At 38.6% G+C, this 72,089-nt stretch overlaps 1 protein-coding gene across 3 annotated transcripts; it reads right to left on the bottom strand.

Annotated features, from left to right (window-relative positions):
- Positions 1-39,832: 39,832 nt before the first annotated feature.
- Positions 39,833-69,932, bottom strand: LOC138102978 (3'-5' RNA helicase YTHDC2-like). Of its 3 annotated transcripts, none has more exons than XM_069000834.1 (30): positions 69,589-69,932; positions 69,253-69,343; positions 67,546-67,742; positions 65,608-65,807; positions 64,774-64,940; positions 61,849-61,951; positions 60,498-60,654; positions 58,610-58,717; positions 57,369-57,517; positions 56,846-56,981; positions 56,336-56,462; positions 56,014-56,079; positions 54,935-55,113; positions 54,664-54,760; positions 54,495-54,582; positions 54,323-54,403; positions 53,315-53,397; positions 52,201-52,306; positions 51,946-52,065; positions 51,309-51,581; positions 50,737-50,863; positions 49,547-49,752; positions 48,930-49,125; positions 47,689-47,798; positions 45,443-45,732; positions 44,862-45,039; positions 43,750-43,950; positions 41,700-41,882; positions 40,416-40,519; positions 39,833-40,265 (listed from the first exon to the last, which is right to left on the bottom strand). In XM_069000834.1, exons 1-29 carry the CDS (start codon positions 69,767-69,769, stop codon positions 40,439-40,441), a joined length of 4,281 nt encoding a protein of 1,426 aa, XP_068856935.1. In that variant the 5' UTR covers positions 69,770-69,932; the 3' UTR covers positions 39,833-40,265; positions 40,416-40,438. The 3 variants fall into 3 exon arrangements, with proteins under 3 accessions (XP_068856935.1, XP_068856936.1, XP_068856937.1); XM_069000835.1 differs by having other exon boundaries at positions 47,689-47,795; XM_069000836.1 differs by lacking the exons at positions 65,608-65,807; positions 69,253-69,343; positions 69,589-69,932 and having other exon boundaries at positions 67,546-67,658.
- Between the last annotated feature and the right edge of the window lie 2,157 nt (positions 69,933-72,089).

Here is a 72,089-nt window from a genome sequence, read left to right as displayed (position 1 = left end):
GAAAGAAAGAAAGAAAGAAAGAAAGAAAGAAAGAAAGAAAGAAAGAAAAGAAAGAAAGAAAGAAAGAAAGAAAGAAAGAAAAGAAAGAAAGAAAGAAAGAAAGAAGAAAGAAAGAAAGAAAGAAAGAAGAAGAAAGAAAGAAAGAAAGAAAGAAAGGAAAGAAGAAGGAAAGAAAGAAAGAAAGAAGAGAAAGAAAGAAAGAAAGGAAGAAGAAAGAAAGAAAGAAGAAGAAAGAAAAGAAAGAAAGAAAGAAAGAAAGAAAGAAAGAAAGAAAGAAAGAAAGAAAGAAAGAAAGAAGAAAGAAAGAAAGAAAGAAAGAAGAAAGAAAGAAAGGAAAGAAAGAAAGAAAGAAAGAAAAGAAAGAAGAAAGAAAGAAAGAAGAAGAAGAAAGAAGAAGAAAGAAGAAAGAAAGAAAAGAAAGAAAGAAAGAAAGAAAGAAAAGAAAGAAAGAAAGAAAGAAAGAAAGAAAGAAAGAAAGAAAGAAAGAAAGAAAGAAAGAAAGAAAGAAGGAAAGAAAGAAAGAAGAAGAAAGAAAGAAAGAAAGAAAGAAAGAAAGAAAGAAAGAAAGAAAGAAAGAAGGAAAGAAAGAAAGAAAGAAAGAAAGAAAGAAAAGAAAGAAAGAAAGAAAGAAAGAAGAGAAAGAAAGAAAGAAAGAAAGAAAGAAAGAAAGAAAAGAAAGAAAGAAAGAAAGAAAGAAAGAAAGAAAGAAAGAAAGAAAGAAAGAAAAGAAAGAAAGAAAGAAAGAAAGAAAGAAAGAAAGAAAGAAAGAAAGAAAGAAAGAAAAGAAAGAAAGAAAGAAAGAAAGAAAGAAAGAAAGAAAGAAAGAAAGAAAGAAAGAAAGAAAGAAAGAAAGAAAGAAAGAAAGAAAGAAAGAAAAGAAAGAAAGAAAGAAAGAAAGAAAGAAAGAAAGAAAGAAAGAAAGAAAGAAAGAAAGAAAGAAAGAAAGAAAGAAAGAAAGAAAGAAAGAAAGAAAGAAAGAAAGAAAGAAAGAAAGAAAGAAAGAAAGAAAGAAAGAAAGAAAGAAAGAAAGAAAGAAAGAAAGAAAGAAAGAAAGAAAGAAAGAAAGAAAGAAAGAAAGAAAGAAAGAAAGAAAGAAAGAAAGAAAGAAAGAAAGAAAGAAAGAAAGAAAAGAAAGAAAGAAAGAAAGAAAGAAGTGTGCATGGGGGGTGGGGGGACAGGGAGGGGTGACAGGGGTTAGGTGGAAGCACATCACCCATCCAAGGGTCCCAACAAAGACTTGTTGCTTCCCTCCATCTGCTCTGCTGGTGCTGAGGGTCCCCTGTTGCCGCCATGGCCATGCCACCACACGCCGCCACACGCCACCACACCACACGCCAAAAAGTACAGAATCCCATGGATTAATATACACTTTGGACCAGGTGGGAATGCCCACGTGTCTCCCTTGCAGGGGCTAGCTTGACACTGTCCCTTGCAACACTGAGGGTCTCTTGCATCATCTCTGGGGCTCTGGTGCAGGGTCTGGGGACCCCTTTGGGCCATGTCACCCCCTCCTGCTGTGGATAAGCTTCCCCTCCCCGGTGAGGACCCCTCAGCTGGGCTCTGCACAGTTGGAGGATGGGCAGTCACTGCACCTCTGACCAGAGGCTTTTCCAACACACACCCAAAGCCTCTCCTCCCTCCACCCTTTGGTGCAGGGGGTCTGTTCTGCCGTTGTGTCCGAGCCTGGCAGCTGATAGCCCTGGGGCTGTGGTCCTCATCTTGGAGATGTTAAGCCTGTGCTTTGTGAATGTCCCCAGCCGTGGGTTGTTACTTTCTCTTATCTTCATCAGCGGGCGGTGTAAGGACTCAGTCAGGGCCCCATTCAGGGTGCAGTAGTCTTCTTTGCAGCTTTTGCACTACAGTTTTAAAAGTCCTGTATGGAAGCAAGTTTTAAAAGTCCTTCAAGAAAATGTTTAAGTCATAAATTATAATCAGTCTCTGACAGCTGTCATGTTCTGCAGAGTTAGTTACTTGAGTTTTAGACTGTAGCCTGGAAATTACTACTGGAACCTTCTTAGAGACACATCTCATTTCTCAGACCAAAAGGATAGAAAAATATGTCGAAAAAAAGGGCTGGATCTTGAAGGTCATATTTACTTTTGAACTCTTTATTTGCTTTAAACCTAAATCCTCTCCAAGCTTCCCCCAGTGTTGGAGTGAAAGCTCCTCTGGACTCAGGCCCAGAGGGAAGCCAAAGCACAGGGGTTGAATTAAAACCTTTGGACAAGCTGAGAAACATGAAGCCACACCAAAGTGAAATAGAAATATAGATTTTTTAACTTTTAGTGGAAATATATGCTAAGTACCTTAAACATTAAAAAGATGCAGCAGAAACCTTAAACACAGTTCCTGCTGCAGCAGTGATACTTTTTTACAGAATTCTTTACTTTAGACAAAATATAGATAGACCTATACTGTTCACATTTTTTAGAGTGTTCACATAAACAATAAGAACTGATAGAAACTGCATATGCAAATCTGTGTGATACCTGTGTAACACTTGTGTAAGACTTACGATTGTTAGAATTAGACCAGGATAGGTTAAGAAAAGGAAAACTAGAATCGTGTGTTACTCTTATTGGTCAATTAGCCAATATAATCCACACCTCTGTAAGAAAAATGTAGAGCATATAGAATTAGAAGAAGAAGCTGTTTCCTGCCTGCTGTTTGCTGTTGCTGCTTGGCTTTATCATGTAACCCCCTTCAAACTCTGCTTTCAAGAAAGCTGTGAAACTATGAAATAAAGAACTTAGCAGAACAGCAGCCTCCTCTGCTCTCTTACCCTGGTCTGAGAAGGAAGGGTACGCCGTCAAAAGCTCAGCACCTGAGGGAAAAGATTTTTCATAGTTAAGAAATCTGGGAGTTTGACCAAACACAGGGCAGCTGGAAAGACAAGAGGAAAAGTAGTAATAACATTAAATTTCACTAAATGAGTATTTCTCAATAAAGGAAGGAGAAAAGCACTTGAAGGGAAATAATTCAGGACAGAATGAACATTTCTACACACAATGAGAGTTTTTCTAACATTTTGATATTTTCATGCATCCAGAAAAGATACAATCATCCGGAGGACACAAAAGAAAGAAATGAAAAAAATTTTGTTTGTTCGCTCACCTCTCTTTCTAGAAAGACTTCCTGCACAGCCATCCGAAGGGAGTTGCCACAAGTCTTCAGATAACATTTGTGTTTGTGAGTGGCTGCAGAAACCAGGATGGTCTAGAAGAATCTAAAAAACTCTAGAGGAGTTCAGGCAAAATAATCACTGACGGGCAGAGCATACTTTGCTGAGAAGGTGAGAGAGAAAAAGGACTGAGGGATACATACTCTGTGTGTAAGCAAGTATCCCCACAGCATTGAGCAAAGTGGGAGTTGGTGGAGGGAGATTTCACTTTCTGCAGATGCTGAGGTCAGTATCTTATGTCTGGGACATTCTCTGTGTGGAAGCAAGACACACAAAATTTTGAAAAATTGTACAGGACCCTGGAAAAAGTAAGAAATGGGAGAGAGAGGTTTAAGAGTTAAATTTATGCCAGACTGTAACTGCCAGACTTCTCTTCTGCATGAACTGACTGAGGCTACAGCAAGTCAAGGTCTGGGACTGGAACCAGATCATGTTTGCTCAGTGGTGTACTGAGGGAGGACTCTTATTCTTGCCCTGACATGGCCATCCACTGTTCACAGTGCTATCCAACCAATCTTTGGAATGCAAACCAGAAGATTACTGCCAGTGCATAGCTTTGGTAACTGAATGGTTAAGCTGTGATTATATTTTGTCCCTCAGTGCTGCAAGGTAACACTCCAATATAACTATACCCCTCAAAAAGACATTTCATGGCAGATATTAGCAGACTTTTAACGTTGCCAAAGGCCAATCCAGTGAAAGTATCTCAGTCATAATACCATAAATACCCATTCAGAGAAAGACCTCATCCCTAGTCCAAATATGTCAAAGATAGCATGCATTTCACTGTCTGAAATTGTGTGTAAGTAGAACAGGAAAGTATAAGTAACTACAGAAGAGGTGGATAAGAAGATACAGACAAAACACAACCAAGCAAATGGCTGCTAAACAAAAAACCCAAGCAAATAAAAACATCAAGCACTTGGAAGGAGCAAAGAAGCAAAACTGACAAAAATCATACAAGCTGACCATGGACATTTTGCACTCCAACTTCTCTTTACCTTACTATAATTGCTGATCTCTGTACATACTGCCTGCTGCTTTCATTTTACTATTCTTCATATGCTGCTGTCACATACTGACAGACTGAGGCTGTCAGGCCATGGCTCACAGAACATTTCTCCCAATGCATTCATTCTGCAATTGCTTTGGGAAATGACAGTGCTCTTGTTCACAGACAGCCAGCTGTGACCTGTTCTGCCCTGGAGCTTTCCTCCAGACTTCTCAAGGATATACTCCCACCAGACACAAAGACTTTTATAATGAGGAATATGCCTGTAAGCCTAAAAGGGTCTTGTTCAGTTCTTTTATGAATTTAAAGGCATTTCTAAGCTACACCACATTTGCTCTGGACCTGTAGATACAGTGCTTGATTTGGGCAAGTCTTATTCAGACTTCATTAGGATGATGTGAAAAAAAGAGCTCAAAACTGCCTTTGAATCTTAAAGAATATCTCTCCCTCTCTCTGTGTCTCTCTCTTTCTCTCTGCCAATTTTCTTTTCCTTCTTTTCTTGCTTAGGATACAATTAGCAGAGCTGTAAAGAGTCATTAAGTTGTTGCCAGGAAAAGATCCTTGTGCTAACATCTGTGTTCAGAAAGTGAACATTAGAGGACCATCAGCTCTCATGCTGATTCCTGATGTCTGGCACCTTGCAGTGATTTACTTCACTGTCAAGCCAATACAAAACTCTCCAGCAGCAATATTTTAGTCAACTTTGCATTCCATTGGCACTCATGTGGATCACAACATATTTGACACTGAAGGGGAAGCTTGTCTATTTCATGGGAAGTTTGTAACGCACCAAATGGTTTTCTGAAATCTTCATGTAAACCATTATGACCCTGTCTGAAATTCTATGTAGTAGCAAAACTTGAAATTACATTAAGAAAATGACAGTAGCAAAGGGCATATTTGTAAATTTTAAATAAGAAAGCATTATAATTCAAAAATGTTTAAATTCATGTGACATTTTGACCTTGCTATGTTTCAGAAAAAAATAAAATGTGGAATTTTCATTGTTTACTTATCAGCCTTTAAAAATTATATTTATAGTAGTTTTGTGCAAGATCCCTATATGTTAGGGATGTTAGAGGTACACGCTCCAGGCAATGTGTATATTGCATCTTTTCTAGTCCAAGAACATGGGAAGACTACACAGTCAGTAATTTTGCAGACTACTATTACTGCAATTTATTTTTCCTATACTACTGCAAGCAATGTCACACAACCTATAACATGCAAAGGCAGAGGAAAAATTACTGTCCCTGCACTAAAGATCTACCCCAGTAAAGAGAGGGTTTCTTGTGTAAATTAGCTCTAATTAATGTTCTATTAAGTACTGCAGTCAGGATAGTCCAATAGTCTTTCCACATTCCTACCATAAACTCATTAAACATGCTCTCCCTAAAAAAACACCCCACATACTGTGTCGTCTTTCATCATGTTCAAAAATTACTCATTTACCCCTCTGACAGTGGACAGTCAAGAACTACAAATGGATTCTAAACTTGCCAAGAGTATATTCCTAAGCTTCCAGGAAAATGTTCCTGTCTGGATATCAGAACATTCAAAAACAAGAACTCTTAAGTGTCTTCCCCAGAGCATGAAATTTGAGATTGTGATGTATTTTATTGTGTGACATTAGAACATTATCACAGTATCACAGAGGCATCATAATGGACAACTTCAAAAGTGATGAGGTTCTTAAAGATGAAGGAAATTCCCATGCAAGTGTTCCAAAGCTACCAAAGCTGTGTATCAGCATACTGATTTTGTTAAAAGAGAGATGCCAAAGCAGCTTTCAAAGGCCCACTCAGGATCTGTCTACTACTTTAAACACTAGAATTTTTACAAAGTCTGGCCCTAGAGTTCATACTACTTTCCATTTAAATCTGAATAAGCCTACTTAGAGAAAATAGGCAAAAGTCTCCCACAAGGCACTATTTTTAGGTAGGATTCATAACATAGCCACTATTTTCCTCAAACAATATGTCAGTGGTGACAACCTGGTAGATTGCATGAACTGGCTTTATTCTCAGTTATGACAGTATAAATCAGAAATATCTCCACTGACCTCATTGGAATTCCAAGAGTGAAGGACTGGTGAACTGCCTTCTTGGCATCTGCTTACAATAGCCTTTATTAGACCCTCTGTGCATGTAAAAATGACCAAATTGTTCACAAGGATAGGAGCAGAACAAGTATAATTGAGCAAGTATTGGAGAAGTATTTCAGGTCACACACACACACAAAGTCATTCCTCATTTTTCAAATAATTGTCGCAGAGTGAGTGGGAGAAACTGCAAAAAAACCCTTGTTTTCTTAAGCTGAAATATCAAACTATTGAAGGAATAAAAATGGCAACTAAAAGACAAAGAGATGTAATAAATTATGAAAAGACTGATGGAAAATTACTGGCATAAATTTAAAGAATACTAAATACTCAAAGCAGAATAGAAGAGATCTAGCTGACACCAAATTATTGTTAGTTTAGCAATATGCAGGGACTAGCTGCTGTGACTAAAAAATTTGCTATCAAAAGTCAAAATCAGGGGGATAGAAATAGCAGTCTAGTTGTCTGAGGTGACCCAGGGTGGCCAGAACAGATTTCCTTTTGCATATTTAGGGTGACATATCTTCATCAATGATATGCAGACATCTAGGTGAAGTGAAATCTCTGGAAGTTTGCACCAAGGTGCGTGGTGTAGCTGACATTCCTGAGGGACAGGATGTCATCCAGAAGAATGTGGACAAGCTTGCAGAGTGAGCCCATGAAATCTTCCCGAGGTACAACAAGGCCACAAGCAAGGTGCGGCACCAGAGTTAGAGCAATCCCCAATACCAGCGAAGGCTGAGGGATGAGTGGATTGAGAGCAGCCCAAACAAGAAGGACTTGGGGGTCCTTGTGGATGAAAAACTGGATATGTCTTGGCAATGTACACTCACAGCTCAGAAAGTCAACCAGGCTGCATCAAAAGCATTGTGGGCAGCAGGTGGAGGGAGATGATGTTATCTCTTTACTCTGCTCCGGTGAGACGCCCCCCCAGAGTGTTACACTCAGCTCTGGGGCCCTCAGGACAGGAAAGACATGGACCTGTTGGAGTGAGTCCAAAGGAGGGCCTGAAAGATGATCAGAGGGCTGGAGCACCTCTTCTATGAGGAAAGACTGGAGAAGACAAGACTCCAGGAAGACCTTATTGCCATAATTCAGTACTTACAGGGGGCTTTTAAGAAAGGTGGGAACAGACTTTTTAGTGAGACTTGATGCCACAGGACAAGATAGATTGAGTCTAGATAGGTGAAACACTGGAACGGTTTGCTCAGAGACACTGTGGATGCCCCATCCCTGGAAATGCTCACAGTCAGGTTGAATGGGCCTTTGAGCAACCCGGTCTAGTTGAAGATGTCTCTGCTCATTGCACCAAGGTTGGACTAGATGAGTTTCAAAGGTCCCTTCTAACCCAAACTATTCTATGATTCAATTTCAAGAGGAAAGTAAGGAAGAAGACAACCATTATGGTGATGATGATGATGATGATTACTTCTGACATTATTAATGATTGTAAAATACATTAATAAATATTCAAAATTATTAATAAAATAATGTTGCTCTGAAAATGGCAGTCAAAAAATTCAGTGGTTCCATGGCTACTTTCACCCTACATTATATTCTTCTGTCCTGCTTAATTTTCAATTAAACCCATATTTTCTAATGTCCTCTATCACAAAAATGAATAAAGGAGGGACAATTCTTTTGTTGCAATAAAGAATGTTTCAGAATAATATTTACTCTCAGAACTCTGCAAACATACTTTCCAGTGTAATTGTGACATCCATGAAAACATTTTTTTCCTTTTTTTTACAGAAATTATTTGTAGAGCTTTCAGTGAATGCAACTCTCCTATTAATTGTTAGTAATACATGGGAAGAGATATTACACTTATGTCTCTCTGTATTTCCATTGCTAACAAGAATAAAGTAGCAACAAAACCCACTTTCTAAAATCACAAAAGAAAAAAGAATATTTAATAGCTTCAGGAAAGTAATTTTTTGAGCAGAAATGCCAGACTTACACAAACTTTTCAAAGCAAACCAAGCCATCCTTTCCAATGTTGGAGAAGTCTACTTTTTAAACAACATTTCAGAATTGTGATCTTCAGATTTTCCTCAAGATTCAGGTTTCTGTGCTTCTTCTGCAAGAGGTAAAATCTGCATGTTGGAAACTACATCCTCCACACGTAAGTCCAACACCTGTTGAACTTGAAAAGAGCATATTAACCCTCATAAAATTCTAGTTCCAATGAAGAGTATATTTGGAAATTATGAAAAGAAAAATTATCACCTTTGAAACTATACTTTGAAACTATAACCTCTTTTAAACATTACTTTTAAAAGTACATTTGACCCTGCCATCAAGAATTTAATTAGGGTATTTCACAGGTAATGACTTTTTATTTTCCAGTTCAACCATCCATAAAATGGAATCCTCTGTGTGATTACTGAAGCATTTGTAATTGGACTTTTCTTTACGACTACGCAGAAGACACAGAGAGTAAGAAATACATTTTCAAATTTTTGTATCCTCCATCCTTGGATGGAAAACATTGTCATGAGGTAAGCACGGAATTGCCCCTCTTTTCCAGAAAGTGACTGTTCAGACCATGAAATTTGTGGCTAGTGAACAGAGAAATATTGCTTGTACTAAAGAACCTTTTTTTTGTGTTGTTAGATGGCTCACAACTCTCTGTAATGCATGTCTACCACACTGGACAAAGTTGGGTAGACAGTGCTGTGAGGCAGTGTGCCTTGTCTTCAATGAGAAAGAAAGTTGAGAAGCCCCAACAGAAAAAGCAACTGCCTGAACACAAGTTTATTCCAAAACCTATAAGAAACCCTCATATAAGACAGCCTTTCTGATAGGTAAGAATGAGTGGTTTAAGCTGTTATTATTTCTTGGGTAACTGATACCTGCTCCAGGTCTGATGGGGAATATGGTTTGAAACAGTATTACCTCTCAGAATATCCGTTGTCTTCATGAAGTTCTTGCTGATTCCCTTCATTTAAGAGTCATACCACTGTTTAGCAGAGGTTCCCATATTGACAAATATAGCCTTTATCAACAGGCACTGAAAAAGCAGCAAGGAGGAAGAACAAGCTATGCACCAAAGTTTGCCAGTGCATCCATTCAGCAGCAGTAGATACCTGTAAAAAACAGAAATATCCAAATCCACAAGTCCACACCCAGAACATAATGTACAGTGGACTGTCTGACCCTTATATATGCCTCTGACACTGCTCCTGACCTGAACTTACCCATCCCCATCCCACCTCCTTTTCAGTGAGATCCCTCCTCTGTCTGCCCTGTTAGTATGCTTGACTTCCTGCTCATCTTCCTGTATGGAGCAGTGGGCCCTCACTGCCCTCTTTCAGAAATAAAGTGGGTGAAACTGAGCAGATAATAAGCCATAAAATTCCAAAAATTAAAAAAGGACACAGACAGACAGAGGCCAATAGGGAGGCAATCTGATATCTTGTTTTGCGCTCACAAACATCCTCAAAAGACAGATATGGGAATCTTCATCACTTAATGCATGAAAGGAAGTTGATAGAGACATTTTTTCTGGTCTTAATAAGACTGCTTATGTTATCCCTCACAACATCCTTCTGGACAAGCTGTCCAACTGTGGGATGAGTAGGGTCATGGTGCACTGGGTGCAGAACTGTCTGAAGGACAGAGCTCAAAGGATTGCAGTGAATGGGGCTACAGGTGGCTGGAGACTGGTCACCAGAGGTGTTCCTCAGGGCTCAAGTCTAGGGCCAGTGCTGTTCAATGTATTTGTCAATGACCTGGATGCAGGAGTTGACTGCACTGTTAGAGAGCTTGCTGATCATTCCAAACTGGGAGGTGCCATTGACTCTCTCATGGGACAACCGGCCTTCCAGAAGGGCACGAAATCTAGCAACAAATGCTGGACCTTGTCCCTGGCAGTGATCAGCAGCTGGCACAAATACAAATCAGGAGAGGAGTGGCTGGAGAGCAGCCCTGCAGAAGAGGACCTGGGGGTGCTGGTTGGCACCAGGTTCAGTGTGCCAGGGCAAACCCCATCCAGAGGTGTATCAAACTCAGCACAGCAAACCAATACCTTTTCCTTCTCTTTATTGCTGATACACTTATCCATGGTACCTAGGTAATTTGCATTATTGTTTAGTATTTTGTTTTTTCTTAAGCTTACGCTGTACTTCTACCCTCACACTTATTTATCTGACCCACCTTTCACTTCCCATACATTTTCCTTCTGGTCCTGAAGTCAAAGAAATTTTATCTTTAAAACACCCTTTTTCTTTCTTCTGCAATGAGATGCTTCTCACTTGTTCATTTTTGAATGAAAGTAGCTATGACCACTATGATTCAGCACTGTGTCTGTGTGTGAGTCGTACTCTGTGCATAGCCACCAATGCTCAGAAAATCTAAGAACCCTCCATCCTTCAACTGGGCCTCTGTGTGGTTCATGTTGGAGCGAGGCACCAATGTGCTTGGGCAGAAGTGCTGGAAAAAGTGCATCACAGAGGAACAAATGCTTAGGGAGGTCTGTACCACAGAAGATGCAGTATTATGCTTGGTCCAGTCCAGTAGTGGATGGGTACCAATCAGAAGTCTTGTGCATTCTTTTGTCCTCTATAGGGGACTCAAGACTTCCTTTCCATCTGACACATGGTCTCAGGTAACCACAAATGCTCACTACCTTTTCCTGTTTTGAATTGCAAAGCTTTTAGACAGAGAGAGTCAAAGAGTTGAAAGAATTCAATACTTCATAACTATTCTTTATTTGGAAAAGTTATTTTCTTTCCACATGAAAGACAGAAAAATTTGATCCACATCATACACAATAATGACTGTCATTGTATTTCTTAAAAATAAAAAGGTTAAAGCACTGAGGAAAACTGTCTTATTGGTATTATATTTCTCCACTAGAAAGGAAAGGAAGTAGAGTCCTAAACTCTCTGGGACGAACTGTCCTTAAATTAGCCCTGCATGGCAAGAAAAGCCATTAACCCTACAGTACAAAAATGACTGCATCATTCATCATAGATCAGGGCTTGTAGTTTTCAAGGTTTTCACACTAAAAATACAACAATTTAATTAGGATTATAAACCGTGCAATGCTTTACTGCCATCTATTTAATATAAAAATGTCCAGATTTTGGTATGATAAATACCCATTCATTGTCTAATATCCAAAGGCATCCATTGCTGCTCATCTGTCTCTGTACAAACTGTGATAGAATTTATAATATAAACCATTATTATTGGGATGATTAAGTACAAGGAGTTGAATCCTGATCTCTGTGCAGGGGTATAAATGCAGAGCAACACCATTAGCTCATATGTCATTGCCCTACAATTTAATGGGAAGGCATCATCATATTTTTGGTTATAGACATGCTAGTAACAGAGATAAAGAATGTTGCATATGCCTGTTACCTAATGATTTACAGACACCCTTACCCTAGGTTCTTCTTCTCTCCAAATGGCAGATATGTTAAATATCGAATCATGCACTCACAGAATTTTTTGGGCTAGAAAGGACTTTTAAAGCTCATACAGTCCCACTTCCCTGCAATTAACAGAGTCAATTTTCACTGATTGTTCAAACACCCAGTCCAACCTGACTTTGAACACTTCCATGGATGGGATATCCACAGCTCCTCTGGATAACCTGTTTCACTGCCTCACCACCCTCACTGCAACTGTTCGGGTGCAGCCATCAGTCAATTCCTTCTCCACCAATTCCTTATTCTGCAATTTAGAGGTAACAATGTTGTAGGGGAGCATATCCAAGGCCTTACAAAAATTCAGGTAGGTGACATAGATGACTTATACCTGATTCAATAATGCAGTTGATCAGCATTTGTTTCCTACAGCAGCATGAGAGCACAGGTTGCTGAAATTTTTTGGCCATAATTATGTAAATTATGTAATTTACATAAAGACCAAGCACTTCCAGGACATCACTGCAGAGCACATCCTATCCCAAAGACAGGTTAATGCGGGCACTTCCAAAACTTTCCTGTTTGTCCTTATGAAACCATTACCAGAATGAAAACAAAAGGATTCCTTGAAAATTTATTTTAGAAAATCCACAGACTTACTAAATTAAGTCCTGCTTTTTGGTAGGTAAGTCTGCAATAAAATTTTATTAAATTCTGTGGAACTCATTGTTTAGCAGAGAGAAATCTGTGGACATAATAACCATTCTAAACATTTATGCTGGTTCTTTAACAGGTTCAAGAGAGTTTGGTTGGTATTTTGGTAACAATTGGAAGGCTCAGTAACAATTTTTTGCTTGTTTTTTTGTTAACAATTAGAATGTTCTGTCTGCTTTTAAGGAAAATCACCTACATACAGAGTGAGTTGAGAAATCTCAGAATGACTGAAAATCTAGGCAAAATACAGTCTGGGTGAAGTAAGAAGTTCATTTTCAGGAAGCAATCCATTTTCATCATTATGGTCATATAGTTAGATCAAACAAAAAGCAGAGCAGAACTTCTGGACTGTAATTACTGGAATTTTACCAAATATTAATGAAAAAGACATTCCAAAAATAGCTTCCAAAAGATGCATTTGAAGCTAAAATTATGCAGGCAGTGTTGTCATTTTTGAGTCTATGTTCTTCCATCTCTAGAATTGGAGACAACTGGCATTCTCATGCTGTATCTCTCATCTGCAAAAGTCAGGCTTCAGATGCACACCACATAACATTCTAATCTTTAATACGTGTGTTCTATAGGTCTACTGTGTGCAGAGATAAAAGCATTATTCATAGTGTCCCAAAGAACTTCACAGAAGCATAATTTGTTGTACCTGTAAGCAAGAAGTGCAAAGAAATCTGTAACCTTTGGGCTTTTGAGAAAAGTGGAGTAGTATAGTATGGATGAGTAGTTGGATATAATCTGTTCTATAGAAATATTACTAATATTGAATCACACAATCTGTTTCACACACAGCTGAATTAAAGGAAAATTATTTTATGCTGTACACATTTTACTTATTTACTTATGACTAAAAATGTACTCACGCTACAGATGAACAGAAATATGTAAGGTTTTTGTGATGCACCCTTGCAAAAGGTAAGAAACAGGCAACACGTCAGTGTTTCTTTCAGAAATGAAGCTTTACCCTCTGTATTGTTTCTTGAGGAACGTTGTGTTGAAGGCTAAGATGCTACTCTGCCTCAGTGGCAATGCAGGTTAATCACTCGTGGTGCAGACCCCAGACTGCTCATCCATACTCAGCCAATGCCTGATAGAGAAAATAGTGTCACTAGTGAGGAGATTATTTTTCTTGTTGTAATTAGCAAGTCTTCACAAATCGATGTCTGAGGAAGAACTAACGTTGCTGAAAATAACACCCAGAAAAAGGAAAAATGGGGCATATTATTGCTGGCACAATAACTACTTTGAATAACAAAGGAAAGCTGCTTCTTGTGACTGCTGTGGCAAGGGGAAGAGCATTATAATTGACTTGACAACGAGCAAAGACTTTGGACTGATGCCTTTACTGTCTTCCCTTGACAAAAAGCAGGTGCTCTGGCTTTGACCTTGTTGTTTTTAAGCAGGCTAGGCTCTGCACCCAGGAATAATGCAAGCCAATATTTTTGCAGAGGAATTGAGGGGGTACAAATATAAAAATAAATTAATTATTATAGAGCATTTCATATCCTAATTACAAATAACAATATAGCACCAGCTCTTATTCCCTAGTAGAACTGAGTCCACCTGAAGCAACAGAAGGACACATATAGGTTTTGCTGGCATTCTGAAAGGGAAACAAAATTCCTTCCTCAGGTCCAGCTGGATTTCATGATTATCAAACCAAATTTCTGGAACAGGACACTGCCTACAGAGTTCACCACTTTGTAAATAGATGTAAATATGAACCATTCCTTCAGGATGTTATTTCTCAGTCATATGAAATGTAATTCCTTCTTGTCCTCTGACAGGTGAAAATTGGGTTCTCCAGATCAGTTGTGCGAAGGTATCCAGCTGTCAGGTTGGCAGACTCAGCCTGAACATTTCTACCAGGACATTATCATCTATTCTGTATCTCCTGCTTTGCTAATGAATCTTTCCGCTCTTATTAAGACTCTTGACTGCTTTGATATCTTTAGTTCCCTTTAGCAAGAGAAGTGTATTCAGGCTAGACAGAGAGGTTTTCACTTCAAAAACATGTTTTAGACAGGCATTTTCTGTGTCAGGGAAGAGAATCTGGAGTGTTTTCACACCTTTTAAACATAAAAACACACTGAAGTTTCAAGTACTCATTAATGCAGAAAATACAGTCTCCTTTTATCAGCATTTTCAATTGCACAATTTTATACCAAATGAACTAATTTGACACCTTTCTCCCCAGGTATGGAGAGACATTTGAAGAAATAGCTCATTAACCTATTTTTATAAAGTCTGCCAAGCTGGAAAGAAGCAAGAAATATTTTCATGAAGTATTTTTTTTGATAGGATTCCAATATTTGCCAGTTTTCCATTTTGTTGCTTTGTTAGAGCTCTTGAATTCTTAAATGGCTTCAGAGCTTTTAAAATGACCAGTAACAAATGCTTTTAAATCATTAATGATTCTGAACTAGACTCATACACAAAAGCATCATTTTTACAGAATTAGACTTAAATTTTAGGGTGGTAATTTCATACGGAATTGAAATAATTATTCTTCTGCAAATAAAAAAAAAAAAAAAAAATTTGGTCTCAAAAGTCAACAACCTACTTATAAGAGGTTGGTGGGAGGTTAGTAATAGGAGTTTTTTATTTAAAGGCCCAAACAATGCAAGCAATACAGAAATTTATGCTGTACTACACTACCAGAACTATAATGTTCTTTCTACACCTGAGGCTTAGAAAACCTTTAGCAAATTCCCAGCCTTTGACAAGACTAGAAACTATGTTATCAGATTAAAAGTGCAGTTTTGAGTCAAACTATCAGTCTTGAATAGGAACTGAATGAAGCAGATCACATAATCCAAACTGGTATTTACCATGGGTCAGAAAATCCTATGGCTTTCAGGTAGAAAAGGAAAGTGTATGGACTTTGGGAGCAAGGTCAGGCTACAAAGGATAATTACAGAAGTGCTGTTTGACACTGTAGGGAGAAAATTCATATGGCCAAAACTTAATTGCAATCATTCTCATTTTAGTTTGTGGTAATATTATGTAGAAGGTTATCTGAGAGCTATTGTAAAACACTTGAAAGACAATGCAGTCATCAGTCAAAGCCAAGATGAGTTCCTGAAGGGATAGTCATGCCTTCCTAAGGTTACTGTCTAGTGGAGTAAGGGAAGGCAGTGGATGTGGGTTTTTTTCATGTTTAGCAGAGCATTTTATACAGTCTCTGACATTATCCATCTGGACAAAATGTCCATCATACAGGTGGACACATATACAATATGATGGGTGAAAACAGGATGAAGGATTGTGTTCAAAGGGTTGGAGTAAAGGGGGTAACATTTGCCCGTGGCCAGTCACTGGTGGTGTTTTCAGGGCTCAGAGTAGCGCTTTTCTTTTTTTTATGTCAGATACCAGGACACAGAAGTGGAATGCACTCAAAGTGCACACTAAGTTCGCAGCCAGTACGAAACTAGGAGGAGAAGTTGGTTGCCTTGAGGGTAGAGACACATTACAAAGAGAGATATTAAAAGGTTAGTGCTGTAGGATCACCAGCCACATAAAATTTACAAGAACATGTCACACTTTGTACCTGGGAAAGTGCAATTCAAAATGCATGTATAGACTGGGGAACCAGATTCTGAAGTGCAGTCCTGTAGGAAGGGATGTGGGAGTTTTGTCCGATGGTTATTCCAGTGAGAGTCAACAATGTGCTCTAGCAGCCAAAAGGGCCAACAATATCCTGGCATACATCAAGTGAAGTATAGTTAACTGGCCAAAAGAAGTGATTGTCCCAATATACTCATCACTGTTGCAGCCTCACCTTGAGTACTGTGTGCAGTTTTGGGCTCCCCAAAATAAAAACAATATTAGAATGTGTCCTAAGCGGGCAACAAATACCGTGAAAGGACTAGAGAACACCTGAGGATGTCAGGTTTGTTCAGCTTAGTGAAGAGTAGACTGAGGCATTACCTCATTGTCCGCATCTTTGTCATGAAGGAAAGCAGAGAGTGAGATGCTGAATTCTTCTGCCTTGTGTGTGGTAAAAAGACTTGAGGGAATGGCTTTAAGCATCAGGGAAAGTTCAGATTGGATATTAGGAATATCATCTTCACTAAGAAGGTGGCAAGCACTAGAAATTGTCAAGGCTCCAAGCTTCTTGGTGTTCATGAAGGGGTCAGACATCACTCTTATATACGCGCCTGTGATCTGTCCACAGAGAAGGTGACCACAGGATTTTTTATGTCGCTGCTCAACAGTAGCCAATAATTTTATTTGGACAGTGTGTATTTCTGATGTCCTTTCACACCTAAACATTTTTTCTGCTGTAGAGTCCAGCCCTACACTTCATTTGAAGCTTAACAACACTACATGTTTCAAGTCTCCAAGTTATAATGCATCTGTGAAGGTTCTTCATCCTGCAGAATCTGAAAAGTACACAGCACAGTCAAGGGGTTTTAATTTTTTTCTCATGTCTTCATATTGATTGTGCAGATATAGAAAGCATGTCCTGGACATTTGGATGGATGGATGGAAGCCAGTGAGAGGTCCTTGACCTTTCTAGTATGTAATAAGTTGTGCCATATAATGGCTGTTTGTTAATAAATACCTAGTAAATAATTTCTCCTGTACCTTACATTCCTCACCTGTAGTGTAAGGCTCAATCTCCTACAGATCTCAGCTGTGCTGGGAGATTATTGCTACCTGCAAACTTCTCTGGTATTCTTGAATGTAAGATGCAATGGAAGTGTGACATAGAGGAGGGAAGTCCTCTGGATAAAAGTTTTACTTCACTTTATGACATTACAGTGATGATTAATTTATTTGCCTTGAAGAAAAACAATTTAATAATTTCCATAGGAGAATGCATTGATGTGTGTGAACACTCAAAAGAAAGGAATTCCCTTTCAACTACATATGTCTGCTTATTACTTAGCGATCCTTTAATGTTGGTAGTGCTATTACTTTGAAGAACAAGTGCCTACAGAAAGATGGCATAATTTGAAAAGAAGTGCCAAGGGACTCAGTGATTTCTGGAGACAAGTGAACTCAGAAGAAGAGAGGAGCGAGGGAAGGATTTGATTTAGGACGCACGCATTGAATGTGGCAGTTCCTCCTTTCAATTATGTTAGTAGGACAAATGTGCTTCAGCTTGCCAGGTGTATTTAAAACTAGCAAAATGCACTGCTTGTTCTCAAAACGTGCATCCTTTCCTTCCAAGCTGCAGGATGCTAGGGTTCCAAAAGCAGCAGTTGTACAAAGTGCAGCATACAACAGCAACAGGGAAGTGAGGAGCATCTGGATAAGACATAGTTGCAAAGTAGCTTCCAGTCTATTATTCTTATGCAGTGAGCAGAGAAACTGCTGTATTAGTGGTAGAAAACTGATCTGTTTTCTGTTTGGCTAGGTACCATAGTTTAACCCCAGCCAGCAACTAAGAATCACACAGCCATTTGATCTCTCCCCTCTGCCCCAGGGGGAAGGAGAACCAAAGGAAAAAAGTAAACCTCATGGGATGATATAAGAACCATTTAATTATTGAAACAAAATAAAATTTAATAATTGTCCTAACAATATTAATGACAAAAATAACAATAATTATAGTAATATTAATGATAATAATAAAAACTATTAAAAACTGTTGCTGGGTTTGAGTAGACAGTGCTTGTCATGAGGGTTTGAGTAGAAATAGTGCCTGTTGCTGGAATTTGAGTAGCAGCAGTGCTTGTCCCAGGGTTTGGAGTAGACACAAAATGTTGTTTACCCTACACAAGATCTGAGGCATATTTATGGTTCCTAGCAATAGCGCCATGCTGGTTTGAACACTCCAAGGCTATCCAAAATTTTTAAAATTCTCAAATGCTATAGCATTTGACTTGGAGAAGAAGGAGAAAATGTGTGAAGATGCCTTCTCCATAGGCTGGTTCTTGGAGAAAACGTAAGATGTGCAATTATCAACAGTTTCCAAAAGATGGCTCCTGCAGTACAGACATGACAGCAACACTGAGTACCATTCCAGGTTAATTTCAAGACCACTGATTCTGTAATATCATAAGCCAGTCTTACAGAGTACAACAACATGCTAACTTTAGCCCAGCCCTCGGAGGTTATAAACAACATGACAGGGAACATGTACTGCAAGTAAGCTGTTACATAAAACAACTCTGGGAACAAATGCAACAACTCTTAGAGGAAAAAAAGTCACAATTGTGACCAGCTATTAAACTAATACAATGACTGCTTATAATAAATTTGTTCTAATGTGCTCTGGTCAGATCTGCCATTATCTCAACCCTTTGTACGCTACACTGGGCACAAAAAAGGACTGTGTTGGTTTAACCCCACCCAGCAACTAAGTGCCATGCTGCCACTCACTCACTCACTCACTCACTCACTCACTCACTCCCTGTGCCTCCCCTCTGGAGGGTTAGGGAGAATTGGTAAAAGGTAAAATCTGTGGGTTGAAATAAGAACAGTTCAATAATTGAAAAAATGTAAAATACAGTAATACTGTTACTAATACTGATACTAATACTAATAGCAATGAAAAGGAAAAAAGGGAGAGAGGAATAAAATCCTAGAGAAAAAAGCAATGCACAATACAAATCTTCACCACTTGCTGACTGATGCCCAGCCTCTCCCTAAGCAGCAATCACTTCCTTACAGCCAACGTCCTCTGGTTTATAATACTGAGCATGGCATTCTATGTTTGGGCAATTCAGGTCAGCTGTCCTTGCTGTTCTCTCTCCCAGTTTCTCGTGCACCTGCTCACTGGCAGAGAATGGACAAACTGAGCAGTCCTTGATTTAGGGTAAGCACTACTTAGCAACAGCCAAATCAGCATCCTACCAACATTATTCTCACACTGAATCCAAACCACAGCACTGTACCAGCTACTAGGAAAAAAAGCAAGGCTGTATGCTGTGGTCGACTGATAACAGAATTTTTTTACATGAATCAGAGCAGAAAGTAACTGAGATGAGTTAAAGATGGGTGTCACTATCTCCAGTGCATTTACTAGCAATAAAACGATGGGTGAAATTCTGCATCAATTAATGCCAAGTACCATGTATGGGAAAAGAGGAAGCTCTTAATGATATACATATGCTATTACAGGCTTTAATTTAGCTATTATCTGTCAAGAAGAAGCTTAGAGCATTTGGGGCAGTTCTATGTAAACATAACATCAATATTTAACAGCAGTCAAAAAGGCAAATAGAACATTAAGAAGTGTTAGGGGAGAAATCAAGTACAGAGCAGGAAATACCATGCTGCTACTATATAAATATTTTGTGCAGCTTCATCTAATTAAAGAATATAATATAATCAATATTATAATACAATAATACAATATAATCTCAAAAAATATCAGAAAACTGTATCTTCAGAGAGATATTGCAGAACTTGAAGAGATAAAGCAAATGGTGGTGTAGCTGATCAGTGTTGCAGAATGATTCCCGGAGGAAGAAAAGATAAATAGATGAGGATTCTTTGAGCCTTGAAAACAAACAGCTGCTGGGAAAAAAATGGTACATGAATGTCAACAAAAAAGATTAACAGGTAATTAACTGATTTGATGAGGATACAGTTTGGGAAGACACCTTTTGAAATTTAAAAGTAATAGAAAACCAAGCCCTTGTTCCCCAGAACACAAAGTGCAGGTTACTAAGGCCATTGACTGTCATGACTGTAAAAGCAGGGAAATATCAAAGTAAAAAAAAAAAAGAAAAAAGCACAATGTTTTTTCCACACATTGAAATCTGATCATGTGCCAATATGAACTATTTATATGAAAGCGGGTCATTGCCCAAATATCAATGTAATTCAAACCCTGAAGTACAGCACTGCTTGAAAGTAAAGAAAAAGAATTTGTACTTTTCGTATCCATCTCATAACTTAGTTTAGGTTCCAAAGAGCAGCACTTGTTTGTGTAGGACTCCAGGAAAAGGTTAACAAGACAAGACTTGTCTTACCAGCTAAATTCACAATAATTCCTGTCCCCAAGCCCCAAATTGTTTTCCCTTCACCTAGTCAGTTGTTCTTCTGTAATTTGTCTTGCAACAAGCTGTTCAGACAACACAGGGGATGCACCACACTCATTCAGGCTTCTGTTCCCCATTGCAAATGGATTTGCATTGCCTCCAGAACAAGGACATCATCAATCAAGTTGATTTTTGCTCTATCTGGAATAGGTGGTTTGCTTTCTACCATTTAGCTGTCCCTTAATTTTTGTTAGTATTGCAGTTCACATGACAGGAAAAAGAAACACAACTATGATCATAATCAAGTGAGAAAGAGTCGTGGCAACCAGACTGACTGGTGCTTTGTGTTTGGGGAAAACATTTACTATTTTACAATGCTCCCCCAACATTAGTGTGGTGATGCAGCAGTTGCCAAGTGAGATGCATCTGATTTGTACTCTTTCTGAATTTTATATCAGTAATAGATGCAGTCTCTTTGAAGTCTCTGCTAAGATTAAGGAATGTATTTAAACGAGTACTGTTTATTTCATCTACTCTTATAAGAAAGATAGCAGTGGAGAAAAGATGTCTTCTTTTTATTTATTTCTATTATGGGATGGGAAGTTCCTCATCTGATGAAAGAAATAATTGTGATGTCAGCTGGCCTACTTAGAAAAAAGATATAAAACAGAACTTAAACCAGCTTAACATTCTGCCTTCTACTCCTTTGTCACATGAAAAGAAAAACTCCTGGGAGCAGGATTGGAAAATAGCTTGGAACTAGTTGCAAATTATCATTCTTGGAGTGATTTCTTTCTTTGATGAGCCAGAGGAACTGGGTAATACTGAACTACTTCTCCTGGGATGTTTGTATCACATGGAATATGAAAGCATGAGCCACAACAAATACCCTCACCGTTCAGGTGTGGAGTTACTGAGAGTGCCCATTTCCTCCTAATGTAATCAGGGTGAGCCTGTGGTTTGTAGAGTATGCTGGAGTTTTCAACACAGAAGCATTGGTCTCATTTGGGGCAGTTCATTACACACACATACAGAAAGTTTTTGATGTAAGTTTGAAATTCATGAAGCACAAATGCAGCTGGGACTTTGAAATTACAGACAAGATGCCTAGAGATTATCAGGTCTGCAGCAAGATGCTGTCAGCAAAACCTTATGCTGATATAATTTTGCTGCACACATCAATTCCAGTCTCCCAGCCCACTGTTTTTCTCATCCTCATTTGGTGTTACAAATTTCATCCTTCATTAGATTTAACACTGCAAAAGCAGAAATTTCTGCTGCTTTATGAGACACTAGGTAAAACCCCAGTAACAAAGATTGCCTTGAAGAGAAGTGAAACAGCAGTTTTAGCTTCCACTGTGCACACAAAGCAAGAGGTGCTGGAGGGTTGCAGACCATGTTCTGGGCAGGCTGAAAGTTTCAGCGTATCCAAATCTTGACAATTGCCTTTTCCCCAGAGAAAAAGCAAATTTTGAGACAATCTGAACCGCCATATGGATTTTCAAGATCTTAGTTTTTTGACTTTTAAACCAACATCATCTTAGCCGGAGTTGAGAGGGCACTCTACTGTAATTCTTTTAACAATAAAGAGCAGCTAGGGAGTACTGAGAGGCTTGAGCAGCTTGACAATCAGCTAAGAGTAAAGGCTCATTTGTCATTAGTCCTTTGGGTTTCACAATTTCTGTTGCTGCAGTCTGACTTGCCACCTAAGGGCCTAAGGCCCAATAACCCTCCAGGAGCTATTGGAAATGGAAAAAATTCACTTAAATTCTTGGGAGAAAGGATGAATCTCAGGTCCCACCACTAAGGGTTGACAGAGAGGACTACAAGAACAGGAAGACGATGAAGAGGTAATGATGGAGGCCAAGGAAAGAGTTGGAAGCTAGCTTCAGCTGGGTGAAACTGGACCGAAGATGAATGGAATTATTCTCATCAGCAGTGTAAAAACCCTGGTGGGAAGATCTACAGTAGAGTCATGCAAAAGCAGAGACTTAAGTGAGATGCACTGGCAGGACTCACCTCTGACAATTTGCACCTTGAGGAAGTTCTGACACTGGCTGCTCAGAGTGGGAGGTTGCCCAGGACAATGGGACCCACACTAAGAGAAAGACACCTCTAATTGACTTTGGATGTCTTTTTGACCACTTTTCTATGGTTTAACTGTGCTTCAGAGTGATGGGGTGGAGACAAGATTAGGGGGTGTGGTTGAGGAACATAAAGGGTGGAAGACGTCAGTAGTCAATTTATACGAATGTTTGCCATCTGTTCTTATTAGACATGCAGTCCTTCCATCAGTGTACAAGCCCCAAATCTTAGCACAAAATATATTTGTAGGCAGTCTGCAGTTAGAGAGTCTTACTGGATAGAAATTCTTTTTAGGTGGGCCTCATTTCCTGGTATCTCAATAACCAATTCTCAGAGGTGTGAAAGACTTCCCTTGAATTTCTGGTCCAACTTCAGCAGTAGCAGCAAAGACCCTCATCTCCATTTCAGATGCACAAAAGTTTATCCAAGTTACACTATGATGGCCAGTTTCAGGTTATGTATATATTGGCAATGTATTCTTCCAGATTCAAGAAAAATTTAGGCTGGCAGGGTCCCAAACCCAATGCAGACTACCAGTGTAGGATAAAATAGCAAGACCTGAAATGTCTAAGCCACTATCTCAGGAACAGCAAAAGTGGTTCAGCTCTTATTACAGCACAGAAAAACTACTGAGCCCTGAAAAAATAGCTGCTCTTATGCTCTTACCTTGAAAAAATAGCTGCTCTTATGCCCTTACCTTGAATATTTGTATCCCTTTATATCTGATCTCCTACTGTCTTTTGTGCATTTTTCAACACTCAGTATTTTAAAGTCTTCTACTTTTCTCTGCTATTTGGATTTTTAGCTAACACTTTTTACCCGTGGCAGTGTATATCTCACTTCTAGGAGAAGAGAAACATAGGACATATGAAAATTAAGGTGACATTCTGCTTTGGAGGAATAAGACCAAAAGAGTACTAAATAAATCAAAACCTAACCACATATATTTTATTAAGCAAAAGCAGAACACTTCAAATAAAAACAGTTTGCCATAAACCAATTACTTTTTAACTAGTACTATACTAGGCAGTAATATACTTAACTGGAAATGTAAATTGAAAACTTACAGCATGTGAAATGACAGGTGTCAAAAAAAGAGTGTCAATATTGGAGTGGGGTATGGGCATGGAAAATAAAAGACTTCTCTTCTGTTCAGACAAATATGCTCTATGAGCACAGTCAGCACAACTGTTCTGTTTTGTTTCATTTAAGCTCTCCATAAAAGAGGAAATTGCAGGCACAGCTTATTGCATGGTCAAGCTAATCTACTTAATATTTGTAAAGCTGAGCAGGCAGAAGGCAATATCAAACTGCAGGTTATACATTATGTCAACTAATTCAGTACTGCTCCAATAAATCTGTCTTATTAAATGAATTTCTGTGCTTAAGCCATGTTGCTAGCAATTTGAAATTCTCCTGGAAGATGTAATATATTTGTATGGAAACCAAATCTTTGCACTGCATCATTGCCAAGAAGAAATCAAATATATATCTATTGCAGAAAATGTGTGTTAAAAATTGGATAAATGAAAGTAATAGCTGTGTGCAAACAAGGACTTGAAACAACTAAAAATATCACTTCTTTCAGTGAAGTATTTGAAGCTGCATAACCTTGAATCAAAACCTGTGCATAGCAACAGAAGTGATTTTGACAGTCAGCTGTATTTACATTCTGTGCTATTAGCTTTTCGAAACATAGATATCTTGCTTTTACCACTCATCTGGTATAAAACTAATCGGTATAAAAGTTGGGGTTTGATCCTCTTCACCCTTTGACAGAAAGGAAAGGGAGTGCTTGAGCACAAATGCAGTCTTAGGAGCAGAAATTAGGTTTTACAGGAAGGAAAAAAAGGTGGAGGAGAAAGAAAAGAGAGAGGAAATAAAGGAGAAAGGACCCAGTTCTCATTTTGATGTACTGCACTTACTGGTACACTGTTTGACCCCATTGGCAGGTTGGCTCGGCAAAGAGGACAAAGATAGATGTCCTCATTTCTGGAATGGCCCTCTGTCAAACTGTGTTGCAGCAGCTTTCAGCCACCACACTGGTCCATGGTCACCTGGACGTCTGAGTATCACTCCCATTGTGTACGTGGAAAGCAACTAAGAAAAGCAATTCATTGCTCTGAATTCACTTGACTGCTGTCCTCATCCCAGGTGGAAAATTTTCAAGGGTGTGCAGTTAGGAGGACGCTGTATCAGAGCGCCAACTGGCACGAGAGAGCATTGCAGTTGCAGGACAGCACATAGAAGCATGAGAATCTGCAGAAACAAGTCCCTGGTCAGACCTCGGCTGACCCCATTTCCCTGCCCCATCATCTGAGGCTGCTTTGCAAGCTGAGCTGCTCTGCTGATGCTCCGTGAGCGAGGCAGGTGAAGAAAATCCGTGTGAATACAGAGTGTGGTTGTTCCCTCCTGTCCCACATATTCAAGCCCCACTGTTACCATACAGGTGTTGTGCAGATTCAGCCACCTCTCTTGTGGCGGGTGGAAACAGCCCTCACAAAGCATGTATGGACTGCAGCAGGAGGCAGTGCACCAATGCCGTGCCCAAGCCCTGGGAAACCTCTCCCTCTGTGGCAGTTCCAGCAGGGCGCTGACCTACCAAAATCAGTTTGATGGATGAAGAGCTCCTCCACCACCACTTACCACCACCTTTATTCCAGCTTTGATCATATTTGTCTGTCAGACTTAACTCCCTTCTAGAGGGAAGGATGATGTGTCCGTGACTAATGGCCACTTCTCACAGACACATTGACTGACCTTTCTCATCTCAGTCAGGCTGGGGACCCCCATCCTGACAGAAGGGCAGAGGCTACAGATGGATTGCAGAGCTTCTTGGGATTTCACCATTAGTACTGTGGTTTTCAGAACTAAAACCTTGCAGCAATAAACTCAGCAAAATATTGCCAATACCACCAGAGGAACACACACACAAAATTCAGCAAATTGCATAGAGGGTATGCAGAACACAGAATCAGGTTTTCATTTATTTCTTTATTAGTACCCAACATCAAATCTTGTATCAAGAAAATACTTTGGGCACAAAATGGGTATTAGGATGCTCAGAGTACCAAGTCAGGTGAAACACACTAATCATGATTTTAATTAGTCTTCTACTGTTAGCATAAGTTACATATTTAAACTTGAATTTTTCCTCTTACTTGGAGAAAAAAATCCCAAGTAACTGGAGAGTGAAAGTCCATGTAAATCTTTTAGATTCCATACAGATTTTCCTACTAAAAAGAAAAGGGTACAATTATTTTTTTTTTCTTAAGAAGATAGTGTCAAGAACAAACCTATCATTAAAAATACGAGCAGCAGACTGGGGATCTCCCAAGTCAGCATCATGCGTCTTCCAGGAGAGAGGAAAACTCCCTGTAAGGCAGACAGGGAGTTTGAATTATTAAAGCTGAAGGAATAATCTACTCAGACTGATCAGAGCAGGGCTCTCTTGAGAGCCAGTGGGGTTTTTCCATTGGCAGGCAGACTATGTTTTGTATGTGAGCTGCATTTAAAGCAGTTTATTTCCATATTGCTTTCTCAAGCAGAATTTCTATTGCTGCAAGTAGCTTCCAAAAAAACCTCCACCACTTCACCACCCACACACATACACACATATGCAACACCTCCGTTGTTAGAGATGATCAAAACTCAAATGAGAAACTAATATTAGAGTCTCTAGAAAATAAAAGGTAATTTCTCCATCACTGCACTGATTCCACGGGAAGAATTTGGGGGGAATTTTTTGGTTGAAAATAGTTGCACCTACAAGTACATAATGCAGCAAAATGAAAATCAATGGGCACAGGGTTTCCCAGGCAACCTCTTATCAATTGTCTGTTTCTTTGTGATACTGTGCACTGCAATATAAAACCTTGAACAGCTTCATCTGCCGCAGACTGAAAGAAGGGGGGTGGCAGAGGGAATCACCCAAATGAGAGGCTCATGAATAAATGAATACTTATAAGATTATTTTGTTTTCTCTGAATAATTTCCAAGCTATCTGCATGCAAAGACTGGTTGTCAAGCAATGCATGAAAGTATGAAGAGAATTTATTTTCCTAAATACTAAAGTATTTTTGGTCTCCTACACAAAATGTATCTTATATTTAAAATAATATTTCCTGGCACCCCTGTGAAATATTTCTGGCTTCTTTCATAATTCAGTTCCATCACTCACATTCATTATGACTTGCACCTCCTGAGGTTTCACACTGCAGACATACATAAATAATCACTTTGTTGGAATCAGCCTCAAAGAGACAAGCATCAGGAAAATCCATCTGATGTCCTGACATTCTCTTCTCACCATGTCAGCTGCTTTGTTTATAAATTCTCCTAGAGAAGGGGAACAGGGAGTTGCTGGGGGCTGTGCTCTTCACCTTGCAACTTTTCCTGGTGATATCACAAAGTGCTGGAAGTCCCAGTGAAGCTGAAAGCTTATGTTTTGGGTAGGTACTTAAGTGTCACAAAGGTACCCACCTGCATTGAGAAAACAATTTAAAAGTCTCCAATTACTAAACACGAAAGCTTTTCAGGTTACAAGAATGCTGCTAGCCATAAGCCTACCATCCTCACTGTCAAACAACTTGCATAAAAATTCTCTTGTGAATTCCTGCAGTAGACAGACCTTCACCTTCTCTTTCTCTCCAGCACACTTCCCTGTCCCAGCCTTTACCTTTTCCCGCCCTTTTCTGTCTATTTGCCTGCATGAAAAACTGACATTTGGGTCAATCCTGCCAAGGTGGGGAAAGAGCATGTGCCAGTAACCTAATATCTACGGAGTCCTTAAGAAATCACAAGCATATTTCAGGAGCCACCTTTCAACTCCCATCCCGTTGCATTAGGCCTTGTAGTTCCACAACTAAAACAACAAGGCAAACCCTGTTGTCTTTTTGTCCCTTCATGTTCCTTCAAGAAGATGGTGAAAATGTGTCCCAAATCTTGGCACATACACACAGAAGGAAACAAATTCTTGGTTTTCTGTTATCGTCTCCTCATATGGCAAAAACACTAAAGTCTGTTGTGGGCACACAGCTTTGCGGATTCCTCCCTAATGTGATTTAGATTGGACATATGGGGAAACACTCAGCTGGGAACCTTCAGATTCCTAATAATTAGCAGGGAAGTAAGGAAAGAAATGTATGCTGATAAAATAAGAAAGTCAAAAGCTGACACAGTACTTTGAATACTAAACAGATTAGCACTGCCTGGATATGTTCAATTACACTTCCATATTTTTACCGCAGCTTGATTCCAAATTTTACTTTTAAGTCACAAGGTTAAAGCATTGGAATGTGGGCCACAAAGGAAATGTGGCCCACATTTGGTAACTGCAATAACCGATAAACAGCAAGTGAAGCAGAACACACACCACTGATAGCTTACAGCTCATTGAGATGGAGATTTTGAGACTCCCAAAGTAAAACCCAGTAACAGTTACTAAATATTACAAAAGGAGATTGATCTTATTTGGTACCCATACCAAACACTATGACACAATTTACTCCAACTGTTTATTTGTTGGCCATATGTAAATAGCAGAACACAGAAATAATGAATGTTTTGAAAATAAATTGAAACAGAAGACAAAGAAAATCTGCTAGTCTCATCTACAAAAGCCAAGAGGGAGAGATTAAACAACACTACTACTTGAACATTGCTAATCCATTAAAAGTTGTTCTGGAATATCTAACCCACTTTGCAAGACAGTAAAGTAATCCATACTCTGATCAACTTTTTTGCAAGCAGCACCTCTATACAGGAGAGCATCCTGCAAGGATTGCTTCACTATGGCTTAGTCTGGAACAGATTGGCCAGCCTCATGGAGGTAAAGTGCTAGATGGAAGAGATAGTCTGCAAGGTCAATATGGGTTTATTCACTAGAATATCACAGGCAAAACCTCTAATTGCAAAACATCACCTCCAGAGAAGCAATTCAGTGTGGAAAGAAGCCTCAGCAACATCAATGCCCTGCCAGTGTCAGAAAGCAAAAGCTCTACTCTCTTATGTGGCACAGCTATGGAAGGCGAGGCAACAGCAATTTTTCAATTTGATAATAAAATAGACAAAATACTTGAGTGCTTCTCTCCATTCTAGACCTCCAACAAAACTTATTCTATAGTAAGTAGAGATTTTGGACATTTTAGTTAAAAAACCCCTCACTGCTCCAGTTTTATTCACATTTTACTCCACAATACTTGTTTCCATGCAGACAGGACATAGTGCTCACTGTCACCTACTTCACTGTCACCTACCTTAACTGTTACCTACTGGCCAGTGGGTAATACAGAGCTTACACTCACAGCTAAAGAAATCAAAACTAGAAGTCTTCTTCCTCAATGAAATGAGGGGAAAAATGTGAGATGCACTCCATGATCTAAGCAATATCACTTTTTCCTTGTAAAATATTTTATCAGCTTATGTCATGGTTACAGGAGAAACAGTACCAGTATGGGTGTAGCCAAAGTATGTGTTCCACACACATTACTCCTGATGAACTGTTAATAGTGGGTCGTTTGCAGAAGCTGTCCCTTGCACATCCCACATATGAGCTGGGTGTAGTGTTTTCTTTTTCTTCATGTGATAACTACAGCCAGTCTAAGGGGGGTTATCTCTGCCAATGGGCCATCAAGGACACCCCAAAATATCCTATGACTCATAGGATTACACCATTCCATCGTGAAATTGCCCACCCTGCGGGAGGAACTGAACATTCCTGCCTACATATAATCTGGGTCTTGGGACACCACCACCATTGGACATCTGGAGGGGGACCAGACTTTCCACAGGACCACCACTTTTGACCAGACTGCAATCATCTCTCAACAGCACTGCAACCACTGCTTAATCGGACTGAGACCACCACCCTGACCAATAGGGGCCAGGTTGTACTCTGTGGTTTTAAGGCAGTTTTCTGTATTCATTGCATTTAATGTAATCTTTCTATTAAATTGTAACTCCAACTTAAAATCTCTTGCAAGATATTTGTGTGCGGTAATTTCTCCTGCTGGCTTACCTTCAAACCAGCACAGCTTTTTAAAGAAAAACTTACAAAACACTATCTCATTACAGCTGAGTGATCTTAACTCTTCATTTATTTTTTGGTGAATATCCAGATTGCCATAATCCTTAAAACTCCTCTATTACCTTGATTAGCTGTGCAAAACATGGTAGAAAACAGTTTTTAATGTGCAGAACTCTTTACCTTTCTATCACCAGTTCAGAATTCTGTAGTATCAAAGGACAGACCGCCATCTGATTGCAATTACACAAAAAGGCATGAAATTAACAGCTATATCCATCCTAGACCCAAAGAGAGTACCCCTCCCAAATGCAAAATCTGGCCAGTGTAAACTGTAGCACAAGGTTTCTGTTCCCAGTGAGCAAAGAGTCTATGCTATGCCCTTATTGTATTTGTGGGTTTTGACAAGTTAAAGGACGTGATGCTGATTTCACTATCCTGCTGCAGGCAGGTCTGCTGTAGGCACAGGTCTGCCTTGCGCAACCAGGCATTCCAGAACCAGCCTTCTGGTTCCACAGGGTTCCCACAACAGCTTCGTTGGGGCTGGGATTGGCATTACCAGAATGGCTTAACTTCACAGACATCTCTAGGGGCTTTCATGAATGAAAAACTTCCAAACTAGAAAAACTAAGTAAAAGAACTCTTATGCTAAACCCACTATTCCCACAGCAGGAGAAAAAGCACTTTATGACTGATTTTTGGCAGTAATTTTACCCAGTATTGCCTGAAAGGACTGAAGCAAAAGCAGTTACCTGTGCACAACCCTGGCATTAGAATGCTGTTGATGGCTGTTTCCAGTTCCAGAAGTTAACTGAATGCCCACAATCTCCTTTCACTCAAAAGTAGGATCAGTTAAGTGCTGGAAGAATGGATGCCATTCTGAATGCATCACAATCAGAGTTAACAGGCTTCAGCATTTTATTACTTTGCAATAAAACTCAAAGAATATTGCTATTATGAGATCTACCATGATTGCTTACAAGAGAAGCAGAGCTATTTTACTGAGGGTACAGGCAGGAGCCTCAAAGCTTAAATTGTGGCTTTTTTCCTAATATTTCACAATAAAGGAAAAAGTGTGGCATAACTAAATATATTAAAAATTGGCTTTCTGTCAGGGTAAAAAAAAATTTAACCTAAAAGATTATCATGATTTCAGATGATGTGCATTTATTCCAGATGTGAAGTCTGCAGAGTTCCTAAGTAGCAGCATTAAAAATCTGTACAACTCAAATGTTATTACAGAATTCAGACATTTACAGTGGAAACACAATTTTCAAATATAAATATGAATCCTGTTTTTCAACCAAATCCTAATATTTAATATGGAAAGCCTAGCTGAACACCTATTTTTTTCAGAAAATGTAACAGATTTTCCTTATGAGTGAGGACATTTCAAAGGTTATTAGCTGTTCAAAGGACTAAATGCCAGCAGCCTGTGGATTTAAAAATGTTTCCTTGCAAGGAGAATGTACTAGAAGGTGCTGTTTCACTTTCTTACTAAATATTTCGGGTGAAATGAAAAAATATGCTGGATAACCACAGACTCCTGCTAAATGCTCCTCTCACCTGAAATGCTAAGGACTCATCCTCTGGACGTGATAAACCCAGGTAAGCTGAGGGATGAGCTTCCTCCTCTCCTGTTGGATACAACTTTGTACTTGGCTCTAAATGAAACCATGAAATTAAAAATATGTATAATAAACACAGGCATCTTTATAGTAGTCTCCTAATTTAATTCCACAGCATCCTGCTGGATGTCCAGCAGTTTCTTAAGATTTCAGCATTATAGAGTTGGGATGCCTCTCTTACAGCACTCTTGTCTTCAAGATATGATCAGTAATAGAATCTTGGTATTTTCCACTCCGGAAAAATCTTCCATTTGCAGCATGATTAGACACGGCATAAAACAGACAAAGCCTTCAGATGGGGCAGTAAGAGCTGTGGAACTGCTCAAAGGGTGTGTGTTTTCTGCTAGGAAAAAAGCAAGCCAGCATATTGTGATTTGATTTTTGCCTAAAAGCCACCTCCATATCAGGGGGTGTCATCAGTATCCACAGCAATGCTGAAATAGTTACGACATTTAAAAGGGATGAATGCTGAACTTAATAATCACATGAAAATTTGAAGTCACTAATGTCTATCTCATTTTTTGTGTGTTGCCAGTAAGTAAGCAAGAAGCTCCTCTAAAAGGCCTAGCCTATAGCAGATAAAGTTAGTGAACCCCCACTGGACAGATATAGCTTACACAGCAAGACTGCCTATGCTGACACAGCTTGTTACTACTGCCACAAATGAAATAAACTGTATTGACTTGTTTGTCAGAATGAGTTGCATTTGCACCAGACATTTATTCTGCTGGTATAAAAATGCTGATTATTTTATTTTTTACCCCACAAGCCTCACAGACATCACTAGAGTTGGAAAAACTTTTTGCACGTACCTACCCAATGCTTTTCCCTCTCCCTCCTCTATTGTCTGCATTTCAAAACTGACTGTGTTTTTTGTGAGGTTGGTGGGTAGCCATAAGTCTTTGGGCATTTATGCTTTCTTAGAAAGCATTTTTTAGGGGCAGAGCCAACGGAGGAAAAAATTATTATTTTTTTTAATTTAATGAGACCTCAGAGAATAGTTTTGAAATGCAATTGGCAGGAATGGGATCTGGGTGGAAAATTTTGGTTTACCATTTCACACATGCACAATTCTCAAAAGACATGTAGGAACTCCCAGACAGTTTGCTGCAGACTCAGGAGACTATTTCCTTCCCCTTGTGCCTATCCAGTCCAAAATATTGTGCTTACAGATTAAAATTCTTGATAATTCACAAGAGCAAGGACGACTATCCAGAAGATTCTTACATTATTTCATAGCTTCCAGTGTGTTTCTGCTCCTTATTAGTCTACATTAAGCAGATTGCAAAGACAAATAATTTTGCAGAAGTAGGAATGGTAGTCACTCTAAAGAAAGTATTTGCATTTGCTGGAAAATGAGAGTCATGCTACAGAAAACCATATATAAAAAGGCAGATAGAACTGAATTAACTTATTTTAGTATACAGGTGCTCCATATTCTCCCAAGTTTCGTAACATAAGTTGTAAGCAACTACTGCCAGACAGAAAATAACTAAATGTGTGTTTTCAGCTTCTTTTTAATACAGTGGTAAAGACCAAGAATTCTGTTATACTTTGGAAATGCATATTCTACCCATCTGATCAAAATTTTGGGAGATAACAAGAAATGGGATATTTGGGAAAAAATTGAAGAGGTTTTAACATCCGTTTCAAAATTATGAAAAGATGATTCCTCTGAAAGTTCAAGTACCCTGTACAGTATTGCCTGTGACATACACAAAAATTATCCTGTTATTCAAGGGAGGACCATCCTGGTTTTAAGGAACACTTTTGTACCTCCTTATAGATCAGAAAAACATAAAGCAAATAGGTTTATGAAAACAGAAATGTCTCATAACTACATGTCAACCTCAGCACTTTATTTACTCCCTTCCATACACTGACTCCAGGCATATTTTTAAACTCAAGCTTTGAAAATGCAGTATCAGGTGCCACCAACCTTCCCAAGATCTGTACAGCACTAGTGTTAACTGCCTGGTGATGGAAGATGCAATTATTCATGTACAAGGCCGTTACTCAAGTTAAGGTCCATAACAAATAATTTGTCAAATTGAAATAAATGAACCAGAAAAAGGCTTTTTTCCCCTCTGAACTTACAAATTTTGCAAAACTGTAAAGAAAAAACTACAATTACTAAATAATTGCAATCTCTACATTCTCGGCCTTTTTTATCTTTTATTCATGAATCTGTAGTTCTCACATTCTAAGCTTTTCTTCAGCAGAACATCACCACCTAGTGATCATGTGTGCTTACAGGAGCTTCCAGAAAGCTGATTAGAACCTGAAAACAGAAGGCTGATGGGAAGAAAAAAAGAAAATTTAAGTGGGGAACAGTCCTTTTTGTTATTTACATTGGAAACAGTTCCTAAGATGAAATAGGACATTCTAAAGAAATGTAAGAAGATTTTTAGATACTGATTAATTGTTTAAGAATTAAGTAACGATATAATTTTGGGTAGGAAAATTTAGCCTTTTAGACCACATTATCTCAGATCAATTTATTTCAGTAATATCAAATATAATTAGAATTAAATTTACATATAAAATACTAAGAAAGAGGAAACTCAGACATTTTCAGGAAAAACCTCCCAGCTAGAATCTAGAATAGGTCTGGGTCTAGAATTCCAGACCTATTAAGTGGAAACAGCATCTTGATTACAATTTATATTCTAAAACTAGGCTGGTACATATCACAGAATTAAACCTCATATTTACCAGCATCTCATATAGTCCAATGGATACGTTCCTTCAGAACTTTTTTTTACTCTGAGATACCTAAGAATAAAGATAGAGATCTCCTTTGTAGATAAGCTTATCCCAAATAAATCACTTATTATTGCAATCATTATTAAAGTGTTTATTTCTGTGAGACCATACCACCACTCCAGTTATACTCTGTTCAACTTTGCAATAATTTTATAAGGCAGAAATACAAAATAGAGACTAACTCAGTATATATTTTCTAAATATTTTTTTAAAAAGGAAATATACCAACTTTTTGAAGATGTGTTCAGAGCCTTGTAAAATTAAATGCCATTGCTATGTTGAGCTGAATGTAAGTAAAAGGCAACACACATTTAAAAGCCAGACACATTGAGCTGTTCCCTAAAATGTTTCTCAAAGGTGGACATACTTGGAGTTTTCAGCTTGCTCAAACACTGAATACAGCTATAACTTATACTGAGAAGCCTCACAAATCTGTACTACAAGCAAGAAAAGTATTCAGACAGCGAAACTACCTTGCAGTCAGTTTAAGCAGAGAAGAATCACCTTGACAAAATGGTCTCTTTTCTGGAAGTTGCCTTCAGCATATTCATAACTGCTTTGCCTCTTTAAAGGCTTGCTAAAGCTTATTCTCCCAAATTCTTCTGCTTAGAACTACATTGGAAGGACCATATTTTTGCCTTTCCTGCCAATAAAGTTCAGTTCTTGCCCCCATGAGGGGACGGCCTGAGGATTAGTGCCCCACTGCCAGCACCAGGCCGGGCCCCAGAGATGCTGGCTGGCCCTGAGCAGGTGGAGAATCCCCGAAGATAAGAGGCCAGTGTATGTGTCTACAACACTGATAGCCAGATGGCTGTGGAGTCAGCCAAGGACTCTTGGTAAAAACATGCGAGAGCTGTGTTGGGAGAAACCCAGCACTGCTGGTAATAACCGGACATGAGAAAGAACAAGTTGTGACTGGAGAAGGGGGCCATGTGGAGGTAGGACACCACTGCTCTGGGACAAACATCCTTGTTCTAGTCACTGGAGTACGGCAAAAGAGCAGGAATGAAGCCGAGAAGTGAGTGTGGACTGTAGGGCAGAGTCAAGACCATGCAAGAGTCACAAAGCCTCTGACCCATTTCCAGAACGTCTCAAAGAAAGGAGCGTGCATGACAGCTAATTGGCATAGGAAGCAAGAAACCTGTCTTCAGGACCCCACTCAAGTCTGGGCAGTGCTCCCAGGACATGGACATCCCATCATCTGCATCAATGATGGAACCAGGACTTACATCCCATCAGTTGGATGGACACTGGAAGCAGGAGTGCAATCCCATCATCTGGATCCATACTGGACCAGGACTGATACCCTATCAGTGGGATGGATGCTGAAACCAGGACTGACATTGCATCAGCTGGATCAAGTCTGGTATCAAGAATGATATTCGGATCATCATCTGGATTGATTCTGGAACCAGGACTGCTGATCTTTTTTTCTCTCCCTTTCACCCTACCCCTTTCTCCCAAACCCTCTGCCATGTGTATATAGGGTAGGCTAGGGTCTAACATATCAATTTCCATGCCAAGTGTGTAAGTTACTAGTAAAACTTGGTGAGTTTTTGCAGACCCTGTGACTTCTGTTGGTCCTTTTGATCACGAGCATTATGAGTCTTGGATGCTTCCTTCCCCTTAAGGGGGGATTCACAAAGGGTGGTTTCATCATGGATACACTAATGGAAGTTTTGTCTCAAGAAGTTTTCCTCCAGTCATTTTTGGGAATCTCCTGGACTGGTCCTGCAGGAAAGGACCACAGAGATGCCAATGGAGGAGAAGGCGAACTCCAACTGTTGAGGCAATCGTCGTGAGCAGGGCACAGCCACGAGCTCTCAGAGCTTGGGGGCCACACTGCGCTGCACCTCATCCTGTGACACATACACGGTGTACAGGAGCTGTATTCCTGTACACGTCTCCCATGTAGTCTCTGTCGGGATCCAGAGGCCCAGCCAGCAGCCAGTAGTCACGCAGGACCAGGCACACAGCCTGCCTGTGGCAGCTTCCCTGAGCAACCAGGAAGCAGCACTGTCATTGCCCCACATGGAGGAGAACATCAACAGCATGCCTCTACCAGGCCCTGAGAAGAATGAGAAGGATCTGAGTGTCATCTCCCAAACAGAGCCTTCTCATATACTGAAGATCAGCAGCCTGGTAGGCCACTGTGCATCCCAGGAGACCTACATCAAGTACAGGAGCTACATCACACAAAATAACCCTCAAAAACAACAACCAGGACCTAATTATTTGGACCAGCTCCCTGACATTACTCCCCAGTTGAATCTGGCATATGCACCCTTTTCCACACCTGATACAATCCTGAGGAGTTTTTAGCAGATATTCTCTAAGCTTTCACCATACTTCTCTAGCAAGGTCTATTTGTTTTGCCTGCCACAATAGGCCACTTCACACCTTATACTTCATTTAGGCCTTGGATCATCACCAAAGGTTAGACAGCTGTTTTTTTCCTCTAATTTTAGCACTTCCAGAAGCAGTCCATCAGCCAGATTCACCCCTTCTGTATTTGGTACTAATCACCTGCAATCCAGCCAGAGTACAAAAGCCCAGCTGCAGCAGGATTCACAGACTACAAGTAAGTAAAGGAAAGACAGAGACATCTATTTTAACAAACACACCAAGCAGGAACCACTGTGGAACTCAGCATCTCTCCAGCTTGGATCTGGATCTTAGCTCCATGCTGTATTTATCCTCACCTGAAATTAAGCAAGGAGGTCCTTAGATCATCCAAATTCAGAGATACTATTTTGTTCTACCTCTATTACTCAGCACTTTCTCTCCGCCAGTAGATGTGAACCAAACCCAAACTTTTACGGTTCCATTAAACAGTAAACAGATACATCCCAGTGGCCTGTGGGGCCAAGAATGCTCCAGGAGACTGCAGAACAACTGCAGAGTCACTTCAGGCAACATCAATACAAATGCTTTTATCTATTGTTTCATTACATAATGCTTCATACATCTTATTGGACAGCATGAAGACAAAAAAGAAAAAAAAAAGCTGAAAGCTAGAGAAAAGCACCAAGTCCACAAAATCCAGTTTCTGCCAAATAAGAGTACCTTGTGCAATGGGAACACTCAGAAGCTGAACACTTTAGTACGGACTTTCTTCCTCCTTTCATTCAGTTTCAATCTAGGGAGAAAAAGATGCATGCCAGCTTCTACTCTTACAAAGAAGTAAGTTTACCTCTTAGGGTCCTTGTAATCAGGATTCCTCCAAATGCCATGTTAATGAACAGCAATGACCACTTTGGTCATGTAGAGAGAAAGGGCTGCAGTCAGAGAGGACATGACTAGCACCTTAGTTTTCACAACCAAACTATATGTTCAACATATGCTCCGTATCTTGGTTTAAAGTGTACAAAGCAATGTTTGTAAAAAGTTTACCAATTTCTTCTTCCAACTTCAATAGACAGCTGATGCAGCGAAATCATAGGGAAAAGAGTTATCACACCACATGGCCACTGTTTCAGCAGCAAGGAAGATCCTCCTCACCACATTCTTGCTGTCAGATCCACACAAGTTAACCAAGATAAGGAAGATACAGAGACAAATCATAGTAACCTTCATACAATGATAGCAACAGCACAGCCATTTTGAAAATAAATGCAAAAAACTTTCTCCATATAATAAGCTGCTGTTTCTCTCCCATTCCAATCCAAGGAATGAGAAGGCTTCTGACACGCTAGCCAGAAACAGTTCCCTTTATCCCAATACCTGGCATGGCTTTTCTTAATTACTGTTCTGCAGATGTCACTTTGTGGTTTTCCCTAGTGATACGGATCATCATCCAACTTCCCTTTTAAAAAGAGGAAATCTTCAGATAGCCAAATGGCTTCTGCCCTCAAGAGATGATAAAGGGAGAGTTGGTGTCATATTGAATACTCATCAAAGGCCCAAAGTGATTGTGTTACCAGGGAAGTGGCAAAACAAGTGATAGAGGTCAAGGCTTATGAGTCTTCGGAAGCAATGTGCTAAGAGGGCAAATCAAAAGTCTTCAAAGCAGATGTTCAGTTGTCATTTCCCTTCATCATGTACTAGTCATTTTCTTCACCTGCAAAGAAAGGCTTGAAAACTAGAAACTCTCTGTTTTGTGAACACATCCATGACAAAAGTCTGGCAACAGAGAAAGGCTGACCCTTTCTGAGCTTTCAATATTGGTGGGAACATTCTACAGGTGAAAAACAAAACTTCCAGTAATTCCACAGAATATACAACCATCATGTCTTCTCTGTGGCTCACATTAAACAGTTCAAGTGTGAAATGAAACAAAACAATGAAGAAGTTACGAGTAGTCCTGGAAAAACTAAAGCAGCAGAGAACCAATCTATCTTCATTTGTGCAGAAAGCTCAGAAATATTTCTTACGGTAAGCATCAGAAAATGGGTGTGATTTCCTGTTTATTTTTTTCAATAAATTAATCACAAATATCTTCCCCAATCTTACTTATGCTAAAAACTAATTAAAGTTTATATATTTAGTACTTACTGAAAATTTGAGAGCAGACTAGCAGGTCAGGTACCTAAGTTGGCTGATTTTTTATTTTCCTACAGACATTTAGTACACATCCAACCAATTATTTTCTTGTTTTTCAGTCTGCTATGTTGGCATCTTCTACTAAGAAAATGTGCTATTTTTCTTTTCTTGATCTGGTGGGTCTTTTGTTCATTTTTCGTTCTCATTAGATACTCCCCATTTTTCACTTTCAGCATCCTCAACAACTAACTCTCATTTAATGATTAAGTGGCTATTTTGTCACACTTGACAGTGTTATCCTAAGAGCTGGAATCAGTGAACTTAAAAGTCTTTTCCAACCTAAACAACTCCATCTATGATTCTATAAAAAACTGACAGAACGCATTCCCACTGAGAGAGACAGTTTTCCTACAACTGATTTGAGAGACAATGGTTGCAGTGCAGCTAAAAACAAATCCATCTGCTGTCTCAGCCAGAACGTGGATTTGAGCAGAACCTGCCATGCACAGCTATTCCTGGGGAGGCCTGTTTACAAAATGCAGGGTTCTTGTAGGTTATCTTGACTATTTTTATATAAATTAAATAGAGTGCTAAACTAGTAATGTCTCCCATGAAAAAAAAAAGAGACAGAGATGGATTTTAAAGAACAGTACTTAGTTCAAAGGAGTCTTCAGTTCTGGATTCAAGATGAAAATGTATACATTTTTAATTTTTTTTTTTCCACGCCTAAAGATTCCTTTTTTTAAAAATCTTTGGATACCTTTTTCATCTCCTTCTCTTTCACAGCCATTTATATCCTTGGCAGCCTTTTTACTGACTGCATCAGGTCCTGCAGTAGCCTGTTTCAGGTCTAACTTAAGTTTCTAATGATGCTATGCCAGAGTTATTGAATACCTGGGATAGTCTGAACTGTGAGAACATCCTGAGAAGACATGAGAAACTAAGTAGAAGCTCAAACACAGAAAAAGCTCTCGGTTTAACCTAAGAATGAGCACATTTTTGCTGACAGTGAGCAGATTGAACTGGTAACAGCCTCACATTACAGTAAATTAATGACTAAGGAAAAGCCCAATAAACCAAAACAACAGTAGTACAGAAGAAAGAAAATAACTTGAAAGACGAGGCATAGAAAGAAAAATTGAAGACTATTGAAAGATGAAGGAAGTCGTACCGGTAATTATTTTTTATTTTTTATAAAAGAAGTAGAAATCTTATAACAATGGTCAAGTTAATGATAGTATTTGGCCACAGGCCTCTCAAAGACTGTTTCACCTTGTCAAAGTGCGAGTATTTTTAAGGGCAAAAAAAAAGACTGAAACTGGAAACACCACTGGACCAACCCACACTCTAAAGTTTCACACTCCTTTCCCTTCGGTATTTAAATTAAAATTCAAAAATTAGCATTCTCCAGCTGTCTAATTGTCTGCATGAATATATCCTTCTTTCCTGTACTGTGCATACAGAAGTTCACCAAACACTTAGGGAATCTCCCAACATATCTGGAGACATCTATTCTCTATTTATTTATTTTATTCAAACTGCAAGAATGATTAATTAACATTAAACTGTTTTTTTCATACATTTACTGGATTGAGAACACTTTAAATGTAAATTGCCTGCTGCGCTATTTTAAACCCACAAACAACTTACATGTAGTGCACTGATTTAAACTTAGTTTTGAACTTTACCACACTTTTAAATATCTGCACACTACTGTAGAAAAAATAATTCAGTCAAAAAAAGATTGGTGGATAACCTTATTGACATTTTTTACAACAAGGAAACACTGAAACAAACATAATTCCCTCTTTTTTTTCCACTGCTATCTGCACATTATGATCGACAGCTTCAGGAGTTTGTTTGTTGCGCCACCTTCTTCCTTGTCTTGGTATTGTAGGCATGCTGCTGGTTCTAGTGGTTAGAGCTGATGTTTCAACAATGTCAGCTAGAAAAAATCAAAAGGAAGAAAATATTTAGTCTTTCGTGTACCTGCTCTTCCACAAGCTACAAATGATAGTACTGTAATGATACAGCGTATGTCGATACCTCTTCCTGTATCATAAAACCAGAAAGCAATACATGAAATAGTAACTACCTCTATCACATTATCTGACATGCTTAATCAGTTGAGCTTTTTCCTTCCAAAGGAATATGGTCCCAAAGCTGCAGCAACTGCTCTCCAACTTGTGGTTCCAGCTCCTAGAAACGATCAGGAAATTAGAAAAGTTATTAGCACTGCTGCCCCTGGGCATATAAAAACTGTTTATTACAACATACTTACAAGAGGTTGCTGGTGAACACTTTCAGTCTTTCTGAAAGAGTTGTTACTTTTGCTATTGTGACATATATTAGGAGTATCCCTACAACAAAGTGCTCAACAGCAGATTAAAAACTTTCATAAGCAACCCTGGCTTATAGGTTTCTTGGGATTTTTTTGGTTCAGGCAAGATGTCAGTTACCAGAAAAGAATTCCCAATTAACACACCACAAGAACAGATGCACCATATAATTCATGCCTTCCACAGATCACCTCCTTATTAACTAAAGATCATTATTCTCTACATCTTTTAAGTTTCATTCCATTAAGTGCAGTAGAGAATGTGATAAGGCAGGTCACAGATAAAGCAGTGGTTCTTGGTGGAATCACAGATACTAATATAAATCACTTATTTTCAATATTGTTGACATTCTTCAGGTCTTAAAAGCCACTTAGAAGAGAAGCACTGTCAACTTCAATATGTGCTATGATCCTTTCCTCGTTCTTACAGTGTGATCCTTTCCTCATTTTTACAACTGGAGAGGTTTTGGGGAAGCAGTGAGAAGATACAAAATATTTAGCTCTAGAATCTTGTACCAAGGAAATGTTTTGGGAGGAGAGTGAGGAGAACGCAGAAACTGCCACAGAGAATTCTTGGCCAATTCTTTTCTGGCTTTTTGTAGCTGAATTTAGATTTAACAAATTGGAGAACAGTACTAAGCTTTATTCTTCCTCAAATACCAAGATTCTCTTCAGGCTTTATGGAAAACGCAAACCTCTAATTAAGAACAGTTATTTGGGTATGACAGACTATCTCATCTCAAAGAACACATCTGAATCAAACAGGAAACAAACCTCCACAAATTAAAAATAAGCCAACAAAACCACATTTATTTTGGAGAAATCCAGCTTTAAATATTTTTTTAAACAACATCAACCAAGAAACTGGTTTAACAAATCCACTACTTCAACAGTAATTCTGCATTAGCAGAAGGTACAATGAGCACCAAGGAACTGTGATTCAGATTAACAGGTACATGAGCACAGCTGAGTTCATGGCTGAACAAGCTAACAAACAAAACACAGTTCTACCAAGTTAAGACTTTAGAAGAGAAAAACTACCTGGCCATCTCTGCTCATTTGTACTTTCTTATTGTCATTCCAAGGGTTGAGCAAATGGTGTGCAAACTGAAAAGGAATGCTTTCTTTGCGTATCCACTCCACCTTAAATACACCTCCAAATCCAGCAGATCCCCAGTCCTGACTTTTCTCACATCCTATTGATGAACCCATTCTAGCAAAACCCTGGAAGAAAAATCAAAATATGAAAGAACAGACATAATGAAAGCATATCTATTTATCCTGGAATTAAATAAATGAGTGGACTTCATATGAAACTTTCAAATTAGTTTCAAGGCGATTCAAACACTCACCCACACGAAGCTGGATCTTCCAAAATACTTACACCTAGAAAGTTAGAAGTATGATTTGTTTTTTCCACTTCAAATACACCTTCTAGAATTTGACTGCAAAGGATGTCTTTCAATTCATCTCTCACACTTACCACTCAAGGGTTTTTTTAAGCTTTGTAACAGAGGTTGAAAAGTTATTGTAAAAACATCTGAAGTGCAAGGTATCAAAGATAAATGTTCTGTGTCCATCAGCTATTCCTTGCTACTTGTACAAAATTCTTTCAAAAATCCATTCATTCCTTCCCTTGTTCCCTCTTTGTTAACAAACTTTCATATACAATTAAAAGTATGTAGCTGCTCTTCAAAGAAAGAGTCAAAGCTGCCTAAAATTCCTTCTTCAATGAAGCTGAAAGAAATTCCAACAAAAGTATTCAGGAAGAAAATGAAAGAAACCACAAATCCAAGATTGCATCTAACTTATCTAAGGATGCTCTTTAAATATAAACCCCCCCTCCCCCAAAGAAACCAAAACTAAACCCAGGCCATGCACAATTTATCAACTGTTCAGGCAAATTTACTCCAGTTATGACTTAGGAGTCCAAGAGATGCAGTGCACTGCCTAAAGTTACCAGCACACACTGCTGGTAGTCATGAAGTCTTCGACAGCTCAAGCCTTAAATGAAAATCAATGCAAATTAACAAAAGGAACAGAGGAAAAATAAAGGTGGAAATTAAAGAGACACCTGAGACAAGGAATATTATTAGGAATGTTAATCTCATATTTCGATGAAGGTCCAGTGAGTTGTCAAAACTGGAAAGGCAAGGCAACATAATCCACCTACATCCTGACTTCAGTGTGTCTTCCCCTCCCAGCTTTCTTGTCTAAGAGCTCCAATACAACAGCCCATTTTCAGATTCAACTGGCATGCTGAAAATTAGTTTCCAGTATGGCATCTGCATTTGCCAAATCATTGTACATATATGTACATTTCACCACAGTCCTTCAGTGGTATCACCAAGATTTCTGCATTTCAACTGGTTCATTGAATTTTAAGTTCAGCTGACTTCTATGAATAGTTTATAACATATGAAGAGGTAAATTGAAGTTTCTTTACTTGGAATAGTTGAGTTTAGCAGTCTCTACAACACAGCTAATCTGCAACTTTGCACTAGCAGGTCAAGTCTTTAAACTGGCCACAAATTTGTCAGCAAATTGTTGATAAATACCTCACTAAATGTGAACTCAAGACAGTTTTGGAAGAATCACGGTTGTGACTTTCCAGTTTCCTAACTTTGAGAAACTATAGTTCCAGCAAAACAGTTTTTATTAAAATTTGTTTTAAAGACATATGAGTTCCCTGGCCTTAGAAAGCTGTGACTTTGATTGTATCTTTTTGTTCACTTACAACATTTATTTTGGTATGCAAAAAAAAAAGGCAGCAAATTTGTACAGATTTTTTTTTTTGCTCCATTGTTGCTGTTTTAAAGCATTTATGTAGGGTAGAAGCATTATTCTGACTCATTATGTTTGGAGGCAATTTAGCTTTAACCTTTGAGGGACAAACTGAGTTCTTTAAAAGGGACTATTTTGGAGAAGAAAAAAGTACTCTTTCTTCAGCAACCAGAGACACTGGCATAGTACTCTACCTATCAGAAGGTCAGAAGCCATTAGCAAAGCCCTCCGTACTATACACAGCCATTTGCTGCACTCTCCTAAACCATCAACCAGCACCAACAGTTGGTATCAGCTAAGGACTCACCTGGAAGTGTCCAGACCCTTGAACAGAAAATATTAAGTAAACTAAGCTCTCCCAAAAGGCTCCATTCAGTTTTCGTTCATTACTCGGCGTAGTGGACCATATACCCTTCTGCTGAGAAATATCAATGTTCTGGAAGTTGCTACTTTTCATTATAAAGTACCGAACTGGCATGTATTGTCTTGGTGAAGGCGATTTAGAACCCTGAAAGAATTAAATTAATTAATACAATAAAATAAACTGGGCTTTAGTTCTGAAATTTTACACACATGCAGACAGACCCTTCACTGAGCTCTTCTTCTCTTCTCCAAGATCATACAAGAAACATGCTATCTATCAGCTGTTCCTGTCAGAATTGACCTAAAAGTGTATTTTCCATCTATTTTACATTTTTACACACTTTTCAAAATTATAATTCATTCATGAGGGGCAGTACACAATTACAGCAGAACAGACCTAAGAGTCTAGTGATTAATTACAATTCTTTGAAGTCTGAGACACCTTCAGATGACACAAAATTAATCACCCTAGACTGTAGCCTGCAGCACACTACTTGCATTTCCATCTTCAGAAAAACAAATTTTCTCCCTGTAACACTGGCTGAATTAAAAAAATATTAATGAGATTTATGAAAATAACCTCACTAAAAATGTATGCTTTATTAAAATAATCATCAAAAAAACTGCCAAGCAGTCATAATGAGGCAGATAACACAAAAATTAAGAGAATCAGTACCAATGTATGCTATTACAGAAACAGAAGAAGATAGAATCCACAGAGTTCATGTTACTGTATACACTGTCACTATTTATTATACCAAGTTTCAAAAAGAAAAACAAAACAAAAACTCCCCAAAAATTGGATGGCTTTTCTACTTTGAATAGCTTTACTTCAGAATTCTGAAAAGAATAATATTTTTACTGTATTAAACTAGTATAACATGGGTATCTATTATTGATTTTCAGTTCCAAAAGAAACACTATGCAGTTGTTAACAATGAAAATCTAAGTTATGTTCTTAATTTATCAACACAATACCTGATAGCTGCTGAAAGATACCAGCAAGAGATTCTATTAATTTTGAAGAACAGGGTCATATATTTATGAGAACTCTACCTTTCCAGATATTGGAGAGGATGGACTAGCACAGGGGCTTGGAAGGCTACTGCTGTCTGCAGACTTCATTGATGACTGATCTGATCTGTCATCTGAAGTTTGTTTGGAGTGCAAAATGTTTCTTCGTTTGTACTGCTTTGGCTGATGAAGCATGGGACGTGTAGACTTCATTAGAACTCTAAAAAGTAAACGCAGATACACGACAGACCGTGAGTTTTGCGAGAGGTCACAGAAAAATTTGTATCTACTTATCAGCCTACTGGATGACCACATATATTACAGTAATTCCAAAACACATTAAACACTACATTAAAAAAGCATGCATTCATTCTGAGTGTTACAGTTAAACCTCTTCTGCTACTTCCCAAGCAGCATGTCATGGACACTATTTCTGATTGCTCTCCCAAACAGCCAGCATTTATACAAAATACTTCTCAGTGAAATCACAGCACAGGACATTATCAAAGCTTTCAGCTGTATTTATATAGGTTCTTTCTTCTTAATACTAGCAGAAATTCAAGTGATGGTTTTATAGGTAAATAAATTACAAGCTACAGTCTCTGAAGATCTCAACAGCTTACTTTTCAGCATTAGAGGAGTCAGAGAATTCAGTTTCTGCTGTACTTTTTCTGCTGTTAGTTGACCTCCATGCAGATGCTAAAAGATGATCTTCAGAAGCCACAGGTCTTGGTCTCTGACCAATTCCTGAAGGCTGCTGCAAACCTGCAGACTGTTCTTCAGCAGTTAAAACAGCTACAACTGCTCTTACAGTTGCTTCATCAACTTGAGACCATGATTTAGACGGAGCTCGCATACGACGCAGAAATAAGCTATGCCACTTCTGTCTGAGTTGCAACAGCAAACCAGCAGCCTGTAATAAATTTCAGTTCTGTTAAAGTCTAATAAACGTTATTAGTTAGGCAAAGGGTACGCTATGTCTATCCTCTCAGGCAGCAGCTGGCATTCTGACAAACTGAAAGGCAAGACTACAGTCTCAGAGAAGGGAAGAAAACCTCATGTTTAAATTAAGCTGTTATCTTTTCTTTCTGCAGGTGCAAGGTGATTCCTAAAACATTTCATGCAGCTCTGCACAAAACTTAAAATTGTATTGTAAATACACAGGATTTTTCACTTTTCACTTCACAAATTTGTATTTTCTTTAAAAGCAGTTTCTTCGTGTCTAATGCCCTTCCTGCTAATTCAGTCTGTATTTATGGGCTTGTAGGAACCCAGAGTGCCGAGAATATTTCTCTGCCTGTTTTTAAGGGTTCTTACCCCCCTGAACAACACTGTTTTAGCCTCCAACCTTGGAAAAAATTACCAACAGTCAGACAAGAACTAGAAAATACAGTGGTATGAATTAGATGATAGATTACTATGTAAGATTGTCACAGGGTGAAAAATTTAGAGGTTTTGGGCTTCTCTTTGTAATAAATAGATAAGAGTAAAAAATATCAAAATGGAGGATTGTTGTTGTTCTCTAAACCTTCTTCTCCTTCTTCTACTACTCCATATTCTTCAGTAAAAGTAGTTTGGAATGATTGGATAGAAAATTCCGCAGCTCCTGCCCGTGTTACTGAATAATTGGTAGGAAAGTGAAAATAATGTACGTTTTTAGTAACTATTGGTTAAAATATCTTTAAAAGGCTGTGTAAATCTTGATAGAGAGGCCTCACTCCTGCTTTTCTGTGCTCTGCGCTGTACTTGGGTCATGCTAGTGGCTCTGTTCCTCTGATAAGACTTAATAAACAACTATCTGGAAGCACTGAAACTCAAGGAAAAGTCTCCGTTTATCTTTGAAACTCCTTGCAAGGACTTTCACCAAATTCTCTCCCATCCAGAGGGACTTAGATTTACGGCACGGTTCAGTGTCATGGGCTCTTTAGTCATACTTGATGGAAAAGACCTCTGGTTACTCTACCTTCTAACACAGTCAGAGCTTGTCAACAACGGGAAAACTTGTGTCTTCAAAGGTTGGGGCTTTTTTCTTCTTTTTATAAAATCTGACAGCAATTTCAGCCGTTGCAGTTTCAGGTGCTCCATTTAAGTCAAGCAACTTTAGTCACCCTCTCAGAAAAGGAAATATACAATATGCCATTTTGACTGTTCTCTCAACTCCTCCTCAAATTTTGGTTAATCCAGTTCAAGCTAAGGCCTAGTGTGCTGGGAGCACCACACAGGCAATACAGGGGTCCACAAAGAAGGGCCATTATGCAGCCACTACCACCTGCAGCTTGCTGTTCCCTGCAGCCGTTTCCTTTTGTCTGGCAGTTTCTTTAGAATCTGCTAACTTATGGAAATGGATCAAACTGCCAGGATGGAAATTATAAAACATCAGCTTACTCAAAGTGCTTCTGAAGTAGATCCAACAGCAGCTGACTGCTGAGGCTTTCCTGCTTCCCAGTGTGATATGCGGGACAACCACACCGCGACAGAGGAAGAAGGATGAGCACTCTCACAGTTGACTAGGTAACTAATTCTTTGTTCCTTTTTGCTCACAGGTGCAAGATTTAAGAGTTATGGGTTGTTACAACCCATAGGAAGCCCTACAACTTGGATGCTGAATATGTGAATTCACACAACTGACTAGCCTGGGTAAAAGGAGATTGAGCCTGTTTGTATGCTTTTCATATTTCTTACTGAACTCATGAAATAAAGGTTAACTCACATAGTACATTCTCCTGTAAATTTGAGAGACCTGAAGGGACCATGACAGTCATTCTTACAGTAAAATTTTGGTTATCCAACTGTTTTAAAAATCATTTAGGATGATATGGCATAAATATTCTTCTACACGGAACAAGCGTGACAGTGATAGATTACTTACTTCAGAGTCCAGTTTGAGGTGGAGCCATTCATCTAGCTTCAGTAGTGATACATTAGAAGTTGTTCTGTCCTCCATCTCACTGTCACTGCTATCACTGGATACCCCATCTCCTTAATTAAGTACAAAAAGTGCATTAACATTCTGTATTATTTACACTTACATACGAAAACTTGAACATTACTCTATTACCAGCAATAAACTAATCTTCCTTCTAAATTTTCATTTAAAATGTAAACATTTGTAAACACACTTTTCCATTTCTGCATATACACCCCAGTGAAAGTCTTCGCTTCAGTTAGGAGAACAAGTTCCCAGACCTCTTAAGGGCCCTACTATGTAAACACCTGTACTGATGTAATCTGACTCTTTCATGTACCTTCATCAATAATAAGCCACTATCAATTTTTTTTTTTTAAGTTATTTATAAAACCACACATTGCTCTATGCTTTGTATCCTAGTATAACAGTATATTTAAAGCCCCATAAAGAAAAAAAAAATTATATATACACACAGCTATTTAGGATTCCTTTTTCTTTTTCAAAGTGCAATTCCATTAGCATTAACACCATTTTAAAGGTAACAGTTTAGGAGCAAGACAGGAGAGCTTCAAAATAGCTTGGACTCTTACTTCAATTCAAACTAATATTTCTACAGAACTGACAATAGATAGATTATTTTTGCATCTATTCTTACAGCACTCCATTTAAATATGAAAAAAATGTAATTTCAATAAATTCCCTACTACTTCTAGATAATCATATGGCTAATTGACATTAAAAGTTATCACTAGAAAATAATGTTTAAAATGCATGTGTCAGCTGGAAGAAACATGATTATTTGTCATATTAATTGTAACTACATTACTCAGTTTGAATCATCTGGTTCAAAATATCAATTAAACTAGGCTGTAGAAAAAACATACATAGTACACTTCTCAGCATTAGTACTGTCTTTAAATATTTTGGTTGCATTTTTTCTTTAAAAACGATACTGTAATTTCTGAGACTCCAGAACTGTAGAAGTTTAATTTATAGATATAAACTTACAAGGATTCACAAAACTCAAGATATTTGTTACAGAGCCTACAAACTACTCCTGAACAGCTACAGGAACTATATATAGCTCTGCCGTTGTAAGAATTAGCCAAAATATGCAGAACGTATACTTGAAAAATAAGTTTGCCAAATCACATACTAGAATAACACCAACGTAAACGCTCCAAATCCAGACTTCAGTATACCTTGACAGGATGAAGATGCCTGTAAAGCATTACTTGGTAACCTAGCTGGTCCGCAGAAGAGTGCCACAGTGATGGGCGTTACAACAGAACAGCACCTGATGTTTGCTATCCTGTGAGCTCTCGTCATTTCGTCATATATAAGCCAGTCTGTAGGGAGTGCCTGAACAGCTGCAGTCTGGCCATTCACTGGGGGAATCTGTGCAGGAGCAAATAAGACTAGGCTATTTTATCCTCTATGTGTACTTAAAATAAACTTTAACTTAAGTCTTATTTTATGTATGTAGAAATAAATACATGAATATTTACATACACATGAATAAAAAAAGCACAAGAAAATTCAACCTCACAACTTACCCTATCACCTTGAAACAAAATATTTTGCTTTAAAAGAGGATCTAAAGAAATATCAGCTTCAGAGCAGAACTTTTTCCTCATAGCAATAACTAGAGATTGTTACATCTTCAAAATACTTTTAAAACTAGCTTTTTCTTTTTACCATTTTGTCTTGTTCCACTTAGCAGGACTAACTGAAATATTGGAAAAATAAACCAACTCCAATTTTTCATTCTATCACTTGCCAGAAAAAATATTTTCTACAAAGTTCAAAGTGGCTTTACCTTTTTATACTGAGGTTGACTGAGAACAGAGGTAGGATGAAATCTCACTTTCTTCTCCTTTGGTGCAGTTAAAACCAGGCTCTCTCTGTCTACATGCACAAGATTGGGATACATCCCAGCCACTAAGGCAGCTTTAACTACAGCCCAGTTTTCAGAATTAGCATTAACATCTCTAATATCAGCTCCTCCTCTGGCTCTAATAAAACCTGAAAAAAAAAAGAGGTCAAAACTATGTTATACTTGTTTGTATTTAAGATCTATTTTTTTGCTTCTCAGAAGGAATTTGAAAAAAAAAGAAGTGAAATAAACTACAAATTAGTTTCATTTTTCACAACTGCCAACCCTAACAGCACCAAGAAGAAACGTTACACTGAAATCCTTCCTGGTAAGGGGTTTCATACCAATGTAGAACAGAATTCCTTTTTACGATACTTCTTTACTTAACAGAATATTAGATATAGTGTAGTTCAAGTGTAATTGTAACTTGCTTACAGCTTAGCATGAGTGAGCCCTGCTCAAAACCTAGTGTAGGTGAATTTTAAATGAACTGTTTGTTAGCATGAATGGCTAAGCAGGGAAAGAAACAGAGAAAGACAGGATACCTTTGGATAAGGATGAGACCTTGGAGGGTCCCAAGGCTGGCTCAAGCTGGAATATAAGAGCAGCTAAGGAGCTGCCCACATTGGACATGGAGAAAGAATCCAGTGAGGCGGTAGAAGACCCCAGACCATAAACTACCACTGGATCAAGAGGAACATGCGAGGCACAAGCAGGGGACGTGAAGACTGGGCGCACTGACAGTAAGGCTATAAAGGCCCAGGGATTTCTTTATTCAGGACACTCTCCAGGGACATCTAGCTTGAGCTGAAATTAACTGACTCTGCCTCAGAACCTAGAGTCTGAACGTTTCAACAACTGTCACAAGAAAAAATTTTCTAGAACATAAAAACTGAAGGAAACATGCCTCACACTGCAACCCAGCAGGATGGTGAACCATCACAGTGCTTTCAGTTATGCCAGCTGTTCCCCAGCCATGTTTCCTCACCCTAGCGTCTCCACCATGCCCAACATGAGTATGTATTGGTCTTCTCCAACTTAAGGAAGGAAAATGACAAGTGAACACTATTCTTGTTACAATTTGTATACACTTAACTCTAAAATTATGTCAGAACTTTTTCCAATATATTTACCTGAGGCTCTAAGCTGGCCAAGCAATTGTGTTCTCATTCCTGCGATGATTTGCATTGTGGCTTGAGACAGGAAGTTCTTTTCACAGAAGGCTCTCTCCCAGCCATCACTGCGTGCCTTTTGCCACGCCTGTAAAGAATAATTTTTTAACATTTGCCTATTAATTTAAGCATCTAAAACTAAAAAATGCATAGGTTTAAAAATTACATTTAGATCAATAAAATTAACCTAAGTATCAAACTTGATTTTTTTAACTACTAGATTTTTTCCTCATTCCCTAACCTAAACATAATGATAATTATGTTATTTTAAGCTTCTGATGTTATTAAAGAGATCGTTATGTCAAGATCGCTTTTTTAAGTTACCGATGTAGCAGGATATAAAGCAGCATCTTGCTAGAACTTTCAAAATTTAACCAGCTTTGAAAAGATCAGAGAAAATGTGTTCCCTCAGAAATCTTGTGAGTCCAATATGCAGGAAAGCCACAGTCTACCATTCTACATCCAGTTTGGTTGGTACATCATTTACTCTGATGTGTGATTTCTTGTGAACAGTCCTTGTTCTGAAAGGATACCTGGAAAGCCCTGAGAAGCACCATGTGGTCGCTGAACGTTCCCGCAGTGAAACGCTTCCTGCACAGCATGGCTGCACGCTTCTGAGAGGCCAGCGTGGGCAGCACAAAAGGGTCTCGGTAGGCAAGAGCACAAGCGATGGTAAGAACAGGATCCAGGCACTTCAAAACAACAGCGCACAACACCATTTTACCAAGGTGTGGCTCCACTGGCAATTCAGTGAGATGATAACCAAGTTCAGTGAGATCTTCCCAAGGGTCCATGGCATCTATAGTCTATTTGAAGAAAGAGAAAAGGGGGAGATGTAGGGACAAGGGGCAGAAGGGGAAAGGGGACAAAATTAATTTACAATGAAAGCAGAAAGGATACAAATATTGGACGTTACCTAGGCTTGCTCCCAAACACTAAAGAAGCAAGTCAAATTAGTTTCAGTTCAAGACAAGATTTTACAGTAGTCCCTTCCCTTAACATGGAAAAATACATACACACAGACACGCAAAATGAAAACAAACAGAAGTTCAAAGCATCCTTAAGTAACTGAACAAGACTTTCAGTATAATTAAAAGTCAGTAAGATAAGTTACCACACCACAAATACTGATTAAACACAGTTCCCATCTAAACCAATTCCTCTGCTGACCTTGAGTATTTGAAGAGCATTTTTCACAATTAAAGCTGGTGGAGGATCAGGAGCTTTCATAAGAAAGTCAACAACTGGACAACTACTTGGAGCCAGAAGTTTTGTGTGTAAACAAAGCTCCTGCAAGTTAAAAAGAAAAAGAAATACTATTAAGGTTTGGGAAAAAGAAAATAGATACACACTTTTTTGGAGTTACTAGTATAGTCTGATGATAACACATTTTTTAAAAGTTGTAACTTCTAAGTGAATACCCACCTGAAGTGGCATTCTTAGAAGTTCTGGAGTCTGAAATTCCAACATATTCTCAAATCGGAGCTTACTGAAGAGACGAAAACAGACTCCAGGCTGACAGCGCCCAGCCCTGGAAAATAAAATATTGGAAGCTGTGAAAATCAGAATTTTATTTTCAAAAAACCCAACCAAACAAACAACCCACCCAAACTTAGAAGGCAAATACAGAAGACAGCCTAAGAGAATGGTAATTTTGTTGTTAAGAGGAAGTCCCACAGATGAATTTGACAGTATGTAAATTTATATAATTTTACTATTAAAAAATATCTTAAATAATTATTATAATTTTAACCCTACACTAAAAAAACTGGAGAAAAAAAATAAGGCCTATCTAAATAAAGTGATATCATTTTTTTGCTAACTTGAGATCAATCCAAATCTCAGCCATCTTGTGCCATTAGGAATCTAAGTTGCAAACTTTGTTTCTTCCTCTTCACATTCCCTAGTTAGAAGTTACTCTAGATGTAAATGGTAGAATGAAGACCATACAACGTGTGAATGAAGGAACAGAGACAGTAAATGCTCACAATTCATGCTCACAATTCAGGCTCAAAAACCTGGAGGATAATGACAGTATCATGTCTCCAAACAGGCATTTATTGCTACTTACATAAGTAACTTCTCAGCCCTCACTCACTGTGCCTGATCATGGCCTGTTAAGTCATGAAGACTTTGGAGATGGTCAATAAGGAATCACTGCTCAGTGTCACTTCTAAAGAAGGGATGCCACGGTTTCAATCAAAAACTAGCAGAAGGCAATCCTTTGCCCACAGACAAGTTACTGTGGCTGTTTGTGCTACATGGCAGAAAGAGGAAAAGTTCATGGGGGAGCAGCAACCTAGATGTAACGCAAGTTCTGGGATATTCCTGAGTGTCACTTTTCTATATCTTGGGAAATTACTGCAAGGAAATACATGCTGACTATTAATTTACTGCAGAGAAGAAGTATTAGCCATTGTTCAACATGATACTGGCCTCAGCTAGAAACATCACCCTGTGTGGCTGCTGTAGATCTGTACTTTTAACATACGGGATGTGGACATTTGCAAAATAAAAATCAGTATGAAGCATTTATTACCTGCCTTTTCTCTGGATAGCACTGGCTTTTGAAATCCACACCATTTTTAGCATTGTAACACAACTCAGTGCATCAAAAGACTTCTGTAAAAGCAAAGCAAGGAACATAAAACCACAGTTAAACATGATACATGAAATAAAAGTTATTAATGAGCTATTAACAGAAGTTCTCTGAAAAACAGAAAAAATAATTTGAACAAACACTAGCAGCTTTTGGCTCAAACCTGTGCTCTGAAGTACTTGCTTGCAATTGAATTTACCATACCCGTTTTGCCTTATCTTTGTGCTAGTTTCCTAAGTGGAAGTTTTCTAGTCTGTAGGTAATTGAGTAAATAAAATATATGGACTGTGTTTTGAATTATCACAAATCAGGAGAAAAAATGTTATTATATTGATTAAAGTTTTCTTCATTGTCTCACCTGGAAAATACATCCTTATTTTCCTGCATTTGATGAAAAGTTGCAGAAAAAAATGTATTACCATGAGAACTTTACAAATTTGGTATGGATCACCCTATGAAATCCAACTTCATTTTCAAAGACATATAATAGGTCTTAAACTACGTCATTATATTATATCACTTTTCCTTAAAAAGTATTTGGGAATAGGCATTCAACACATCAGAAACAATACTTAAAAACTTAATGGATTAGATTTGGACTTGACACAATAGTAGGACAAAGGGAACTCCCAATGCTCTCTTAAGTCTCAGGAAGACGGCGGTCTAAACAGATGCACTTGTTTTAAAAAAACTAACAGAAACTCTAAATTTAAAAAAGAAAGATCAACATTTCAATCTACAACAGTTTTCAGGTTTATTACCAGCTAATTATTTACAGTATTTGTCATACAACAAAGGAATGTCAAAACTTCTCAGTGATCTTTGTTATTTGACATGCACTAACTCTCAGCCTACTATAAAAAAATATTACTCTAAAATTTAATTATTGTGTATTACAGAATAACACTAGGAATTTTACTTGCCACAGGAAGTTTTAACCAATCATACCTCTTTCACCTTGCCTGAGTCAATAACAAATACAACATCATTGACTGTAATGCTGGTTTCTGCAATATTTGTAGAAAGAATCTGCAAATAAAATAAGAAACAACCAAACTGTAATTAAAAGCAAAGACAAAATAGATTAATATCATATCTGACGAAGTCCTCTAAAACTCACTATTTTGCGCACTCCAGGAGGTGGACTTTTAAGCACTTTCTTCTGATCCAAAGTCTGCATATTTGAATGAAGCATGAAAACCTGATATCTAATGCAAGACAAAGAGCACATTTAAGTGCACATTAAAAGAAGCAATGAAAACCTCAACCATAGGAACTAGAAGCTTTACCTGTGAGCATTGTCAGCAAATCTCCTGTCATCAAAAAGAATACGGTCCCTCAGGCTAACTATCTCATCATATCCAGGAAGAAATATTAAAATTGCTCCTGAAAAAGAAGCAGGCTTGCAGAGTTAAGCAACAAAATCACTTAAAATATATATCAGTACTGTGTAGACTAGCACTTGGAAGATTTTACTCATTTAGTATTTCCAAAAGAAGGGCAGGATTCATCAAAGGCTGAATGTACAGTAATTTACTGGGAGTGTGTGTTTATACTTACCAGTTTCACAACTATGACAGATGTTATAAAGCAAGTGCATAATGAGGTCCAGATCCACTTTTTCATCATCAAAGCTGTGATGATAAGCTGTCAACAGTTCTCTGTCCTCTGCACTAAGGTCACCACCACTTGTTCGGACTAGCGAACTTTCATCCAGATTTCCAAATCCTGCTGAAGCACTATAATAGACAAATGCACAGACCAGCATCAAGGCTGTTCATTTCAGGTTTGCATTCACCCACCAACTAAACTTAGATCAACACCAACAAGACTACTCCTTTCAAATTTTAAAGAGTAGCAGAACGGCACCTCCAAAATACTATTACTGTTCACTGTTTTAAGTGTAATCCATGAAACTTCAATTTTTAGCATTAACTTTCATTTTCTTACTGTTCATTGAAACACAACCATAAACAAAGTGTCAGAACTCAAAGTATAGACACCACTCGTTTACCTGTTAAAAGAAATGTATTTCCCAAACATCTTCCTCCCATAAGCAGGTACTATACAAACAGAAACTGCATTAAGAAGTGCTTTAAGAACATTGGTCTCTACAAAATGGTAACAAAACTATAACTGTAAATTAATCAAAAAACAATTCTTGAATGACCCCAGTGTCAATGTTACTTCTGTAAGGTTTCTTTAATATGGCAAATAATGTATAGATAAAAACATAACTGATTTGTTTCTAAAATAAGCATCTGCAATTAAAATGGTACATGGCAGAATCAGCATCTGTCAATTTATATAAGTTACTATACTCACATCCTGCCTAGACACATATCAGGACAGCAATGCCAAAATCAAAATGATAAAAGATAATGACATGAAGAAGTCTATACCACTCTAACTATATTTCTTAGGATCTGCACCAACATAATCACTATGACACTGAATACAAACACACTATTTTTTAAAAAAAGTGTGGTTTTGAAATATACCTAGTCTCAAATAAATCCTGCTATTTAGGTCAGATTTAAAGGCATAAAAAGCAAAAAACTGTTCTGATTAGAACACAAAACGCGAACTTCCCTTCAACATTTCCCTTCAACTGTTTCTGCAAAGTAGCTATAGCTTACCTGTAGGATTCTAACAGGTCAACAACCTCTGTCTGTCCAAAGCGCTTAGCCCAGTCCACAGCCATCCTGAAAGAGTTACACAGCAATCTTTTTTAAATTTCTCACTTCAAAAGACACACAAGACTCTGAATTAAGAAGTCAACTTTTAATTTCCAGAATACAATCTGATGAACAGAAATTAGAAAATGTTTCAACTGTCAAAACTTACTATTGCTTACAGTAGTCGGCTAAGTTAGCAATTAGTTTAAATGCTGTAGAAATTTATCTCTCATTTGTATATTGACACATAAATCTATGTTTCGGTTTGTCTGTTTGTTTTTACCAGCCATTAGATGATCTGCAGTGGATGCTTGCTCCCATACTGATCAGCTGCTCTACTTGACTCAAAAAGCCTCTCCCTGAAGCAATCATTAGTGCAGTTGCACTGGTTTCACTGTGCCTATAATCAACTGAGAAGTAAAAATAAATAAACAAATAAACCAGGAAACCAAACAAAAAAATTCTTACTTTTTCATCTAAATATGGTATGACTGTGACTTATGTGACTTTTACAATCCAGGCCAGAGAGAATTTGTTTTCTGACTTCATCCCACCAATCAGTTCATGTGAATTTAACACTACTTTAGACACGCCATAACATCTGTTAATACTTCAAAACAAGTACAAATGAAAAATAACTAAACAATTCATTACTTCTGCTAGTTCCATCCACTTTTTCAACAAGCATCAGAATTCAAATGTAACAACGTCTGAAACTGGAAATAAAGTAGCCATGGAAATTCAAGTAATTTTGTTACTGTTTTTTTCTTACATAATGAGATTATAAACTTACCACTGACATTTTCAGTTAAAATGAGATGGAACACCTGAGCAAAGGCATCAATATCTTTATGCAACCAGATGTCAGAAAGACAAGAATCCATTTCTTTTATTAACCATGGTTCAAGGCAGTTCACATCTTTTTCAGTCTGAAGAGAAAACAAGTATTGAAAGACAGATGTCTTCCAAGACTTATCTTTATTTTCATATATTACACATGAAGAAACTGAACGGTTGCTTTTCCAAGTAACAATCAGAAATCCAGCATCACAGCATTTATTGCAGCTCAAGCATTCATTGTATCATATGCAAGTACTTTAACAAATGGCAGTTTGGCCATTTAATCTGAAGAAATATTATCTACAAACCATTGTAATTGACAAGCACACTTCACGTAGAGTAGTTCATGATAATTAGGAAAAAATCATCTATAAAATATGTTAATATCCTTCGAGAAATTCTACAGGAGTAGCATCTTTAGAAAATAGTTTTTAAAGCAGATTTAAACATATCTCCCAACAAAGGGAAAAACTTACCAGTTGATTAAATACTGTGTCACCACCATCACCCAACAGATAACACTCTTCAGTTGCCCTTGGGACAGATTTTGGTCTCTCAGGTTCCAGCTTACTACTGCTCTCTTGAGTAGAACACCACTCAGTAAGAGTGCTTTGCTGTTTTTCTTCTAGAATGCATACAGTATTTCCATGAAAAGTTTTACAGTCATCCTAATTATCCATTATTTTAAGTTTTAAAAAAAAAGCTATATCAAGTCTTTAACAAAGTTAAAACTATTAGATCTCTTACTTAATCTAGAACATTGTTACCAGTCCAGTATAAATTCCATGATTAAGGGCACCCAAAGCATACCACTGAAAACATCTGCTATAAAAACAAGATAAGAAATATCACTTGGTCGCTTAACCATTAAGCCTCCAACTTGCTGCATTCAAATGAGCTTCCTAACTTCTACACAATTCTCAGTCCAGACCTTCCTCCAGAAGTGAAATACCAAAGAGGAGTGATATAATTCTTGCATGTAACAACTAATTTCTGTACACAAGCAAAAGAAACAGTAGAAGCCATCAGGGCCTCAACTGAGCTTTTCTACCCACAGCAATCAGAGCTGAGCACCATGATAAACGTGCAGTTATGTGTATGTGTATGTTATAGCTTTGAGGTTGGCCTTTTTTATTTTTTTTTAATACTCATTGGGATCATTACTTTCAGCTGCCAGGAAAACTTCTCAAATACTGTAATCAATATACTAAAATACTTAATCAATTGAAAAGAACCCCCTATATCCGGTTCAAGTGTGTTAATGCTCCTGAGCTAAGTATGTTAAGTGCATCCATGTTTAAAGAATGCACTGAAAAATGTTAATTACAGAAACCACTTCTGTACAAGATGTACAAAATCCTGTCTTTTTGAACGGCTGCATTTTAATTTGCACCTAAAATGTCATCTTATGTTTGTATAGTTTTCATGTGGGCAAAGCCCCCAGCTGTACGTAATTCTGCTTCATAGTAATTAGGGAAAATATAACATTTATCAACTGAAAGAAGTAAGAATATAACCACTGAAAGTAAAAATATTTTTTTAAATCACAATTTATGTCAACAATGTTAAGCACAGAGTTTTAAAGATACTTGCTCTCATCTAATCATGTCTCATTTAACAATCTGACTTTAGAATTTTAAAGAGAATCATCCTATTTGTTGTTCAATCAATCAATGAGACTCATTACCAAGCCATTACAATTAACAAGTTCACCAACCTTGATGCTTCTCTTTTTTGTACTTTACCATCTCTTTGTTTGTATACCCAGTACTTCGTAAAATGTCCTCCAAAAACATCTCCTTAACTTCAAAAGGTCTTCCTTGGACTAAAAGTAGAAACAATTCATGAAGGATTAAATATTCCCTAGATTCACTTTAAGAATATTAGCTCTTAAAAACAGGTTTTGTAGACAGGAAAGTGAATTAAACATTATTAGGGCCTGATTTAACGAATTATTATATTCCTTGGGCAGTCTTGAGTTTATTTTCTTTAAGTGATTAGGCCACAAAAAAAAAATTAAAAAGGAAATGTCAGCTGCATACCTTGCTTCTCATTAACCAATTCTATTAAGTGTTAATAGCAAGAGATGTAAGATTGACAGTTATTTACTGCAATTTTATCAAATAAGAAGAAGAAAATAGCCACTTCTGTTTAGGTGTACAAAGAAGAATTCACTGTGTCAGCCACCTGAATTATATAATATAAGAGCAATTAAGACAATTTCAGTGTAAGATCCCACAAGCAGACTGCTATGTTTGTATTCAACTACCTTCTTTCATGAGAAGTACATGAGGAGATGGACTTCTCTCAAAGTCCTCAATTAGCACAGCCAGTTTTGGCTTTCTTTACCAACTACTTCTCATGTTCTTTCTCTCTTAAGAGCTTACCCTGGTTTCTCTTCTAACATCACTGTTTTCTAGACCTTATTTATGGACATCAAATTATTTTTTTACACAGGAAGAACTAATACCTATTTTTGGTTCCTTAGCAGACACTTATCACAACTAAGTTCACATCACCTAGGACTTCCTCTCCTTCAGAAAGGACAAGCTACAATGCATGTATTTTTAGAAGCTGTCATGAAGGAAGTCTTCTAACACTGATCACAAACTCGGTGTACTACAGAAAGCCACAACTAAAAAATGCTGGTTTCTGTGGTCAGGATTGTGTCAGCTATACTGCTGAAGAATCAACCTTTTTCATGACATTAATAGACAAAGTATCTTTTTTTTAATTCTTAAATTAACAAAATTGGGAAAAGCATCTTTTCAACTGTGATTATCCTGTAAAGTCCAGTATGTGATAACAGTATAGCCACTGTAGTAAACTGAGGAGACAGTAGTCAGAATTTCCAGAATAAATCTATTGATCTAAAAGGATGAGATGCTGCAAAAAAAAGTAAACTGCAAAGCTACACAAAAATTACAATGAGGTTTTTCTTCTCCACAAAAAATTGCCCAATATTAAAATCATGTGTAACTTTCAGATTCCTGCCCCAACAAGCTGCAAGCCTTATTTTCCTAAGAAACAATTCAAAGCTGAAAACCAGAAATGAACACTTTTATGTGTGAATAAGAAAAAATAACTTTCTTGTGAACATCCCCTAAAATTAAACCATGATTCATAGAGAAAATTCTACATGAAGCAAAGAATCACGTGATTGAAACATAAATCCCAATTTATTAGGACTGTATTTCTGAAATTAACAGATACAGCTATCTGAGTTTTATCCAGCAACTAATAGCAATCTCTGAAGCCAGAATTAGAATCTACTGCAATATACTAATAGGTATCACACTCTTGTAAATCCCAGGGTCTGTGGCACTATGCAGACCAGCATTTTAAGAACCTTTTACTCCTTCTTGGATTGAACATCCCTGCACTAACAGAACATCCACTGATAAAAACACCTCTCTCTGAGGCAGATGCAAATAGTTAAGAAACAACAAACATGAGTAAACAAAGAACAACCAGTGCTGTAACTGTCAGTGTATTTATCACGTGCCTTTATTCAGAATGGTTTGGTACAGTTAAGATCCGTGAGTCTCAGGGCAAGTACACTGAGATTTAAGAGTTCACTTAAATGTAGTCAAGAGTTTACTTACTGTGTATTACTGGGCAACATCCAAAATACCTAATAAAGAGATCTGCATCTAGAGCAGCACTAGAAATAATTAGTTTTAAATTAGCGTGGCTTTGCAGTACATCTCTCAGTTTTATTAGCAAGAAGTCACTGAACCTATCCCTCTCATGTACTTCATCCTGTCAGAAAGGAAAGAAAACCAAAAAGAAAAAGAACAGATAAACATCACAGATTCAAGATCGTAACTGTTCACAAATATGAATTTTCTAAAAACTAAAATATGTAATTTGGTGGTGCATTATAGAGGTATTAAAATGTTTAAGTTTAGCTTAAGAAGGATTTTTTAAAAAACTATCCAAAAGTAAAAAAAAATACTTCAAAAAGTTTTATAAAGACATCAGAGCAGACTGCACTGTAATGCACAACCCACACAGACCTTAATTTCAGAGATCAAAATGAGTATCTGTAACTCCTCTAATTCTTGCACTTGAATCTCATTTTCAAGACAATGCCGCAAACTGCAAATCCTACAAATCTTATTTCAATAAAATCTCCCTTCACAACTGATGAGCATTAAAAGAACCACATAATGAGAAAAAAGGATTTCTTAGATCCATTAAATCATGCACAAAGCTTATCATTAAGGCACATGACTGATTAAACATCTTTATCTATCTTCTGTTTAGTTTTGTATTCTGAATGTATGAATCAAGAGCTGAAACACAAGATTTGCAGGCCGAAGTCAAGAACGCACAAACTGTTCTTGTGCTTTTTTCCTCCTTGGTAAACAGACAGGCGCCTAAAATGACCACGTTTTTTTCTGTTTTCAGCAGTGAAGAGCTCGCAGTAAACATTCTGGTTCCACTGACTTACCAAACTCCACAACAGGAAATTCACATAATCATACATGAAAACAAATAATTTGTTAGAAATTAGACTGCATTTTATCTTGAACACATTGTGAAAACAAAGGGACTACAAACTTGGTACTGCAAAATCAAGTACATGATAACAAGCAATTCTGACACACTCACATTGAACCATATCTACGTAAGCCTTCCTAAGGCTTTTCTGTTGAGGAAATTCAAAAAAATTCAGACCTCTGCCCTCCACAATCACATCACAATTCCAAAATTAATTATTGGCATGAACCTAAAATATGATGCTTTTACAAGAAAAAAAACCAAGAAACCCCAGAAAAATATAAAAACTACAATTAAAAAAAATTAGTAACTCTTTAGAGTTAATTCAGATTCTAACTTAACAAAAACACCTTAAATGTTCATCAAATTAATACAGAAAACTAGGATCTCATCTTCTAATTAAGAAACAATACATACTGCTCCATCTCACACAAAATACAAGATCCTTACCACAATAACATGTGTCACAGTTGATAGGGTGCTGTCTCCTGCCATCAGCGTGCGAAGCAGTATGCCATTAGTACAAAAGGTTACCAGTGTCTTTGGAGAAACCCTAGTGAACAGTTCACAAAGATGCTTCAGCTTTTTTCACCATTTAAATGCTGCTAGCTTTCCACTATTTACTGAAAATTAAAGATTGAACAGCTCCTCACCAGAAGTGGAATCACAGTTCTGTCAGCAAAGAGCTCATGCATACTATTTGTTTATAAACTATGCCTGTTTCCTAAGAGTTCCTAAGGATTCTTAGTGCTAATGCTCCAAAACTTCTGACAAGGGATTAATTAATAAGGTGAGATTCATTTTTTTCTAAATTAATAAGGAAGTGAAACAGAACTTTGAGAACCTCACCATGTTGTACTAATTTACTGGAAAAATTCAGTGTGGACTGCCTTGAAAAAACAGGTTTCAATTCTTCAGAACATCCTCAGATACAGTCTTTGTATTTGTCTACATGTGGTAGGCTGACCTTGGCTGAATGCCAGGCACCCACCCAGGCTGCTCTATCCCTCTCCCCCTCAGCTGGACAGGGGAGAAGTAACACAACAAAAGGCTCATGGGTCAAGGTACGGTCGGGTATGTCCCGACACATCACTTACCAGTTACCATCATCATGGGCAAAACCAACTTGACTTGTGCAATTTAGTTTAGTGTACTACAAATTAAATCCAAGCAGGATGATGAGAGACAGAATCAAATGTTACAACACCTTCCCCCACCCCGCCCTTCTTAATTGGCTTAACTTCCAATTTTCTCTAATTCCTACCCCTCAGTGCACAGGGGGACAGGGAATGGGGGCTGTGGTCACTTCACCACATCTTGTCTCTGCTGCTCCTTCCTCCTCAGGAGGTGGATTTCTCACACTCTTCACAAATGGCTCCAGTGTAGATCCCTTGCATGTGGTGCAGTCCTGCAGGAACAGACTGCTCCAGCACGGGACCCCCACGGGTCCACAAGTCCCACCAGCAAAAATGCTCCAGTGAAAGCTCCACTCTTTGTGGGGTGACAGGTCCTGTCAGGAGCCTGTTCCAGCACAGGCTTCCCACAGGGTCACAGCCTCCTTTGGGCAACCATCTGCTCTGGTATTGGGGTCCTCCACAGGCTGCAGGTGGATATGTGCTCCACTGTGGATGTCCATGGGCTGCAGGGGCACATCCTGCTTCACTACAATCTGCACCACAGGCTGCAGGGGAATCTCTGCTCTGGCTTCTGGAGCATCTCCTTCTTCCTCTTCTACACTGACCTTGGTGCTTGCAGAACTGTCCCGCTCACATATTCTCACTCCTCTCCTTGTACTGCTGTGCAGAATTTTTGTTCTTCTCAAATGTTATTCCAGAGTCATGCCCACCGTTGCCAATGGGCTCAGCCTCGGGTAGCAGCAGTTCTCTCTTACAGCCAGCTGGCAGAGGCTTTATCAGATGTGTGGGAAGCTTCTTCTCACAAAAAACACCCCTCTCACTACCAAAACCTTGCCACATAAACCCAATACACTATGCTTGACTGAATCACAAAGAAATCAGCTGAACCTTTTCAAATGCTTTGACTTTTCAATAATCTAAAATTCTTTAAAAGTATCTATGACCTGTGGAAGTGCTAGCTGTGCAAGCAAAAACAGGAACTGCCTCTACTTCCTCCAACATTGCCACTTTAAGTACTAAAAACTTCTAGAAAAAATGTAGAGTACTATACAAAGGAACACACATACACGTGTGCATTTCTTTTCAAGTTTGGATTTTTTTCTGCATTTCAAAAATACTCTTACACATTGAATTCAAGGAATGCATACCAGATGGAAGTGCTTTACTTTTTTAATCTCTACTCCCCTCTCTTTCAGCAGCCTTCTAGAAATCACCACTACTGTCTAATGAACACTAAAAGATAGGTTTCTGTGTTACTACAAACACTTCCATTTAACACTTTTGCCAAAACAGAAACGTTGCCATCTCTCTGTTTTGCACTTTCTCAAGCGAACTTTTTGATTCTTCTGCACTGCTTCCAGTAATTCTTCCATCTAACCTATACTTTTCCTTCATTCAGCATAATCCTTCCACACACTAATCATTCACCTTATCTGCAATTCATCTTTACTTGCTCTTTTAATCCATTAATAACCTTGTAACTTTTGGTATGCAAATTAAAATTCTTTAACTTGGCTTTGATATTCAAGTGAATTCATTTTCATTAGAAATGTATTATCTTCACCCATATAAGCAACATAACCAGCCATATCTTTCGCCATCTTCTCAAGTGTATCCCAACTGGCACCCGTTCCTGAAAATCCCACTCTTTACACAATTCAAGGAGTTTAGAAACCACACACAATCTTCACATTTTCATCCATCCCTGCTCTGCTTTAGGAACAAATTCCTCAGGTCATCTAGAATTCCTGCTTCTGCTTTAAACATAAAAGCTGAAACAGAGTAAATTTAACCCAAAGTAGATTGATAACGCTCAACATCATCATTCATTTTCCAATTTTGTTGTTTTCCCTTTAATGCCCTATCAACTCTCACTATATAGATTTTGTTACAGCATGCTAGTCTTCCTACCTATTTTCAAAGCTTGCAGAACTTTTGGATTTACATGTGTTAAAAGTAGAGAGGACAAGGATATCCACAGACATACTCCCTAGAAGAAATCAGGAGAAAGCACTTGCAGTTCAGTTCTACAGAACAACTCAGTGCATGAAACTGCAAAATACAGGATAAAAAATGTCCTTTACAACTCTTAAACATTCATTACCAAAAATAACACATCCTACCTATACATACTGGTACTTTACTGGGCTGCATCCCAAATACACTGTAGTTTAAATATTCACATGACTAAAGACACTGACACCAGATCAACTGACTTTAAAAGAAATGTCATCAGTACCTGCTTTCTAAACGGATCTGATAACCAACCGTCTGGCCAATCTTTTCTCTTCTTTCTGCTGCCACTCTTTCAGCCACAGCAAGTGCTGCCAAACGTCTTGGCTGAGTGCAAAATATACGGCAGGGAGTTCCATTTCTGTGACAGTCATCAAGAATAAACTGGGGGATCTGTAAAGAAGTGGTTTAAATTTACTTTTTCATTTGATAAACTTGTAGTTTTTATCACAGTGAAACAATGTAACTGCACCTCAGTATCACACAGGTTGCAAAATGACTCACAATAGGATTATCATTGCAAATGTACCTGAAGCGGCAAAAAGGCCACCAAAATCAATTTCTGCTATTAAGTTTGATCTGTTTCAAACAAAACACAACAACAAAAACAAAACTAAAAAATCCCAACTAACCAACCAACCAACCAAAAAAAGTTGAAGCTTCTCTCTCCTGCTTCAAGGAAATCTATTAAAAAAACCCTTTAGCTAATCTTTGATTTTAACACAGTAATACTCTAGATACTATGAGCAGAACTAGCTTTAGAAGGAAAAAGGGTATACAAAACTATAGCTACTTTTCCTTCAATAGTCTATGATTATTTTAATGAAAAACTGATATCCATCAGAAAATTGTGCAGAATCATTTATGCTTTTAATATGTATCTGCTGACTTAGCATTGCAAAAGCAAAAAAGTTAACTGGAACACAAGACTTTGAACCACATAGGAAAACAAAAGCCTTAAAACTAGAATAAAAAAATTCCTTATTACAGAAATATTACATATTTGGCATCAGTTTGGTATAAATACTGTTATGTCTTATATTTCATTAAAGAAACATACTTGAGTAGTTTTTCCGGATCCAGTCTCTCCTACAATCAAAACAACTTTATGGTCCTTTATTATTTTGACAATTTCTTCCTGTTTTTCAAAAACTGGTAGTGATTGCCTGAAGGAATCAAACTCTGATTCCCCTCTTTTCACAGGAACCTGGGGGATACCATCACTAAGTCGTCCACTTGTCTTGTTCACTTCTTTGTTTTCTGTGAAGTCAGTAAATTACAAAGGAAGATCATTAAAGCACTGCTTAAAACTGCACTTAGAAATGAACACTCCTGATTTTATTAGCGTCCCTGTTCACCAAGCGAGAATCTATGACACACTTAAAAGTCATTTTCATGGTAACTCATCCTGTTACGGTGCTTGGAATAAATATAGTTCAAAGGATTTTTTACTTTCACAGAAATTATTCCAGTGTATTGCTCGAGTCTAAAAAAAGGCATGAAGAGCTTAAAGAGAAATAGAAACTAAACCCAAGAGAAAAAGCCTCGGGCACATTTTCTTGGCCTTTGCATCTGCTTCCACATTGCCATCTCAAGAGTCTGCCTAGAAAAATCCACCATAAACATTTCCAAATTCACAAACATGTTTTCCAACAAAAAGTCAGCTTTACTGTGATTCATATGCCTTCTTTCACATCCTCATTAGTCTTTTAAGACCTCATTTCAGTCAGTCTTACATAACCTAATAGTTTTGTCCGTAAGACTTGTCTTAACGTGTACTAACTGAAACACAAGGTATCGAGAGTCCTGGAGCCACATAGCAGTATGATGTACCAGAAAGCAATTCATAGGTAGCTAAAAAACCTGCAGCCTTCTGTGGAGGCTACTTCAACATCAGTATTGTAAATGCTACTCTATAATTCCTCAATAATTATTTTCCAGAAGAATGAGAAGCTCACTGTAAACTCAATTTTAATGCAATTATATAGGCATAATGCAATTGTTTAATGCAATTAACAGATTCATATATTAAACTACAAACACTGTTTTACCAAGACAAACACAGACTAAAAGGCAAAAGGAGCTAAAGCCCATTGTGGAGAAGTCAAGAAAGATAAATTTTACGCTATTCATTAATTTATACCCTACATCCCTAAGATATTGCTTTTTTGGTACTTCTATTATAGTTCCCTCTGTTCACTAAACAATCCTATTAAACAAATGAAACAACTGAAAAAGAAAACTAGCAAAGGAAGCACTTAAAGCACAAACATAATGAATCAGAAATATCCATCAAAACAAGGCATCCTGCTATGTTTTCTGTTCACTACAGCCAGCTTTGTACACAGAAACACAACAGAACTTTCACAGCCATAACTGTTAAAGCAACACCCACGTTAAAAGCATTGTTTAAAAAACCCATCTTATATAGGTTTGTCTTCCAGAGAACTTTACATACTCTAGAAATCGAGACTTTTACGTAATATCCTTAGTTTACTTAATAGCTCTTAGAGACTGAATCTATTTTAGAAGACGACAAAACAAAACATGAATTCTTTATTTTACCAAGAACATGGATTTCTAGAGGCAAAACAGCCACTCTCATTTTGTCTTAAGGGTGTTCTTACACAGAACACAGAAGTGATGGTAACACTTGTCTCTTCAATTTTACCCCACGGAACTTGCAGGGATCCACATTTCATAATTGTATTAAAAAACAAATCTGGCTGAAATTGGCTCAAAGAATCAAAATTAACTTTATACAAAGGAGATATTGCAATGTGGGTGACATGACTGCCTGAGCACCTCATGACACCAGTTTTAAAAGACCCTATATTAACAATTAAAAGTCGAGAAAATTAATAGGTTTGGAAAGAAGGGTGTCAGGACAGAAGAGGAGACAGAACATAGAGGGGTTTGTTTTGTAGTTGGGTTGTGGGTTGTTTTTTCAAGTCCTGTTGACTTTTCAAGTCCATATCACAAGACACACTGAACATACCAGATTCAACAGCATAGGCATTTCCTCGTTCTGTCTTGGGCCGAAGTTCTGTTCGTTCTTTATTTGTGACAGGAAAATTCCGAATTAAAGTATGAACAGCGTGTTTTGTACCAGGAGTTAAGGCACAAGTCATTACTGCATGTTTTAGTTCTGATCCATCCTTTTTTCTTACAGTTAGGTATCGATTTGTTCCTTTTCTGGGAGAAAGGAAAAAAAAGGCATTTTAGGAATAAGCAAACTAGTTGCCTCTGTGCAATGATCTTTGACAATAATTCTTTCAATTCAGCTTATTTTCAAATAAAATGTCATAACTGGAATCTTCCAAATAATGTCCGAAGTAGCATAATGCAACGTTCACAACAGTCATCATCCAAAGCACCCACTTTTCATAGGGGGTAGTGCAGAACATGTCACTGAAGACATCGGATGACTGTGCCCAGATTATCACTGCATTCATCTCCCAAAATACAGCCAGATCTACCAATCATCTTACCAATCAATACTGAGTTATGACACCAAACTGACTTCTAGACTAACTTGAAACTTTTAAAAGTTAAAAATCAACAAATAGGCAGAATAGACAAAACACTCCAAGCTAGTAACACTCCAAGCCTTAACCAAACCCAGTAAAATATATCAGATCTCAGGATGTTCATTATCAAAGATTTATTATGTAGAAATTGAGCCAAAACACTTAACCATAACACTGCACTACTTCTCAGACTGAACTCTGACACGAAAGTGACAAAGAATTGTTGCACATATATTTGAAACTGAACGAACTTGTGCCTGGGCTACAACTGACATATCAACCCTTTCAAAATGACTTCTCACGGTAAGAACAAAAGGTCACACTAAGAGCCCAGTGCCCTGTCCCGGCAGGGCTGGAAGACTGGTGCAGGAGCACAGGTGCTGGCAGGGACAGCCTCTGTGAGGAGAGTCACAGCCACCTCCAGCAGCCCGTGGCTCTGCCCTCTTTACATCCTCATTCCAAGTATTTATATACACTGTTGAAACCCCCTTGAACCTTGTCTTCTCCAGGCTGAACAGTCCTAGCACTCTGGCCCTTTCTGCACAGAGGAGATGCTCCATCCCCTTCATCGGTTTGTTGGTCCTCCACCGAACTCTCTCCAGTCTAGGTCTCTGTCCTCCTGGTAGGACACCAGGAGGTGTTGCGTACAACTCCTGGTGTTGTGTGTCCAGCACTGGACAGACACAACACTCCCAGTGCAGCCTAATCAGTGCTGAGTAGAGGCAAAGGATGATCTCCCTCTGCCTGCTGGCAACACTCGAACCCTCTCCTATGCTTCCCAACAGAAGCATTCTTTTGAACGTGCTACTCTCAGTTACACTTTAGCTGTCAATGTAGGAGATTCTATGCAAAACCTCTGAACACACACATTAGTGCAATGAAAAAAGAAAAAAAGGACAGATCTTCATGAGAAGTCTTTTCTATGCACATGAAATTCACAAAACTGCATCACAAACTAGCACATCACAAGTTTTTTTACTCAGACATCAAGCAAAGCACAGAGATGCTTATTCTCATATCTACTTTTTAAAGTTTCTTCTCTAGTACCATTCCCTGCAACAATGCAGGATAAGCTAAAAAAAAAAGAATACAGGTCGTTTTAACACTGATAATGAAATCCTATAAATTTGCACCAAAAAGAGAAAATAATACAGAAAAATGAGAGTTAAACTTACCCTTTACTTTTAGATATAAGTCCAAGAGAATGACAGAGCCGGTGAACAAACGCTCTTTCAGTTCTAGTGAAAGAAGATGGAAATTCCATTTCTGGAAAGATAATTTAATAAATGAAAACCCCAGCATAAAAACTCAACAGGCAGTACCCCTGACGTATGACCTCGATGCTGCGAGTTTATCAGTCCCCTAACCCACCCCGCTTCCCGTGCACACTGGGACTGGCGGCAGCGCTGTTCGCTCGCACCCGTACGGGACACGGCCCCCCAGGGGCGGGATGCTCCCGCCCGAGGAGCCCGCGGGCCCCGCTGCCCGGCCCTCTCCGCTGCCCCACGCACCCCTGTCTTCGCCATAGCGGAACCGCTCCAGAGCGACGTTCACCGCGATCTCCACCTCCTCGTCCACGCGGATATCCCTCAGACCTCTGCCGCCTCGGCCGCGGCCCGGCGCGGGTGGGGCGCCCGAGCCCGCTGTGCCGCCGCCGGACTGCCGCGGCGGGACGTTCCTGGGCCGCGACATGGCTCCGCGGCACACCGGGGGCTCCGCGGCACACCGGGGGCTCCGCGGCACACCGGGGGCTCCGCGGCACGCGGGGGACAGCAGGAGCGGCCCCGGGGCAGCGGCGCCGCCGACGCAGCAAAGGCGCCGGGCCGGCGCGGAGCCCTGACGTCCCGCCCGGCTCCGGGCGGCAGCGGGCGGAGCTGACACCGGCGCTGCGGCTGCGGGAGGCGGAGCCGCCTGAGAAGCGGAAGGAAGCGCCCCGGGTGTGTTTGTCCCCGGTAGAGTGTCACGGTGTGTGTCGGGGCAGCGGGGGTGCGCAGTAGTGTCAGCGTCGGCCGTGAGTGAAGAAGCAGCGCTGATACCTGCCAGGTCACGAATCATGATGTTTAATTGAATGACGTTCAGTGTAGGTGGTAATATCATCGCAGCCTCCAGCCTTGTTTTGAATGTTTTACGGAGTCACCAAGATCTTCCTTCTCTTTCTCTCTTTTCCGTCTTTATTTCTCTCCTCTCTTGTTATGTCTTGGCAAAGTATGGCTATCATATTCTACCCCTTGCTTTGTACCAAAGTCTGTGGTGAGGACTGGAAGGTTGTTAGTTGTAAAAGTTGAGAGCTTGTTAGCCAACACTTCTACAGTTATATGGTGGGCCAGTTGTTGGATCTTAGGTGACTATATCGTTAAAGGATAAAAGTCCCAGACAGGTGGACTGGTGTCTTTTTGCAAGTGAACAAGTAATTTACAGCAAACATCATGTCCCCAGCGAAATGGATTGTGACATGGTCAGATAGGGAAGTTTTCTTAACAATTTGGCAATCCAAATGGGACACTAAGCCATCATCTTCACAGCCCCCCTTCTTCAAACATCCAATTGCCATGGAGTTCATGGGGAGCTTTGTGAGTTCACCTGAGAACTTTGAAGCAGGGAGGATCCAAAGGATGAATGTTAGAATTCCCAGAATGTATTCAACATAAACTATAAGGGTCTCAAATTATTTTTAATAAAATTCTTAAATTATTTCAGGCTTCCCATTGCTGCAGAATTATGTACATAGTTGGTGAAATTACTTTAGTGTGTTGGGTATCGGTGCGCAGTCTGATCAGCAAAAGGCCCACGTAAAGGGGTTTTTAGAGTCTCTCCCAGGTTGCACAGGGGACTGAGGTCACCTGTAAGGTGTGCAGGAGAGGTTGAGGCCCCTTGTAAGGCATGTAGGGGGTGGGGTCCCTCGTAAGGCATGCAGGGGGTTGAAGTTTAGGGTCAGCCTGTTGAACGTGGGTCAGTCGGTCCTAAACACCTGGAAAAAGCTGTTCAGAACAGATGGATAGTGATCTCTGCTGCTCTTCACCAGCTGGAGTGGGGAGGTGAATTCACATGCCCAAATCCAGAGTGGCAGAGACGGGTGTCACAAGGCACCCACTGTGGTGATGTAACCCATCCCAGAGAAGCCATCGGGAGCTCCAGGGAGAATTTCTACAGTGCCCAGTGAGCTGTCACCAGCCTGTGGCCATCCAGGGGAAGGGAAAGTCCACGTCAGACAGCACCCATATCCACAGCAGGTCTCCAAGGTGAATTGCCCTTCTCCCAGCATTGCTCTGTGAACATTGACAGATGATTTGGGGGATTAACTAAACTTGGCATAGGAAGAAAAGATTGGTAGGAGAGTTGTTAAAGCATTTTGAAAGGTTAAGTAGGAAATTACTTAAAAACCTGTGCTCTATCATGTGCAAGAAACAGTGTTTTAATATGTGGTGATTCCTTCAACATACTTCAAGTGTTTATTTTGCAACTAGAAAATAGGCAATTGGTGCACAGATGGACCACGCCTCCGGAAAGCACACGCACTGAAGGAGTTACTCAATCTGCATTGCTGCTATATGCACATAGAGTCTCTTCAAAGAGGGGGACCCATGGAGATCTGATAGAGGTACACTCAGCTTGAAACCATATGCTGTTTGTGACTATCTGAATTGATTGTTGTAGTGTAAATTTGAAATACTATGCCAAAGAGGAAGTTCTTCAGGAGTTATGCTGAAATGCTGAGTTATTTTTTGTATGTGTATGACTAGTACTTGCTTGTAATGGTGGTAATTCTGTGTATATCTAAAAACAATAGATATAAACCCACATTTTGTACATGTACATTTATTTTGGGTAAGAGGATGGTAAACATGTAAATAGTATTTGAAGACTTCCTCCAGATTAGGGAGAACTGTTGCAGTTGTTTGGTAAGATTTGCTATTCATAAACAAAGACATTTTCAGTAGCCTGCTTTACTGCCATTGTTATAAGTGATTTGGTCCCTGTTAATCAATAATGTTAATGAGCTAATTGGCTGAGT

The sequence above is a fragment of the Aphelocoma coerulescens genome, assembly GCF_041296385.1.
Source record: "Aphelocoma coerulescens isolate FSJ_1873_10779 chromosome Z unlocalized genomic scaffold, UR_Acoe_1.0 ChrZ, whole genome shotgun sequence".
In the NCBI taxonomy this organism is placed as follows: Eukaryota; Metazoa; Chordata; class Aves; order Passeriformes; family Corvidae; genus Aphelocoma; species Aphelocoma coerulescens.
This window is presented reverse-complemented; position numbering and strand designations above follow the sequence as displayed.

Bases quoted from the DNA above. Each gene is read 5' to 3' on its own strand.
- LOC138102978 (XM_069000834.1), bottom strand. From the start codon at position 69,769: ATGTCGCGGCCCAGGAACGTCCCGCCGCGGCAGTCCGGCGGCGGCACA. The intron at 56,982-57,368 runs GTAAGTTTTTCC...TTTTCTCTTCAG, and splicing joins ACACAGTATTTAATCAACTG to ACTGAAAAAGATGTGAACTG. The intron at 55,114-56,013 runs GTAAGCTATAGC...TGTCTATTATAG, and splicing joins GACCTGTTAGAATCCTACAG to TGCTTCAGCAGGATTTGGAA.